Source organism: Oreochromis niloticus, linkage group LG1 (genome assembly GCF_001858045.2).
Source record: "Oreochromis niloticus isolate F11D_XX linkage group LG1, O_niloticus_UMD_NMBU, whole genome shotgun sequence".
NCBI classification, from domain to species: domain Eukaryota; kingdom Metazoa; phylum Chordata; class Actinopteri; order Cichliformes; family Cichlidae; genus Oreochromis; species Oreochromis niloticus.
The window spans coordinates 18213887-18285975 of NC_031965.2; the positions used below are offsets into that span (position 1 = coordinate 18213887).

The window sequence follows — 72089 nt, forward strand, 5'->3', positions numbered from 1 at the left end:
CCGCGTTCAGACGCCTGTAGTCCACACAAGGGCGCCAACCCCCTGTTTTCTTCCGCACCATAACCACAGGTGCGGCCCATGGACTATCCGAGGGTTCAATGACACCATTAGCTGCCATCTCTTTTATCAGTTCCTCGGCAGCTTGGCGTTTGGCGAGGGGCAGGCGGTGGGGCCGCAGCCGGATTGGAGCAGCTGCTCCAGTGTCGATAGTGTGCTGCACCAGGCCCGTCCTTGTGCAGTCCTCTTCCCTGGCGGCAAAAATATCCATAAACTCTGCCAAGAGGCTCTGCAGCTGCCGCTGCTGTGTCGCACTGAGGTGCACCCTACTCCGCCGCCCAAGCTCCTCTACTGCCGCGACAGTCTCAGGTGACGGGGAGACTGCCGAGCTAGGTGGCGACTCTGGCTGCGGGATGTTGGCCCTGCTTACGTTCACCCCCTGGGTCCTCTTCCGCACCCTTGCCGCCCTCGACCCCTGGCTGTGGCTTGGAGCTGTGGGGCGCGAGGGCTTTGGGGGTGCTGGTGGGGTGGGGGTCTGTCCCTGGCTACCGCGGCCCACTTGGAGCTGCAGGGTCTCAGCACCAAGGTGGATGGCAACTCCCGGCACATCGACCCGTTCCCCCAGTGGGCCAGCAAGTCCAGTCCAACAATGCACTCGTCTGTTATGTCGGCAAGCCAGAACTCATGGTTCACACTGTTCGTTCCCACCACCACCTGCAGAGTCTTTTTCCCCGGCATCACAGTCTTTTCTCCTGTGACAGTGTACAACGCTGTGTGAGTAGGGGTCCAATCTTTCGGCAATGAACCGCCCGTCTCCGGAAGCACTCCCCTCCGCAGCAAGCAGATGGTGGACCCCGTGTCTACCAGGGCCCGGCAAGACTGTCCATCAATTATACAGTCCAGGTATAGTCCACGGGTGGACCCACGGCGGCCCACCACAGGATGAGTGTCACGGAGAGGGTCTAATGAACGGGGCGGGGGTTCCCTCACTGTCCCGCCCCGTGGCCGTTTCCCGTCGGTGATGTCACTCGGGCCCGAGGACTAGGCGCAGGACAGTTCCGGGCGAGGTGACCGGGCTCCCCGCACCGATAACAGCAGTCCGTCCGGCGCCTCCGACGGGGGACTGCCTCTGGTTGGGCTTGTCTGGCCTCCTCCTCCTCATCCGACTGGGTCGCGCTCATCTCTCGCTCGACCCCCTGGCCGATCGTCGGGCCACTGGCTTGCCCTGCAGCACCTCCTCAGCCCGCTCAGCCTCCCTCAATGCCTCCTCCAGGTCTCGGGGGATGACAGCCGGACATGCTGTCGCAGCCTCTCCGGTGTGAGGCCCTCAGGAAGGCGTGGAGACCCAGCTCCTCTCGTGCCGCTCCTGGGAATGTTGGATAGCCCCGTCGGGCATAGAGGCGGACGTCCGCAGCAAAGGACCCCAGGCTCTCTCCCTCGCGTCGGCGTCGGCGAGCCAGCTCCTCCCTGCTCTGTTCGGCTGGTGGTCTCTGTCCAAACCGTCTGCCGAGCGCCGTGGTCAGAGCCCGGAGGTCGCGCTGCTCCTCTAGGGGCAGGTCCAGCAGAACCTGGAGCGCTGGGCCCTCCAGTGCGAGCGCCAGGTGGGTGGCAGTCTCTTCTTGACCCCACCCGTTGTGAGTGGCAGCCAGCGTGACTTGGGCCAGGTACGGCTCCAGCTGCATCGCACCAGTGTAGCACTGTAGCTTAGCAGCCGTCCTGCCAGGAAGCTGTGGTGCGGCCCCAGGAATCCCCTCCAGCTGCGGGGAGAGCAGGGGGTGGCTGTTCCGGGGCGCGCTGTGGCCCTCTGGCCGCCCCAGCTCGAGTCTTCTCCGCTGGGTCTCGGCAGCCATGCTTTCCAGAAGCGAGCAGTTGTCTCGGATTAGACGCTCTAATTCGCCTATGGTCGGCTCCATAGTGTCTGCTAGACACTCATGAATCCCACTTCTGACACCAATTGTAGCGACCGCGGGTTAGTAGAGCTGAACTGGCTAAACTGCTCACTAACTAAAACGGCTAGCGGGGCGCTAGCAGCTATCGCCAGACTTCGCAACGAATGGAGAGCGCTCGTGCCTCATACACCGCACGACCCCGAGCGTCTCAGCAGCAGGCTTATAATCCCCAAATGATCCAGCAGGAGGCAGTAGTGGTTCACACCAGTCAGCGTTACAACCCCTGTAACGCTGCTGACACCGAACCCCTATCACGCTCCCACCACATAGAGTTGCGGTGTCAGCCAACCATGCCCATTCAACCCGCTCCAGAGAACACACATCAACTTCACTGTGGCTTACATTAACATAACACTAACACAACATGCGAATCAAACACATAGGAACTAGCAGAACGATAGAAAACACAGACACACAATACCCAGAATGCACCTGGCTAACAACCCCAGCCAGGTCATTACAATATATATATATATATATATATATATATATATATATATATATATGTATATATAAAGATAAAAATAAAAGGATATTGGTTAGTAGCGGCAGGAAGTCTCGTGTTCACTCAACTGGATCCGGAAGGCTTTAAGAGTGGCTGTCAAGTCATTCCTAAAGCCTCCTCAGAGCCTAGACCTCATCATTACTGAAGCTTTTTGGGATCAAATTGAGAAAGAATGGAACAAAAGGCAGCCAACATCCAAAGATTTCAATGCTTTCAATGTCCTTCAAGAAGCCTAGAGAACTATTCCTGAACACCAATTGCAAGAATGCCTGCCTAAGAGAGCTCAGGCTGTGTTGAAGAATAACAACGGTCAATCAAGTACTGACTTTCAAACAAACGTTATATTTTCCTAGCAAAATATAAAGAAGTGAGAGGTGGCTCAAGGGTTTTGCACACTACTGCAGCTCATAGAATAAATGACTAGCAACCAAATTTGTTGAAAAAAGTGTGCAATTACATAGAGATGTAGCCCTCTTGGATATTTAGATAACAGCTGAGTTGTGACAGCAGGGATTTGTCTGGAGTAAACAAAGTAATTATCAGGGTTTTACACATCACAACCATCTTGCCCCATTTTTCCAACCCCAAACTGACCTGCCAGACTGTAAGAAGCTTTAATTTAATTACACTCTCTCCCATAGCTACATGGCACAGAAGTAAGGCCATAGTCTGTGTAGACTGTAAGGCTGTTTTTTATGGAGCCTCTCTGCTATGTGTGTAGAAGAATAGGTAGTTGGCTAGAGAAAACAGTTTCTGTTAATTTAACTAATAGAAACACAGCTCTTTATGTATGAGAGATTTTGCACTTTTTTACTGAAGTAATTTTTTCTTGACAGCAATTTTTGCCACCAGTTTAGTTTACCTGAACTAGGGAACACTGCCAAGTATTCTTCTATATTTCTCACATTCCTAGTGGTCCCAGGATCAGCACCTTGGACAGCGATCATGACATAGTTATGCAGACAATATACAGTAAAATAATAAAAAAAGTTATATCCACTTGGGCAGGAAGCATAAAGATCAATTAATACTCTTGAACCTTTACCACAGCTGATCAGAATATTATTTTATTATTATCAAGGACTCAAGATACTTAAAATCATATGAACCCTGGTCCCATTATTGGAACAGTCACAGGAAACAAAGTAAGTCATATGAATTAAAATATATATATGTTATTATATATTATGATGTTAATGTTATTTAGTAATATAACTATCAATTTCCCAAATACTTAAGTGACACAGACCCGTCGTTGACCATCTGTCAACCACCAGTTGTCAGGGAAAAGTGTGTATTCTCTGACCGGTTGTGAGTGGTTGTTGATGGTTGCTTGAAGTCACAGTGAACATCTAGACACCAGTCAGTGACCCCTCCTGGTAACTACCAGGTACTAGAGGAAGGTTTGTATTCCATGAACTGCTGGCGAGTGGTTGCTAGAGGTGGTCACTAGAATGAATTTGGTGACAAAGAGATAAATAGTGTTGCACCAAAAACATTGTGATTGCTTTGTTCGCTAGCAGTTTTCCACAGTCATTAGAGGTTTATATAGAAGTTTCACTACAGCTTGGAGAGTAAATGGCAAGTATTTGCCGATAAGTCAGTGTCTTCCATGCCAATAACTAGTGACCAACTGGTGAAAACAGTGCAAGGTTTTCAGGGAAGTATCCTCTTTGTAACCTTTTTCCCCTTGCGACATCAAGTAATCTATATCAACCACTCGCCAACTGGTTGGGAATATACATTTCTCCTTAACAACTGGAGATTGCTGGGGGCTTTGTGACTCTGACCTACTTTATGTAGTGGTTTCTTCCCCAAAAAAGATGGTTTTGCTTGTGTCTTATGAAATTTAACAAATTATTCTTTTGTTTTGTTTTTCCAAGAAGCTGCTGACAGTTTGTCAATTCTAATTTGATTTGTGACAATTTTATCTCCTTTTCAATTTTTTCTGCAAACTTCTTTTTTGACTGGCAAATTAGCAACATAATCAGGTGGTGTGTTTAGCTTTGACTTTAATGATGATTGATCTGTTACAGTAAATGTAGAGATGATGAATTTGGTGAAGGAAGCTGCAGGGACACCCATAGATTTTGAGTACACTGCTGCCGTGAGCTAATTAAATTGTTAATTAGATGAAATATTCACTTTATTTAGTTTTTATATCATATAGACTTTCAATTGTTTGAAAGTGTTATAGTCTTATATTGGATGGGAATTATATGTGTATATATGTGTATATATATGTATATGTATACGTGTATATATATATATGTGTGTGTGTATATATATATATATATATATATATATATATATATATATATATATATATATATATATATATATAACTGTATAAATGAGAGTTCTTCCGACTGGTCAAAGCAGGCCATCCTACCTGAGAGTATAACTCACATTGGTGAGTCTGAAATTTACAATTGGTCATGAACCTCAGAGAAGCATGATACACAGTAACAACCATTCGAAGACATTGAGCAGAAGCGTTTATATATAGAACATCGCCATAATCCAGCACAGGTAAAAATGTTGCAGCAACAAGCCGCTTCTTTGTATTAAAAGAAAAACACAACTTATTTTGAAAATAAAATCTCAGTTTTAACTTTAATTTTTTTACAAGATTCTCTACAAGTGGTTTGAAGGTGAGCGAATAATCAATCAAGATACACAGATATTTATATGTGTGAACCAACTCTATTTTATTACCCTCAAGAATGGTTAGTGAAGGAATCGTTCGGGCCCAGTTCCTTGATTTAGAAAACAACATGAGCTTTGTTTTGTCTGCATTGAGAACAAGTTTAAGCTGAAGTAATGAGTGCTGGACAGCAAAAAAGGCTTTCTGCAAGGAGTCAATGGCTTGGACAAGAGTTGAACCACAGTTGTAAATAACTGTGTCATCAGCATAGAAGTGCAAGTTTGCATCTTAGACCAAGATTTTTTATGTAAATGATAAATAGAAGGGGACCTAATACAGAGCCCTGTGGCACTCCCTTGTGCACTGTAACAAATTCAGAACATAGACCATCAGATTGAATGTACTAAGACCTATTACTGAGGTAATTTGAAAACCATGCCACTGCTCTCTCAGAGAGTCCTGACTGGAGGAGTCTAAGTTTTAAAATACAATTATCAACAGTGTCAAATACTTTTGACAAATCAATAAAAAGGGATGTGCAGTGTTGTTTCTTATCAAGTTCCACAGTAATATCATTTACCACTTTCAATGCAGCTCTGATAGTACCGTGAGTTTTCCTAAAGCCTGATTGATATTCACATAAAATGGCATTTGTGTGTAAAAACTTCTTTAACTGCTCATACACAAGAGCTTCAAGAACTTTGGCCAGCACAGATAGATTACATATTGGTCTATAATTAGTTAAAACTGCTGGGACACCCCCTTTTGATAGAGGGAAAATAAAAGCTGATTTCCATACCGAGGGAATTTCATTCATATCCAGTGTGAGATCGAAAAGAGTTGTGAGACGCTCTGCCACAAAATCAGCTGCCAGTTTCAAGAAGTAAGAATCTATTAAGTTGGGCCCTGAAGATTTCCTATGATCTAACACTTTAAGATCTTTACAGACTTCCTGCACAGAGAAAGGAACAAAGTTAAATGGCTGTCCAGTGTACACTGGAAGGTTTGTGCAGGATTTTACAGAAACTGGATTCAGAGAGTCAAACAAATAGCCGGAAGATATAAAGTGCTTGTTAAGCAATTCATAATCTCTTTCCTATCACAATCAGGAACAGAATCCTTAAAAACATAGGTGGGTAGAGCATGGGAGCTTTTACTCACTGAAAGAGACTTAATGATTGAGACTTGTGTGGATTATTTACGTTCTCAGTGGTGACAGACAAATAATATTCTGATTTAGCTTTCTTAATGGAGGAAGTAAGTACATTTGTTACTTAGTTGTCTGAAAAGAAGCCAATCAGTGGCAGAGCCTGTTTTCCTAGCTTTGGCCCAAGCCAGGTTACACTCATGAATGATATCTGCCAGCTCTGGGGAGAACCAGGGGTTTTCACGACCTTTTATCCTATATCTCCTTAATGGAGCATGTTTATTCACAATTTGCATGAACCCATCCCTAAAAAATGTCCATGCTAATTCTACATCAGGGATCAATCCTATTTTCTTCCTGTCATAGTTTGACAAATCATGATAAAATGCTTGTTCATTAAAATATTTAAGAGTCCTTTTAAAAATAATACGATGTTGTGACTTGAGCACCTTAGTGTTTCTAATAGCAGCAACAACGCAGTGGTCACTTAAGTCGTTACAAAAGACACCCAAGGATGAAAATTTATGAGGAACATTTGTCAAAATCAGGTCAACCAAGGTAGACTTTTCAGGGCTTTTGAGATTCAGCCGAGTAGGTAAATTGACCAGCTGGGTAAGATTGATAGAATCATAGAAAGATTTAAAATCATCTGAAACAGTTTTGAGCCAATCCCAGTTAAAGTCACCAGCTATGGCATCAAATTTTGACTTAACATAAGCAGCAACACCATCACTCTTCTAAAGCCTATCGGTACGATAGATATTGTATCCAGCCATGCTAATATGTTAATCGGATATATATTTAGACAACCAAGTTTCAGAAATTAAAATAATATCTGCATCTGTTGATTGAACCCAAATCTTGACCATATCCATCTTGGGTAACAAACTACACACATTAAGGTGAACAAACTTCAGCCCAGGTGAGGATTTAAATTCAGATGGTGTCTGAATACATTGCAGCTCAGGGTCTGGGTTAGGTTGCACATTACCAGATAAGAGCAATCAGAAGTCTCTGCTTTGTAACATTACTTATTGAGTTTGACTTGTGAAAATGTTGAAACTAAGCAGAATTTTTCATAACTAACATTGTAATCATACAAAGCAAGAAGGTTTTGAAGATGAGGTAAATCTTTGTGTAGATCAAATGATAAATTCATGTCCTGTTCTAAATACGTTGGAGATTGTACAGGATGTACAGCAGCAGTGATGCATGTAGACCTGGGGACCGTGTCTCGCAGACTGAGCTCACTGTTAAATTTGCTCGCCTTAGAAGAATTGAGTGTCCCAAAGTACCCCACAGCCAATAAGCAAAGTAAATTTATTTAAAAAAGCCATTATCCAAAACACACAACGATTGTTGATGCTGTATTAAATATATGTCATCAGGCTGCAAAAACCTAGAATGGCAAGTAAGGCTTCAGGCAGAAACTCAGGTCCTGGTGGCTTGCTAGCAGATGGCTTCTGCTAGCAACACATCCACCAATGTGGTGTAGAGGGCTTCAGTCAACAGCACAGGCCCCGATGTGATGAAGATGAGCTTTTGCTAGCAGCACAGGCCTTGGTGTGGCGCTGATGACTTCCACTAGCAGCACAAGCCTTGGAGTACAGTAGATGGTTCCAACCAATGGTACAGACCTTGGTGTGGTGTGGATGGCCTCAGCCAGCAGCACAGGCCCTGGTGAGGCTTAGTTGGTTTCTGCTAGCAGCACAGGCCCTGGTGTGGTGCAGACTACTTCTGGTAGTAGCAGAGGCCCCCAAAAATAGGCCATTTAAAATACCCTTAAAAACCTTGTTGGAAAAAACTACAGTCCATTTGAAATAGTAAAACAAAAAATAAAAAAATACCCAACAAATTCAAAGGAGACATTCAACAAGGAGACATGCTGCTGCCGTCTTGGTCAGCCATTGGAGCATGTCTTAGTCAGGGAGTCTGACAGAGCTCCAGTGTTGGTCATTTCAGAGAGGAGAACCTTCCAGAAGGACAACAATTTTCTACTGTACTACTCCACCAATCAGGCCTGTATGGTAGAGTGGCCAGATAGATCTTCTAACAACACACAGGCAAGATAACAAAGGGACCACTCTATGAATGTCCTTGAGTGGCACAGCCAGAGCCCAGACTTGAACCCGATTGAACATCTCTAGAGATCTGAAAATGGCTCTGCATCGACACTCCCCATCCAATGTGATGGAGCTTTAGAGGTTCTGCAAAAAAGAATGGGAGAAACTGCCCAAAAATAGGTGTGCCAAGCTTGTAGTGTCATACTTAAAAAAACTTGAGGCTGTAATTGCAGCCAAACACAGTATTGAGCAAAGACTGTATGTATGTACAAACACTTATGTACAGGCTATATTTTTAATTTTTTTTTAATTTTTAATAAATTTTGCAAGAATGTCAAGCAAACCTTAACTTTGCCACTGTGTGGTATTGGGTGTATAATCTTGAGGTGAAAAATGAATTGAATCCATTTTAGAATAAGAATGTAACATGACAAAGTGTGGAAGAGCTGCTGTGTGTTCATGGCTTTATGAACCTTAATGACAGTTTTCCAGCCTTACAGCAAGGTGACATAAGGAAGAACATAAAGCCACTTAACCATCCAGGGACAGATTGTGCCTAAAATTTGCTATATATGGTGTGGGGAGACACTATGACAAACAGACTAGCCAGCTTCCTGAAATTGTTTAGATAATTTTCCAGTATGTCCTCTGCCTTGTGTAGCACTAACAACTACACACATTTGTAGACCAATAGCCATGCCCTGTAGCAGCTATTCCAAAGGAGGGATGTCTATAAAAAAATAATTAAAAACTGTCTCAAAACAACGACCCAAGAATGTTGTTTTATTAATGTCTTAGTCGGCAACTTTCCCAAGAAAGAAAGAATTTGACAAAAATCCAACATTTATCATGTGATCATGTGAAGCTATTTTTTTTCCAGACTTTAAAGGTCTGATAGTGGGTTTTTACTCAGTTATCTTCACATGGCTGACACTGAGTGCTACAGCACATGCACTGTGTCTGTGCAGTGCAGGATAATGCTAATCTCTGCTAACTATGTTACTCTTCATCTTCTTTTGCCCAGTAACATTTGTCCCAGGGGAATATCTTATGGTTGACGTTGCAACTTCTGCACAAATCTTTTCAGCAGTATTTTGTTATTGATTAGATCCAGATTGGTGCTGAGGAAACAAAAGTAAAATGGTGACAGTTATGAAAATTGAATAATCTTTCTTGTTTTTATTGCTTTTTTCATTTATGGGTTTGTTTTTTAATTTGAATCAATAATAATATTGATTGAGTATATTCAAATAATATACTCACCAATAGGACTGGGCGATATATCGAGTTTTTAAATATATCGATATATTTTTATACAAGATATGAGATGTGATAATATCGTTTATATTGATATAGTGTATGTTACATTATAATTCTACCTATGGAGCTGCAAGTTTGCCTCTCTTTCGTCCACTTTTGTCTCTAAGCAACGTTACTCTAGTATGTGCCTCGCACATACTGCCTCGCACATACTGCTACTGCTGGACCTGTCACTGTTCAGGACACTGCTGTTGTCTCTTGATCTGCTGTCAACTGTCGATATCCATGCCATTGCTTCTGGAACTGCACTTCTTGTCTTCAGCGAAGAAATTAGCATCCTTGGAGATGCTTTTCAGGATGAGGAACACATGGAAGTGAATCTGAAAAACAATTCAGCCAAAGCTCTGGGTGTTTCTAATGATGTTAACCTATTATTTTCCTCCGACTGCTGCATGTGGAGATTTATCCAGGTCCATCCTCTCCTGCACTGCTCCTTTGCCAATAAGTCAGCTGAGAATCCGGGTCATGGCACCAAATTGTCGAGATCATTCTCATCAATCTCTCTGGTCCTTTGTTACTCACCTGGAAAAATAAACACATACCTTTAAAACCCTTGTAATGCTTTTATTTAAAAAAAAGAAAAAAAAGAACATCTGCTCAGAGGAAGATCATGCAACCTACAAGAAGGTCTGAGGAGCTTTCCTCATACACACACCATTATAGAGTAGGCAAGGGGGGACTGGCAGACCCTCGCTGTCAATAAATTACTCACTCTACACAGTTACCCTCGCCCAGGCCTATACCTAAAATAGCCTAAAAATAACACACACAAAGAATACAGCATTCATACAGACATATTAATTCAGCTTGATCTGGACAGTTTAAATCCTTCATTCAACAGTTAATACATTTGGGGTAATTGGCCCATATAGTTGAGGCTGTAAAATTTAAAAAAAACAAAAAAACAAAACAGAACGAAGGAAAGAGAAAGTGAAATAAAGAATATATATATGTATTTCCCCAGATAACAGTCCCTGCAAAATAATCCCATTCATTCCCACTCTGTTTTCTGTCACTGTTTTGTTAGTAATAATGCTTCATGGGATGAGCCTCATCCATGGAGCTGAAAAACTTTCTGGCGCTGCTGGGCTGCGTTATGTGATGCCGGGCTGGGAAGAGGAGAGCCGGCCTCAACCCTCGCCCATAGAGCTCTGACATAATGTCCTTGTACTGCGACCGCTGATTAAGGACCTCAGGACTGTATTCCTCCACAATTCAGATGAATTTGCCTCCCTAGTCGAATTTCCCTATCCTCCTAGCTTCTCAGATGATGAGGTCCTTGGTCTAGTATTGGTGCAGGCAAAGGATCACTGGGCAAGGTGGGCGCCCCATGGGCAGCTTGGCTGTGAGGCAGCGGTGTGCTCTATGGAGCTTGGGTGGAGATGGAAGTACTTCTTTGCCCAATAACTCACAGAGAAAGTTAGAAAAGAAGTGATTGGGGCACCCATTTCAAGTGTCTTCAGGTAATCCGAGGATGCGGATGTTCTGACGCCTATTACAGCTTTCCAGGTCTGTAACTTTGTTCTTTAACTGAATATTGTCTTCGCAAAGAGCGGCACACATGCCTTCAAGGTCAGCGACTCGTTGGCTCAGGTCTTCACTTGCAAGCTCCAAGGACGAAACTCTCTCAGCCTGTTCCTCGAGGGCTTGTCATACTTGGTCCAGTTTTGAGTTGAGGGCGTCAAATGAGGATTTAAATTCAGACACTAACTCATCTTAGTTTTTTGTTTCCCTATCACTTGTCATACTCACTTGCTCACTCATTTCCCCACACTTTAAAAAAAAAATAAAATTTTTTTTTTTACTCACTTTCAGTCCACTTGCCATATGTTAAGTCCGCTTAGGTTGGTGAGTCATGTATGTGTGTCAGACATGAGTGATTGCCATCAACATAATCACTTGTCTGCTTCCACTGGCCATCTGGGTTGCACACATTTGCCTCCTACCTGGTGAAGTTAAAGTTGAAACGTGTGTGGAAGCAGTAATGAAACAGACAGTTTGAGGCTGTGCTGCAGAGGTTCGGGCGTGAGATACAGTTGGAACATAGCAGTGAGATTTTATGTCCAGTCAGGTGCACAATGGCCAGATGTGTAGCTGTCTCACTATTCTCTACAGCCACTAAATCCCACATTATTACCACTGATTATATCAGGGTTTCCACATGAATCATTCTGTGCTCTCATCCTGCAAACCTGCTAAAACTGGGCACACTTGTGTCTCGCCATGAACTTTGTGTGACAGAGAAAGAAATGCAAACCGGTTACCTCCACTCTTGCCATGGCAATGGACGCGACAAGAAAAGCGATCCTGTACCTGTGTATCTGTCTCCCTAATGGTCTGTGTGTTAGTGTAACAAGATCTGAAAAAACTCCCCCCAATGACATTTTAGATCCCCCACTGTAACTGACCTGGGCTGGGGAGTCACAAGTAGGATTTAGGTGAGTACTCAGGCTTCTCTCAGGTTCCTGTTTGTCTTTTCCTAATGAATTCAGCCATAAGAAAGCTTCAGATGAGGCCCATTTTTTCCACATGGCCAGGATATCATATACTGGTGCACAAGCTGTTTTTTGTTTACCTAATGCAAAAGCTTTATTTTTTAGATATATATGTAAAATATCTCTTTTTGACTTGACATATGAACTGATGAAGCATTTGTCATTTTACTTTGAGAAAAAAAGTGCTCATTAAAAATGCTGTGGGATGACTGCTGAGGTGTCCTGCATTATAGCACCTTGCTGCTTCACTGTTGGACTGCACCACTCGGCCACTCCTAACTCTCCTGTTCCCTCTGCTGGGAAAGGCAGATATTGCACACTCCAGACGAAGTACAAAACGCAGACTTGGAGTAAGTAATTTTGTTTTAAAGATCATCCTTGGCATTGCATTACCGAGAATCACCTGCGTCTTGTTCTGGTTTGATTCCAATCTGCCGCATTCTCTGGAGAAGGCATGGCCTCGGTGAAAGCCTTGCTGAAAACCCCTCGGTATAAAATATTGTTCTTGTGTCCATCTGGTGACAGAAGTAGCAGGTTTGAAAAAGGACGGGAGGAGTGTTTTTTCCTTCTTCCTTTTTTTTGCAGCAGCATTCAGGTCACTTGAAGAAGCTTGTTATCCCTCCAGCATAAGAGCCAAATTTCAGTTCAGATCATTTTACCTTGTAAATGGCCTTGTAAACATAAGGCTTCCAGATTTTTTTTCTTTGGACATGCACTTAGTTTTTAGGTAACTTTATTTGGTTTGTGCATGTGTGTGTGTGTGTGTGTGTGTGTGTGTGTGTAAAGGAAGCAAAACTTTCCCTGAACCTTATACAGATGGATAGTGTCTGTGCTTGGTGCAGTAGTTATACAAACAAGAATAAATACTCAGCATTTGCATTTCCAGCTAACCGCCTCTAAGAATATTGAGCATCAGCTGTCTGTCTGTCATTTGAACCACTGGTGAAATAGATCAGCGTTACCTTTGTTCTTTTGGCCACAGCTCCCTCAAGATGTGACAAAAGATTGTTGTGACAAGTGCCTCACCCTCCAGCAGAGGACCAGTTTGTCTCCCGGTTGCTTGTGTCGACTGTTTGATAAAAGCCAGCCTACTTTTGCTGTTTGTGTTTCTGTTTTCGTTTTCCTTTTTTGTATTGAATAGCACAACAGGCAAGTTCATTATGCGTGTGACTCATCCCACTAGCCCACACCCCCTCCCCATCTGCTGCTGTGCGCTGGAAAGGAGAGGGAACCGCCATTGATCACTTCTTCCCTCACACATGCACGCACACACCTCACCTTCAACGTCACTGTCGATCGACATGTTTAATGTTTTTGTGGGAAATAGCTGGCATTTCCTTTTGTGTCCGTTTACATCTGTTCCCCACCATTTGCTGACATTATAATAAATCACTGAGCAGACATGTAGAAGATGAAGAGTAAAAGATAATCCAGCAAATTACTCAGACAGTCTCAGACCATTCAGACACTGATTGAACAGGCTGTGATTTCTTTTTTAAGGAAAAAGAAATCATATGTAAGGAAAAATGTCTGGATAGGAGAGCTTTTCTTTTTTTTGTATGTGTTATTTAGTTGATACAGCTGGTAACAGCAAAGACCCCGCAGAATGGTCGATACGCGTTACATATATCCTTTGTAAAACATTTCCTGACTGCCCCACTCTCAATACTTGAGTGGGGCAATTGTGTTTAAGAGTTAAATGCTTGTAACAAACACTGACATCCACATATGAGATTATTTTGAAGTTGATGATTAATATTTTTAACAAACGTTCAAACACAATTTCCCTTTGTTTGTCTTCTCTTAAAGTCCTTTAAAAAAAAGTGAAATAGAATAAGAGTTGGTTTATGGAGCAAACAGAAACTTGTGTGCTAAAAAGCTGAGAAACATTATCACAATGAAATCAAGGCAATAGTTTTTTCACTTTCTCATCTTTCTGACTTGGTCTTTTTTTACATCAAGAACTGAAAGACACTGTTCGTCGATGAAACAGTTTGCAGGTAGTGTATGGTGACTTCACAGCAGTTCTGGCCTGCCAAAAGGTCCAATCTGGTCCCCAGGCTGGCTCTGAAAAGTGTGAAAATTGCAGAAAGGAGGGTATAAGTTGTTAAGAATGGATCACATCATGAGATTAGTTGTCTGAACTGTTAATTTAATCCGAGTCAGAGGTCTGAATCATCCTCACTTTTACAGTCTTCTTACTGACAAAGAAGTTATTCATACCACGCCAAAGTAAGGTGGTTAAACCACTGTGTCCTGCTGATGCGTTATAGCATTTCTTTGTGATCAAAGTAGAATGATTAAATAGACATAATGTTGAAACTGCACCTAGTTTTTGTTAAAACAGCTCATACTGTAAAGGAGTGGTGGAGATCGAATCGGCCTGCGTGCAGCCCGAGAACTGAGTTTGACTCTTCTGGTTGGTGAAGTGTTTATATTTGTTTTCAGGCATTTCCATAACTGCAAGTATCAAGTCAAATGCCTAAGAGCTTTCCAAAAGGTTCTTACAGTGTAATTTAGACTCTAAGGCTAACATGAATACATTTGCATTAGCACATCGTCACATCCAGTTTATCGGAGCTTTGTTGCTGAAAACAGCTACCTCCTGCTGTTCAAAATCACTCTGATTTCCTGCAGGGGAAGTGAACTCAAGTTCAGGGAAGTTTTGGGCCGTCGAATCAAAACAGTGGACTAAAGATGCTAAAGCCCTCTGTAAAACCGATTGAAACTACAAAGTCAGATGATAATTCTGTGTGAATTTGGACTAAAAGCAAAAGAATAGCTATTGGTTTCAGTGAAACAGACACCTTATATGACTTAAGTAACATTTATATTTATGCATTTATATAAAATGTATGCATTATGCAGTCCAGATGTGAGCGGGGAATGACAAGTCCAAAATTTTCTTCTTCTAGAATTTCTGGATTAGCATCCATCCATCCATCCATTTCTGGGTCAGCTGCCATGGTGTGAGAGGCGGGGTACACCCTGGACTGGTTACCAGTCTGGCACAGGACAGACAACCATTCACGCTCACATTCACATCAAGAGCCTAGAGTGAACACACGCAGATGGAGTGAGAGCATGCAGACTTCACACAGAAAGGTCCCAGCCTCAATTCAAACCCAGGAGTTTCTTAATGTGAGGTGACAGTGCTAACCACCACATCACTTGTACCACGTTCAAAATGATTAAACTTCTAATAAAAGCTCCACTAAGATTACCAGAAATCGTCAATCACTCACAGTTTACACAGCGTCATTGCCACAGGCTAAAGACTGTGCTAAAGAAAAATTTTGCCTGCTGACTGGCTAGGTTGCACTCCCAGGCTTGTTGGTGCACTGCGTGTGAATTCCCTGTCAAAGCCACGAAAGTTGCAGAATAAGGTTTGGGGAAAAAATATTGTATTGTTTATTTGTAATGTATACATGACAAACTGTTCAATAAGCTACATTTTTCAGACATAGTTTGGAGAAATATTTGCCTACACTAAGGTTAAGATATGATAAAATATTGGACAGTCCATGGTTCTCTGTCTCGGTTTTTGGCCAGCTTTTGCCTTTCAGTTTGACGCATTGTGAAATAAAATTTATTTCATTATGATCAGGAGGTACTTTGGTACTTATAGCCCTTTATAATTGTGGCTTTGAAACAAGTCAAGGTACAGTAAACCTCGGATAAATGTTAGTTTTATATGTATACACTGAGCATGTTTACCTTGAACTGAATTCAAGGTAAACTGAATTCAAGTCAATTCTTTTGAAGGCTTGGTCTGAGCTATAATGCTATAAAGACCAGTATTAAATACAGTTTCCCTTCTGTCTGAAAGGCCTAGTGCAATTTCACTATAAAGTGCTGTTAAAAGTTATTTTCCCCCCTACCTGTTTTTTTTGGGGGGGGGGTTTTTTGGTTTTTTGTTTAGTATTTTGCATATTTGCCACAATTGCATGTTTTATGTTATCAACAAATGTTAATATTACACAAAGAGCAAATACAAATATACTGTGTGAAAAGTAATTGACCACTATTGTATTGAACCCCGATCCTTTTTTCCCCATGACAGAACAGAGAAAACCGACTCATAGTGTGTTAAAACATTGATATTTCTTTTTATTCAATCATCTTCCAGAAGAGAGAGACCCCTGCACAACTCAAACGCCAGTTGCAAGAGCTCTAACATTAGAATCATAAGTTGTGTCTCATATAGGTGTTATTTTGGTACTTTACACGTCACACAGGCTCGAACATTGCTTATAGGGAAAGTTCCTCTTTTCTGTGTCCTATCTATTAATAGGCCTGTGCACTAAAACTTCCTGTTTTTCAGTCTGGCTGAGCACTTATTTGTGAGTCAAAGGTGGCCTTGCTCTACAAGCCTTCATTATTAAAGTACATAAAACAATATAATAGGAAAATAAGGATACTAAGGATATTGATTTCCTGACAATTGTTAAATCATGAATTTACTGGTAACTAATTAACTCACATTTTTGGAAAACAGTTCAGTTTCCCTTGCCACACTCATGCCTGATATCTGCCAGACCTGTTGGATCAAGAAATGACTTAAATAGAACCTGTCTGACAAAGTGAAGAAGGGTAAAAGATGTTAAAAAAGCAACACATCATATCACAATCTAAAGAAACAAATTCATTGACATCTGTCAGTCTGGAAAGAGTTATAAAGTCATTCCTAAGCAGAGATGGGCAGTAACGCGTTACTGTAATCCGATTACTTTTTTCAAGTAACGAGTAATATGAGGGATTACCATTGCAAAAACGGTAATTAGATTACCATTACTTTCCCGTAGGAACGCTGCATTACTGCGTTACTAAAACCGTGAGTTTTTTGCGAGAATGTCTCATGATAGTGACAACAGCTGTCTGCAGATCAACAATGGATAATATATCAAGTGCGGGAGAGAGTATGAGCGTGCAGCGTTTAAAGCGTGGAAGTACTGACCTTACTTTGAGTTTGATTCCATAAAAAGTGACAAAAACATTAGCGTCCGTTGTGCGTGGGAAGAAAACTTCTTTTTACAGCGAAAAAAGCCCCCTTAACTTCCAAGCAAGCGCCGAGTGCGCTACGACTGTAATGGGAAATTCACAGAGAAACTCGCGGATTCTTCCACTGACCGCTGCGGCACACCTGCACCAGGGTAAACCTCCGCCTACCCCAGTCCTGCTTTACAGGTGAAAATAGAGCAACTAGCCTTTGACTTTATTTATTTTCTGCTTTGTTTTACTTGCATCTATTTGAAAGAGTGAGTGTAAACACAAAAAAATATTTTATTTTATGTGCTGATAGTGCAGAAAATAGGTTTAAATGTTAAACAAATTTCTTCCAGTCAGAGAATGTTGCATTGTGGTCGACCACTGGAGGGCTCCACTCACACCCAGTCCTCAGGAAGTGTTGTTGTTATGTTTTGGAGGGAAAAGAGTTCAGTTCTGTGGTGATGAGAATAAACGACGAGTGATAATCGAGAGCTCTCGTGTCGTCTGTGTTTACCTCCACATTGGTGACCCCTGACTCGAACATGCTGCAGTCCGATGGTGGCACCGACTCCGCTCTGGATGCATCAGCAGCCGCCAGCCCTCTGCCTCCGGCTGCGGCTGCGTTTGCTGTGCCGCTCGAGCTGCCGGACTTTTGGCTTCACGATCCCCCATCGTGGTTCGTGCACGTGGAGGCTCAGTTCGCCCTTCGTGGCATCTCGGCTGACGACACGAAATATCACCAGGTGGTGGCCTCTCTCGACCCGCTAGCCACCCGTCGTGCGTTGCCTCTCCTCCGGGACCCACCTGCCCGAGGGAAGTACGCCGCCCTTAAGGAGCTGCATATTCAGCGCTATGCCCTCTCCGACGCAGAGCGAGCCGAGAAGCTCCTCTCCCTCTCAGGCCTGGGTGGCGGTACGGCTCTCGAACTGATGGAGCGCATGCTGTCCTTTCTCGGTCCGGACGACGGGGGATTCCTGTTCGCCCACATCTTCCTCCGACAGCTGCCGGCGGCCGTGAGAGCCGGCCTCGCCAACTCTCCACTTCTGGGCACGAAGGATTATCGCTCCCTGGCGGAGGACGCGGATCGTATTCTCTTGGCTACCCGTGCTTTCCACGATTACGACCTAGTTCCAGCCTCGCCTCCTACTTCCCCGCTGTCCTGCCCCGACGTGTCCGCTCCTTCGCTGGCGGCAAAGGTCGCGGCGCAGCCACACCGCGGACGGGACCTCTGTTTCTACCATCAGCGTTTTGGCCCCAGAGCGCGCCGCTGTTTGCTGCCTTGTGTTTTTCCTACCCTGGGACACGGGACCCGACAGCGCGCTGTAGCGGCCGCGACCGCTGGCAACAAGGAAAAGCTGCTCTTCATAGAAGACTCGCGCTCCGGGAGACGTTTCCTGGTCGACTCCGGCTCACAGAAGAGCCTCCTTCCCCCGTCCGGCGCCGACAGTTTAGCAGCGGGCTGCGGACCGCAGCTCATTGCAGCTAATGGCTCTCCCATCGCAACGTTCGGGGAAAGGTTCGTGACTGTTTGTTTTCATGGTCGGGATTTCCAATGGACCTTTGTTGTTGCCGCTAGCTCTGTTCCTATTTTGGGCGCTGATTTTCTTTGTGCTCACGGACTGCTGGTCGATGTCGCTAACAGACGCTTAATCGACGCCCAGTCTTTTTCTTCAGTACCCTGTTTCACTCGCGCCATCGAGCCCCTGAATCGGGCTAATTTGGTGACTTCTGGGAATGTTTTTCAGCGTTTGCTCTCTGAGTTCCCTTCACTGACTGTTCCTAATTTCTCAAACACGGCAACGAAGCACGGGGTTGAACATTATATTCCGACGGTCGGTCCCCCGGTGTTCGCACGCGCGTGCCGCCTCGACCCCGCGAAACTCTCCGTCGCTCGGGAAGAGTTTGCCGCCATGGAGTGCCTCGGCATTGTGCAGCGTTCGAATAGTGCCTGGGCCTCTCCGCTACACATGGTGCCCAAGTCCGACGGTCGGTGGCGGCCGTGTGGGGATTTTCGCCGTTTGAATAATGTCACGGAGAACGACCGTTACCCCATTCCCCACATACAGGATTTTTCTGCCCACCTCGCCGGCACCTCGATTTTTTCTAAAATTGACTTAGTGCGGGGGTATCACCAGGTTCCCGTGCGCGCCGAAGACGTCCCGAAAACTGCCGTTATTACCCCTTTCGGCCTGTTTGAATTTTTGCGCATGCCGTTCGGCCTGAAAGGCACTGCCCAGACTTTTCAGCGGTTGATGGACTCTGTCTTGCGCGGGCTGCCTTTCGTCTTCGTGTACCTTGACGATATATTGGTGGCCAGCTGTTCTGAGAGTCAGCACGCGTCACATTTGCGTCAGGTTTTCCAGCGCTTGGCGGCACACGGCCTGATCGTCAACCCCTCCAAGTGCCAGTTCGGCTTGCCGGTTCTGGATTTCTTGGGCCACCGCATTTCCGCTGACGGTGTGGTTCCGTTGCCGGACAAGGTCCGGGCCGTTTCGGCTTTTCCGCGTCCCGCGTCCGTTAAAGCACTGCAGGAGTTCTTGGGGATGATCAATTTCTACAACCGCTTTCTCCCCAGAGCAGTGCACCTGCTGCAGCCTCTCTATGCTGCCTTGAAGGGTAAAACTGCTAAGGACCCGATTGATTGGCTCCCTGAACGCATCCAGGCGTTTTCTGATGCCAAGGCCGCGCTGGCAAACGCCGCCCTGCTTGCCCACCCGTTTCCATCGGCGGAGATCGCGTTGACCACCGATGCGTCGGACGTGGCGGTGGGCACAGTTTTGGAGCAGCGGGTCTCCGGTGTCTGGCAACCGCTTGCCTTTTTCAGTCGCACGCTTAGGGACTGTGAGCGCAAATATAGCGTTTTTGACAGGGAGTTGCTGGCCCTGCACCTTGCGACCCGGCATTTTCGTTTTTTTCTCGAGGGTCGGAGTTTCACCGCGTACGTTGATCATAAACCCTTGACATTCGCGATGTCCAAGGTCTCTGACCCGTGGAGCGGGCGCCAGCAGCGCCAGCTGGCAGCCATTTCCGAGTTCACAACTGACATTCAGCACGTGGCTGGTAAGTCCAACTGCGTGGCCGACTGTCTATCCCGCACGCTGGTTTCTCCCGTTTATGTTGGCATAGACTTTGACGCTATGGCCGCTGATCAACGGGCGGACCCGGACGTCCTTGCCCTTCGGTCTGAGCAAACGGGCCTTGTACTGGAGGACAGACCCATGTGGAACGGCGGGCCTAGCCTGCTTTGTGACGTTTCCACCGGCCGACCACGCCCTGTAGTTCCACTTTCGTGGCGTCGTCGCGTTTTCGACTCCGTACACGCCCTCTCTCATCCAGGCGTCCGGGCCTCGGTCAAGCTGGTCAGCTCTAGGTTCGTTTGGCCGGGCCTTCGTAAATCGGTGAAAGAATGGGCAGCGGCGTACATCCCATGCCAACGCGCTAAGATCCATAGGTACACACAGGTGCCCCTCGAATCCTTCCGCGTTCCAGGGAGGCGTTTTGATCATGTACATGTGGATCTGGTTGGTCCCCTGCCGCAGTCACAAGGTTTCACGCACCTTTTGACTGTGGTGGACCGCACAACCCGTTGGCCTGAGGCAGTGCCTCTGGCGTCCACTACAGCTGCAGCAGTGGCCAGGGCATTTTTGTCAACGTGGATTTCGCGTTTCGGTTCCTCCGCTGACATCACCTCAGACAGGGGCCCCCAGTTTGTTTCCGAGCTTTGGTCTGCCATGGCTGACGGCCTGGGTGTCAAGGTCCACCGAACCACTGCGTACCACCCGCAGGCCAACGGGATGTGCAAGCGTTTCCACCGGTCGCTTAAGGCCGCGTTCCGTGCTTCTCTCACGGATGGCAACTGGGTTGACCGCCTCCCATGGGTTTTACTGGGGTTGCGCTGCGCGGTTGAAGAAGACCTCGGGGTTTCCCCGGCTGAACTTGTCCTCGGTCAGCCCCTCCGGGTGCCCGGGGAATTCTTGCCCGAGAGCCCACCCCCGTGCTTCGCTCCCTCTGTGCTGTCTCTCCGTCCCCCAAGAGACTCGTTTTCTCTTCCTGGCCCAGTGCACCATTGTCTGCCCGACACCTTTGTTCCGAGGTCGTTGGACTCTTCGCAGTTTGTTTTCGTCAGGCATGACGCTCATAGGCCTCTGCTGCGTCCACTGTATGACGGCCCCTTTAGGGTTATTCAACCGGGCCGGAAGCATTTCCTTTTGGACTTTGGGGGTCGTCAGGAGACTGTTTCTATTGACAGACTTAAGCCGGCACATGTGCTGCAGGATGATCAGTTGGTGCCGGCTCAGGCCCCCGCCGTGGCCGCCCGCCTTCCACTGGACTGGACAACCCTGCTTCTTCCTCTGGGAGCACCCCCACCTGGCAGGGCCCGAGCTATCTTCAGTTTCTCCTGGCCGCCCATGCCAGCCTGGTCCTCAGGCACGTTTCCCCTCAGCCAGCTCTCCACCTCCCCGGTTCAGCCGTTCTGGACGTTTGATTAAGGCAAGGGTTCTGGACTAGGGGATGACCCTACTGGGTGTTTGGGGGGGCATGTGTGGTGGACCACTGGAGGGCTCCACTCACACCCAGTCCTCAGGAAGTGTTGTTGTTATGTTTTGGAGGGAAAAGAGTTCAATTCTGTGGTGATGAGAATAAACGACGAGTGATAATCGAGAGCTCTCGTGTCGTCTGTGTTTACCTCCACAGCATATAATTTAATTTTTGCTTGATGCATAAAGTTAAAAGATTAAAACTAATAAAACAAGTTTTAAAAAGAGACTTTTCCATTTGATTACATTTTGTATGATGGATTATGCAGAAAAGGTAGAATTGGGCTGAAAGATCTATCACTTTATCACCTATTCAGGTTGTAAATTGTGTTTTTAAAAAGTAACTAAGTAACTAAGTAATTAATTACTTTTGAAAATAAGTAATCAGTAAAGTAACGGGATTACTTTTGGGGGGAAGTAATCAGTAATTAGTTACTGATTACTTTTTTCAAGTAACTTGACCAACACTGTTCCTAAGGGTTTGGAACTCCAATGAACCACAGTAAGAAGAACCCAGAACAATAAGAACTAGAAGCCTCACTTTCCTCAGTTAAGGTAATGTTCATAATCCAGCAATAAGAAAGAGACTGGGCAAAAATGGCATCCATGAGACCTTTTCAAGTAGGAATACACTTCTGACCAAAAGCTGAACAGTCAAACATGGTAGTGTGATGGTCTGGGACTGCTTTTATGCTTCAGGACCTGGACGATTTATTGTAATTAATGGAACCATGAATGTTACTTTCTACCAGAAAATCCTGAAGGAGAATGTCCAGTTATCAGTTTGTTTCCTGAACTCAAGCACACTTGGGTTATGCAACTGAACAATGAAGGGAACCATACCACCAAGTCATCTCTCAATAGAAAAATAACACAAAATAAAGTTTTTTGGAGTGGCCTAGTCAAAGTCCGGACTTTTAAACAGGCCATTCCTGATCGAAAACCCTCCCTCCACTCTGAATTCAAACAATTCTGCAAGGATAATGGGGCCAAACTCAATGACTCATTGCACATTATGAACAACTCCTTGATTGCAGTTCTTGCCTCTGAGGTTAGCACAACCCATTGTTAGGTTTTGGGGGCAATTACTTTTTTCACATAGAGCCAGGTGGGTTAACTTTTTTCCCCATTAATTAATGAAATCATCATGTAAAAAACTGCATTTTGTATTTACCATGGTAATCTTTGTGTAATATTAAAATGTGTTTGATGATATAAAACCTGGACCTCATCTATAAAAATCAGGTAAGTGCTTCAAAAGTGATGTGGATAAACACACACTCTTTCACCTATTGTTGTTGGTACCATAGTTCTTGAGGTAAAGACTTTAAACTTGATAAAGAGGCTGGGGAGTTCCTCCAATCAGAACTTTTTTACCATACAGATCTAGATGGTGTCACAGACTAAAATGGAAGGTGACAATGTGGGTGCCTATGCATGACACATGTCAGTGCACCACCATTGTATGTGGATTCATGTTGTGAGAACTGTGCTTGTGCTTTCTCACATGTAGGTGGTGCTGGACATGACAATTGGAGGTGGTGGTCATACCAAAGCAATTCTGAGCAGGTTCCCAAAGTCACGGTCCTGGCCTTAGATTGAGATCCCACAGCAATTTCTCTGGATCAGCAGTTAGCCAAGGAACACTTGTAAGTGATTTATTGAGAAAGAATAACTAGACCAAAGTTGAGACAAATGCTTATACTAGGGGTGGGACGTGTTTTAAAAAAAATTAATCTAATTAATTAGAGGCTGTGTAATTAATCGCATTTCATTGCACAAAAAAATTTGCCCCAAAGCGCAAACGATTTTTTAATTTTGAAGGGTTTTAGTGGACGACAGAATCAAATAATAGACATGGACATGAATATTGTAAACTCAGGCTCTTTTAATGTCTGGAAAGAAAAAAAAGCGTTTAAACAGCATTTCAATTCAAAACAGAGAAACAAAAATAATATCCCTGGCCAAAATTGGGTAGACTTAAAAACAAAGTGATATTTTCAGTACATTTTCAAAATGGTACTGTCTTTAAATAATCATAATAAAAATTTCAACATAAAGTGCTGTTTTTCTTCTTAAAAAAATAAGGCAGAAACTAAAAAGGTTATTTGATCAGCTTCACCTTTTAAATCTGAGTAACCTTAGCCAAAATTATTTTGTACATCAGGCTAAAACAGTGTGATCATCGAACATTTTAATGCAAAAATAACAAAGCCATTGGATTCACAATACCTCCATGCTTATTTACTGTCCGTCTCTTTCAGCCAGTTACTTAGACAAACTAGCCTGTTCACATTTTCACAGCTCAAGGCAGCTCTCGTTTTTTGCTATTATTTGACCTGCAAGTCTGCAACAGTTTCTCACGTGGGACAGAAGTGGCAGGACTAATCAAATACTTGCGGGCGAGGACAGACAGCTGTGGGTGGGTCCCTGTTCGATTGGACCACCACTGCAGTGGGCAGTCTGTCTCGCTGATGGTGGATTCTGCTCTGTACAAACTCAGGGCCCTGTTACACAGGGCTTCCTCATCTGAATTAGAGTCTGAAGACAATGAAGAGAGGAGGAGGCTCTTTGTCTTTCCTGGCTCCTTTGTGGTGGCATTTTTCCACTGTTCCTGCAGCAGGGCCTCAAGGCTGGTGTAACCCTCTTCTTGTTCTCCCCTTGCAAGACCCTTTAAATACTTAAAGCATTGGTCAAGCACAGTAGCCATCTTGAGCCACTGATGGTTGAGTGTAGGTACATGATGGGATAGATCCTTTGTGAAGGCAGTTTTATTTTTCATTATGTAGTTTGAGTCATCATCGGAGCCCTCCATGGTGTGATGCAGGTGGCAGAAAACTGGTAAAACCACTAAACATGAGACATATGTCTCACCTCCAAGAAGCTCAGTCACAAACCTGTAGTAGACAGTTCAAGAAAGTAATTATTAATCTACACAATAACTGTCAACTATTGAGCTTTTTGAAGAAACAGTAACAATAAGTTCAAAAATAGCTGTATTTGCCTGCATGGCTCAAGGACAGTTACCAGCTTTGAGTTTTACCAGCTCTGATGGAGTTAAAATGAATAGCTTGTGCTGTTGTTTGTCTAAAGTAGTAAAAACAGCCTCTTGATTCTTTAGTAGAAGAGAAACCATATCCAGCGTTAAATTCCACCATGTGGAAACATCCTGTGTGAGTGGCTCTTCATGTTGCCCAGTCTTGTTGTCAGCAACCCAAACTTTGTGTACTAGCGCTAACAGCTCCCACAGTTTCTGTGCTCACTGCAACATGTTTTGCATGGAATGCAAACTCCTTTTTGCACGTTTTGCACAAAACCACACTTTTATCAAGGCTTCCGTCCGGTAGTCGTTCGAAATGAAATTTGCCTCCAATCAGTCCTAGCAACGTGCTTTCTTCTGATTCTTTGTAGCTCTGATGTATGCATCAGCATTATTGGTATACCAGGAAATCGTGCATTGACAAAAGTTCCCCTTTGCTTAGAATGCAAAGTGTGATTAAATGCGTTTTTTTTTTCATGTTATTTTTTTCAAATTAATTAATTGCAATTAACACGTTAAATTTCCACCCCCAGTTTATACCTTATCATGGCTAATGTTTGGCCATCAGTTTTTGTTGTTATAGCTGACAGCTTGACAATTTTAAGCAGTGTGTGGTTTGTGGTCATTTCTTAAAGGATACTGTGGGTTTGATATACGGTGTTGCAGCTCTCCCTGTACTTTCTCACTTCTTCCCTGAGCCCGATCAAATACTGCTTGCCAAGATACAGCCCCTGAGTTCCACTGTCCAATCAGAGCCATTCTTCCTTCTTAACTTAAAGCTTTTCTCCCCCCACGCAAAGCTGGTGGGCCCAGCATGTAATTTGTCAGAGTAAGGGCCCACGCCTGCTGTGTGAGGGAGATGCTACCTCCCACAGAGGATCTATAAGTTATTGGTGGGGGGGTGGGGGTTAAAAATGGAGAGAGAGAGAGAGAGAGAGTGGCAAAAAAAACAAGAGAGAGAGAGAAAATGAAAATATAAGAGCGAGCAGGGAGACACGAGGACACAATGCCAGGGTGAGAGGGAGTGTGTGTGTGTGCATGAGCAAAGCGCGGGTGGATGAAAATAAGATGTTCCTAAGACCATGGCGTGGGAAGGAATCCTTTTACGTAGATTCTGGGGAAACCTCTCTCAAGGGAATCTGCCAGAGAAATGTGCCTGTGAGCGGGGAATGACAATTAAGAGAGAGAGAGAGAATGAGAACACTGTATTCTGTCAGCAGCAATATACCCCTGCTGTAAACTCTTCCACGCCTACTCGTGATGCAAGTTGAGAGAGGCTAGAGAAATCTAGCAATTAACCAATATTATTGGAAGCCTGAGTAAAAGACCCTGGCAGCCCACGCAGTGCATCCACACAACAGGGTTGGAGGATTTTCTCTCTCCTCTGCACTCCCGTGTCTTGAGGAAAGTCTAACCTCAGTGCAAACTGTTGAGTTTCGGTGTCAGTCTGAACCCAGTTTTACAGCACAAAGAGAACAATTTCAAGTCCAAACATTTCAAAATCGTCAGCTTATGAAGGTAAATCTCTTTTCCCTGAATAATATTCACCCGTGTACTTAATGGGATTTGTCTCCTGCATGTTGAGCCTTGCTATTCTCTGCATCATTCTTCTTGTTGCTATGACTTCCCTCCGCTCGAAGCTCTGCAGTAGTTGTGCCCACAGTACATGTTATAAATCTGAAAAGGCACAGCACGTCATTGAAAAGTCAAACATTGGATTTACATGTACATATATGGTGAAACAGACTGATATGAAATGAGATCTAAACTGTTTGCATGCTCTGTGCTCTTTGTTGATTTACACCGAGTGCCATGTTGCCTGTCACATCATGGGTAGTAGGCTCTGAATGCTTTGACACATGAAGCCCATTTTCTTAGAGTTTACCTGCACATATTGACTCTCTGTCTTTATTTGGCTTATTTAAAATATTTTTATAAGAACAGTTTCCCTCCTCTAAGGCTGTAGCTCTTTTCTGCTTTTGTTATTCAGTCGATTCTTCTTTTATTTTTTCCTTTTCACTCTTATATGTTGTTTGCTTGAAGATCGCCACATTAAATGAAATTATGTTTAAAGGTTTTACATTGGAGATTTGTCAGATCTGCAATTAAAGGTGAGCCTATACTAATATGTGGATGAATTATTTGGCACTTTCCTTTAGGGTTTTTACAATACTAGAATTTCAAACAGTAGAGATACCCTGGAAAATACTCAATACTTAATACCATTTTCAATGCAATGGGGGGAAAATTAAAAATAATAATTTAAGAGGCATCCATTTTTAACAATAGTTACAACAGTACTGGTTGGTGCAGATGTTTTCAGCTACAGCTAAGGCTGGGTGATATGAGTTAAAAAAAAGTTAAGTTAAAAAAATGACAATTCATGAAACATTTTTCCTCAATTAGGATTAATGAATGATATATATGTACACACAAACCCACACACAGACAGGATATTTTTGTTCGTTAGTGTTGTAACGAAATTGGCAGTATTACTTTTGGTTGTTAAAACTACAAAAAGTGTCCAAAAAACGAACCCAGCATTTTGTATTTGGCACAAGCCGCTTTAGTTGTGCTGTCAACTCGGTGTTTGAGTTTAAATATGAACGATCATTTTGGGTATAAAGTAGAAATTTCGAGATTAAAGTTGTAATAGTATTTTGAGAAAAAAGTCCAAATATGGTGATTACAGTTATTTCAAGATAAACTGCCATGTTTTTCTATACCCTGTAAGTTAGTGACATCGTACTTCAGAATCAGTTTTAGTAAAACGGAAGGAAATGATTTCTCTTTTAGCACATAAACACAGTGTGGTGAAGTATAAGGACGTTGAAAATATGGTGCAGAGGGAGGTATGGGGTCTTCACACACCCCCGTTCTCTACTAGCCATCGGGGCAGGGGGCTGGGAGGAGGTGTTGGCTGTCCGATTGGCCTCCCTGCTGCTGCGGAGCCTGGGGCGGTCTGCTTGCCTCCACCCCGGGGGAAAGGGTCACATCTCTTGGGTCTGGGTGCCGTTTCCCCCTCTGGGGGCGAGGGTACCTGGACCCAGGGCATAGAGTATGTTTGGGGAGTATGATTGTGTGTACATGTCTATGTATGTCTATCCCTACGTTGGGTGAGTGCTGAGTGTTTGTATATGTGTGCATGAGGGTGGGAAAGCACGTTTATGTCTGTGTGTGCCTGTTTGTCTGTGTCTATATGTCAGGTCGGGTCTTAGACTCCACCTCCCTGGGTACTCCCAGGCCCTCCAAGTGTGGAGGCCTATCTCCCCTCACCACACTCCCTGCTGGTAACTGATGCCCTCAGGGGTTGGTGCATTGGTGGTTCTTGGTGTCCGGGGCTGGGCGCTCAGGTATGCACCAGCTCACTCCCGGTGGCTACTTGGCGGGGCCTGGTGCCTGTCGCTCGGTCAGGCCTCTTCCGGGGCAAAAGGGGGCCCTCGGGCCTCCGGCCTCGGGCCTGCAACTCGGTTCACTCTGGCACAGCTGGCTGCCGGCAGAGCCGGCGGGCACGCCGGTGCAGCCCCCTCTGGCTTCTGCTCTGTGGCTACTGGGTGACCCCCTCGTCTGGGGATCTCCTCAGCCCTTCCCAGGAGGGTGGCACGGATGCCCCTCCGGTGGTACTCCTTGGGCTCTCGCACTCTGGGGCCTCTGGATGTCTGGAGCCTGGATCTCCTCCATGCCTGCTTCATGCCCTGGGGGACGGGGCTATGGGCCTCCACACCCTCTAGCAGACCGTTACATGGGGAAACCTTTTGTATACAAGCGCGTTGATCCACACAGGTGTGCACACGGGTGTTCACTGTTCGTAGACATAAACTACACCTTTCTTAGCTGCTACTTCAAAGCACATTGTGCGCTGTCTGTCCTGCGTGCTGCACAACAACTTTCAATATTTAGTATTTACTGCTGTTCACACTCAGCTAGATTAACGTGATGGTGTTGTGTTTAGTATGTTGCTTTGTTTTTGTTTGGTTTTTTTTTGCTTGTCTTCTCTTCTTTTTCTCTCAACAGGTGATCCAGGAGATTTTTTTTTTTTCTTTGTCTTTGTCTTTGTAAGTGCCCTTTCTCACTGTCCCTTTTCCCTTCTCTTTTTCTTTTCCTTCCTCTCTTTCTTTCTCCCTTTCCTATCCCCCCGTCATGTCTGTCCCATCTGTAACAACTGAAAATAAAATAAATAATAACAACAAAGTTTGATCAAATGGACCAATACGGCAATACCATGATGATCCATTTGGCAAAATAAATCCATTTGGTATCCTTGTTGGTCTTCAGACAACAATTCTGACGGCTTAAGAACCAAATGGGACAGAGAGGAAAAAAAAAGAAAAGAAAAAAAAGAAAATATGGTGCAGAATGCTGCATCTGGTCAGATGGAAAAACACACAAATGTGGAAGAGTTTATTTGTACAAAATGAAATGGCTGGTGACTGATGGTTACACCTTTGTGCAATAAAGAGGCATAAAAAGGCATTTTGTAGAGGGTATAGCAAAGGTGGCAGTTTGTCTTGAAACAGCAACAGTAATCTTCACATTTAAATTTCGACTTTACGGGGGGGCCTTTACAGTTAAAGTATTATTATTGATGTGTGCAGTGACCACGTTAACATTTGTAACTGTTTTTTATATTTTGATGAATGTTTTGATGAATTGAAATTTTTCATGAAGACCGAGGTGTTAGCCTTTAAGATGCTTCAGCAAGTTTTTCTACTACTGTTCACGTGTTTGGCTGCTAGTGAGGGGGTGGGCCTGAGTGCCTGCCTGTCTGCTGCAGTAGTCTGTGAAGTTGTGTGTCACTGTTAGTACCATTTATTATCCAAATATCAATTTTTCTGTCAGCCCTACTCGGCACATATGCTTCCTTTGGTAGAAACAGAAATTTGGTATAGAAACCTGTTTTCCCAACATGTTGATAAGATCATGTGACTAAATTCCACATTTTAATCTGCTTCCTTCAGCATGACTTTGGGTTTATGTTAGCCAAATTTGGGGGAATGGGTTCTTTCATTTTTTTTACTCTAATGACTAAATTGTAAGTGTTGTAGTATGCATCTGTAAAAGACGGATAGCAAACCTGACCACCTATCGAACACGTTTAACACTTTTCAAGAGACTTTATTCTCGAGGAGTGGGTATGGCTGCGGAGGTAAGCTGTTCCTTGGCTGGGCTCACCCTGAGGACCGGCACAGGTGCCGGAGCAGTCTGGACACCAGCCACTCCCATGCAGTGGAGGGAGAGCTGCAAGACCCTCTATCACCTACATCTGGCGCTCGGTCCGGTACTGCAGCTGTTCCTGCTGGCAGCAAAACACCGCTGCCTGCTCACTGTGCATGGCTGTGAGCTAGGCCACCATTTGAGCCAGCTCCTCCCCTTGCAGTCCTGCATTAAAACAGTGCAAGGACTAGTGCTATGCATTTAAATGCATGCAACTCACCAAAACACTTCACAACAATTCATAAAATGCACAAACTTGAATTTACGTCCTTCTAAGCTACCCAAGCTGTCGGTTTGGTCACCTGTTTCTAAAATGTACATGATGTAAATGTTCCCAGGCTACTTATAGTAAGAAATGTTAGTTATATTATGATATACAAGGAGTGACTGCCACAGAGACCTACTTTTACCTCCATCAGCAAACCATGCCAAAAAAGATACTTGGTATCAATGCTAATACTACTACTACTACTACTAATAATAATAATAATAATAATGGCTGTTATTTTGCTGCAAAAAATCTTTTTTAATTTCTCTCTTCATTCTTGCATGTCCTCTCTTGTTTTGCTCTTCCCAGCTAAGTGTAATAGTGTTTGCATTGCTCAGTATAGCCCACACGTCGGCAGTTCTCTGAGTTCTCTGTAGCCAAGCGATAACCTCAATCAATCAATCAGTCGTACATCATAGACGGCATGCAGGGAAGTGCTGATTTCCATGTTTAGAAACTCATGTCGTGTTCGCATTTCCTAACTATGCAGAAATTAGCTTGTCAGCCAGGAAGTAAAGATGATGAAATTAAAGTGGGGAAGCAGGGGGGCAGGAGAAACTTCACGATTCAGTATTTTCCCGTGGCTTTAACAGTAGGGCTGCTCAATTATGGCAAAAATGATAATCACGATTATTTTCACTGAAATTGAGAACTCGATTATTTGACGATATTTATTTAACAATAACAATGTATTGAATAATGGCTTTAAAGATTGTCAAAAAATAATATAAAATAGTGTGCAAATACTGATAACAGTGCAAATGTTTTCAATATAAAAAATAAATGAAAAATGTAAAGATCTATGTTTAGTGAACTTCAAAATACTGCGTAATATTTATGCATACAAATAACCAAACATCAAGGCAAGCTGTGTAGCCACACAATGCGCAATTGCATCAAACTGACATTGAGGTATGTCAACTAAAGTTGCTGCTCCTTTATTGTTTGATCGTATGTCACTTTGTGAGCGGTCTTTAAATGATTGAATAAATTTGTAGTGTTGCTCTGTGGTGCAGCTACGACACCGTAGCAAAGTTTACACACTATGTCAACTTGATCCATGTCTGACCCCACGAACCCGTAATGTTTCCACACCACTGAAGTCGTTCTACCTCTCTTTTCAACCAACAGCATTCTTTCTTCAGCAGTGGCGTGTCCAGCGGGGTGGCCTAGGGGGCACAGGCCAGCCCCCCAACCAGACTGGCCACCCCAGGTGGCTAAAACAATAAAATTCAGTCAAATATCAAATGTACGACTATGCTTTCAGTGAAGCTCAGATATCCGAGTGTAAGTGAATGCAGCATCGGCCAAGCACGAAAGACCTCACCGCAGAAAACAATTTTTCGGCGAAAGAAAATGAGGAGAGAATAAATGTCCCGGTAAGTAATATTATGTTTGTTGAGTTTAGTAAAGTTTGGTAAAATTAGAATACCAAGGAAAAAATAACACTTAAAGAATTATTGCAACCGTCGAATATTTCAGACAGTAGGCTGGGTGGGAGGGGCAGGTAGCATGACATTTATGAGTTATAAGATATAATCCAAGTTGTAACATAGCTGTATGGAGCTGCAGATTTGGTTGCAGGTTAACATAGCTGGACTGGCCATCGGGCATACCGGGCATTTGCCGGGTGGGCTGATGACTTATTTTATTTTTTTTGTAACGGCATGAACAATGACAGGTGGTGGATTGGCCAGATGCTGGTCGATGTGTAAAACTAACTCAGTTGTTTGGTGGTGGCTATGGCTGAGCTTTCACAGAGGCCAGCAGGTGGATGAGGGAAGGGGAGGCAGGAGGAGAGACCTGAGGCGGCCGCTGGTCCGAGTGTCAGGTGAACTGAACTTCAGGTAAGAAGTTATGACCTGCAGTGTCATGATCCTGGGCCATGTTGGCCCAGCATTCTTAGTTTTCATGTATTTTTGTATTTTGTTCCTTATTTAGGCCATGGTTCCTGGGTTGCTCTGTTACATTGTTCCTTATTTGATTTCCCCTTGTGACTTTTACCCCCTGTGTGCCCCTCTGTGTATCTGTGAGCCCTCGTCTCCCCAGCCCGCTATGCCTGTGCTCTCTCTCCCCTCCTGTCTGCACCTCTGTGTACTTCCTGTTTTACTTTGACAGTCTCCCGTCAGTGTTATGTTTACTCCTGCCGTGTCTCGTTATGATTATCTGTGTCAGCTGTGTTCCCCGTGTGCTCCAACTTCCCTCGTTAACCCTCTGTGTATTTCCTCAGTTCAGTGTCGCGTCGTCAGTGTCTCCTCCCCGAACCTGTGTGCCTTTCTGTGTTCCCTTGGTCAATATTACCAAAGTTTACCATAAGGTAGCATAGAAAGTATTTACTTGCTTTCAGGTTTCATTCAAATGTTAGTCTTTTTATTTGTTTCCCCACTTTTTTCCTGTTTCAAAATCAAACACCAGTTTGTAAGAAGATTATCTTCTTTTTTTAATAGGCAGATAAAGTTTTGCATTGGCATTGGCTAATTTGCCAATTGTATGTTAAAAATGTTTGTATTTTAATATTCAAAAATGTTTTTGCCCAAAACATATGTGCACTATATGTCAGTAAAAATACTATGCAAATATTGCTGTCCTTGAATGCTGAATAAACACTGACAAAGCACTGATTGTATCTCTTGTACTTTATCAACACAGTATCTAAAAACTTTGCACCGTAGTGGTTAAAATCTCTTTCTAATAAGAGTTAAAAGTGCATTCGGTTATTAGGTTTATAGGGTTATTGAATTATGGTTAACGGTTGGTAGAATTTTTTTTTAACATTATCTGCCAATTACATCTGCCACCCTTCTCCAAATCTGTGCCTCTACCTGGCCCCCCCAACAAAAATTTTCTAGACACGCCACTGTTCTTCAGCAGCCATTATCCTCTCCAAATAACTTCTGCTTAGCTTTCCGAGCTTCCCTCGGGTCCTCTTAATTGTTGTGACGCGTGTTCGAATCGCAGAGAGGTGCGCTCGTTTTACCACACGGAGCAGTGCGAGAGTAAAGCACAAGGGAGGTGCTAATAATCGACTCAATCGTTTTTAATGATCGTTGACAGCCCAGATCGTAATTTAGATTAAAATTCGATTAATTGAGCAGCCCTATTTAACAGTACATAAATAAGTCAGAGAGAGGTCTTTTATAACCATCTCTGGGTCATCTGGGGTAATTTAGTTAAAAATAAAAGAGTCATTTCTAAAGGCTAGCCTCTCTGTGTTTGTATCCCTCTTCTGTTTTTTTCCTCCACTGGACTGTAGATATTTCCATCACTGGTCCCCTGCTGAAAGCAATCAATCACCATCTTGTCTTAGGCTTCAGTGACGCAGGTAAAGGAACTGAGCAGGTCAACACAAGGGAATATTTCAGGCTTGATTTGTGAAGAAGCAGCATGATGCTGAATGAGCATGCGCTCAAACTGAGGGTGCTGTGAAGGCTCCTGATGTCCTCACCGATGGTAGCCTTACTGCAGATGGACAGGAAGAAGCTAATGGGAGAAAAATATTTAGTGAAGGAATGATTTCTGAAAAAAAAAAAAGATTCAGTACTGACCTCAGAAAAGGCAGAAAGAAAAATATCATTGTCACCTATTTTGACAGTTTGATGGATACAGTATAAAGCTGTTTTGAGAAAGTATTTTATGAAAGGACTTAAATATAATAAAGGAAAACTATACCCATTTTTTTCAATTAATCAAAGTCGATATAAACTTTATTGTCATCTCTGCTATATACAGTACAGTATATAGAGAGAGACAAGAAGACAAGGCTCCAGTTCCATTCAATGCAAAAGAACAACAATAAATATAGGAAGAGCAAGAATAAATATATATACACTTTGAGGTAAAAAGGGTTAATAACAGTCTAAAATTTACAATTTACAATTGAGATTTTAAGTGACCAACATGAGCAGGATTCTTGAGAGTAGGATTCTCCATAGATCAGCATCTGTATTTACAAAGGCAGTGGTATGTGGAGTTCAATAGAGTCAGTTAGTGATTTAAGTTGGTGCGTGATTGGGGGGGGGGTTGTGAGTTCAGGAGTCTGATAGCTGATTTATCAAACACAACATGAAAAGATCTTAAAGGGGATTTAACCTAGACCCATTTGTTCAGGCAGAACACGAGGACGTGGAGATGATATGAATGCATACAAGGTGAAATGAAAAGTCACGATCAGATGCAAATTCACTCAGGGCAGTGCAACCTAACAGGATAAAATATAGGAGATGAGGTTTTAGCTTCAACAAAAGACCCCCATATGTTCATATTGTGGTCATTAGAATGAGAGAGATAAAAAAAAAAAGCTGAGATACTGGAGAGGAATAACACACATGCTTAACTTAGTTCATCTCTAGTGCTAATAATTATAGTTGAATAATATCCAAGGCCTGCAGAGGCTGGGCTGCAGGGCACCAGAAGTTGACAGACAAACGTATCCAAGGTTGTATAGAAATATGAGAAAAAAAAAAGAAAAAAAAGACAATTCATATTTGTTTCTACTCTAATTAAAGTTGACCTGATATATTATTACCTGATGGCCGGAGGTGAAATAGACTCACCAGCCACTATTTTTTGGCCCACATTTAGATTTTGGTTACCAGTTTGAGTTGATTTGAGCTTTGGGAGGTGGCACATTGTCCTGGTTAAAGCAGGATTGTTCTAAAGAGATGGACATGGCCAAGACACCAAGAACCACCAATGCACCGATGCCTGAGGGCATCAGCCACCGGCAGGGAGTCTGGTGGGGGGACATAGGCGCCCACACCTGGGAGGGCCTGAGATGTTCCCAGAGAGGTGGAGTCTAAGACCCAACCTGACATAGACACAGACAAACAGGCACACACAGACACGAATGTGCATTCCCACCCTCATGCACGCATATACAAATACTCGGCACTCACCCAATGCAGAGACAAACAGAAATGGACACAGTACACACACTCACAAAACATACTCTATACCCCAGGGGCCCGTTCTTCGTACCTCGCTTACTACATCCAAGATCAAATGACACATCCAAGATCAAATCATCGCGCTAACTTTGAGCTCGCTAATCCGGTTCTCCGAACACACCTGTTGTTGACGATTAATATAGCTGGATGAAGTAATCTGAGATCACTGGGTGGCTTAAAAGGGGCTACGCATCGATAGTAGAAACATTGATCGGCAACCCTGTGATTGGTCAGCGAAGATGTCGAAGGAGCGCGCACAGTATTTCACGGCAGCAGACCAAGAACTCTTGATTGAGGGATATCAGGAGTTTCAGAGTTTAATTAAAACGCAGGGGAACACTGCAAAGGCTGCAAAAGCAAGGAGAGAGGGCTGGCAGAAAGTTGCTGACAAATTAAACTCGTAAGTGATCCATGATATTACATTATATCATGTGATATTATATTATACCACATTATATTATATTACATCATATCCTCTTTCACATTAGAGCCACAACAGGACCCACTAGAACATGGGAAAAAGTAAAAGTGAAATATAAGAATATTCCACAGAATGGTAATATTTATCACTTATATTGCTTTTAGTCTATGACAAGAGACCCTGGAATAATCTGTTTGTTTGTTTATAACAGCAACCAAGAAAAGGGCAGAGCAAATAAAGACAGGTGGTGGACCTGCACCCCCTCGTCACACCCCTTTTTGTACTGTGACATTTATTGACATTGTGGGTTTTTTTGTGTGTAGTTTGACATAACACTCCATCACTTTTACCTGTTCCCATGCAAGGGGTGACTGAAGCATGCACAGTAAGTCGGGAGTAAGTATATACAGTACAGTAAGTATATATATATATATATAGAGAGAGAGAGAGAGAGAGAGAGGGGAAGAAAGTAAATAATACCCTCACGGGAGAATCGATATCTCTCTATGAGCACACCGTCGCGCTGAGCTAAAGGATCCTGTCTATCCCGCAATATACGCTAAATTCTGTAAACTCTCCTTATCAATCTTGCACCTTCCTTGCTCACGTACAAACGGACAGGACATGGCTGCGACAGACTTCCCAAATCCACCTTCGCTTTTATAGTCGTGGTCTCTCATCTTGATTGCACGTAGTAATTTACTATTACTACTCTAAAATATGAATTACATCTGACATGATCTACTACATGTAATAGAATGATTAATAGTACATTTCCCTTTTTTTCGGAAATGACCTGTATGTATCTGTATGAAATCAATAAAAGAATCAAATGCTGCATTATCTTTAGTTACATTGCTAATATTTATTTATGGTAAAACAGTGGCAAAATATCGCTCTTGCTTTCATATAACTGCAGCGGACATACCTGAGTGGCCGCGATCTAATCCTGTTTACATAAAGTAAACCTGCTCCCGAGCAGGTTTACGCTTACGGATCTGTTGCTATGACAGCAAGTCCCGGATGAGCTTCGGAGAACCGAACGATCCAAGATCACGCGAAATCGTCAACATTCAAATCCGGCTAACTTACTTAGCGAGGTACGAAGAACGGGCCCCAGGTCCCCTCGCCCCCAGAGGGGGAATCCACCCCTAGACAATAATAATGGATTGCATTTATATAGCGCTTTTCGAGACCCTCAAAGCGCTTTACAATTCCACTATTCATTCACTCACTGGTGGAGGCAAGCTACAGTTGTAGCCACAGCTGCCCTGCGGCAGGCTGACAGAAGCGAGGCTCCCATATCGTGCCATCGGCCCCTCTGGCCATCACCAGTAGGCGGTAGGTGAAGTGTCTTGCCCAAGGACACAACGACCGAGACTGTCCGAGCCGGGGCTCGAACCGGCAACCTTCCGATTACAAGACAATCTGCCAACTCTTGAGCCACGATCGCCCCATGAGATGTTACCCTTTTCCCTGGGGTAGACACAGGCAGACCGTCCATGGTCCCGTAGCACCAGGGAGACCCCCGCATCCCAGACCCCGACCAGATGACCAGCTCCCCCTCCCACCCCCTCCGGCCCGATAGCGAACAGAGAACGAGGATGTGTGAAGACCCCATGCCTCCCTCCGCCTGCATATATATGGTGTTTTTTGCATGCTGTTCTAAAGTGCATTTAAAACATTGGCGGGCATGGTGCTTCCTGCCAAAGAGCAGCAGGTGTCAGCACGGTCCCTCCCGAGAACCCTCAGTGTCTACATGCATTTAAAATTGAGAGGTGGGCACCGGCGCCAGAGGTGAGGTTGAATACACAGACCATCCTCTGGACGCTGTATAGCGTGCCCACCCCCAAGGCCCTATATGTATATGTTATGAGAGTGTGAGTAATGTGGATGTCTAGGTTGTGGAGTAAAATTGAGCCACAGGTGGCCAAAAGGGGACAGAGGGCACCCTGCACCCTGGTGACATACCTGCACCCCAAGGCCCTGCATGTGTGGGTGGGTGTGGTGGAGCGGGAAGAGGGAGGCAGTTGGGGATGGGGAGGGAAGGAAGGGCCAGCTCCCCCGCTGATCCCAGTAGGCAGTGCACCCCAGCTCTCTGGAATCCACCAAGACCAGGAGGCCCAGGCCCATCCGGGCACACGGCAGGAGCACCGCCAAGCCCCATGGAAACCGAGGCGGCCCATGCGACCCCACCACAGAGGAAACTGTACCCACCCCATCATCTAATCATCTCCCAGACTAACCATTTTTTACCTTCTTTATGCACATGACAGTAAGCTGCTTCTGTTATCCACAAATATGTCTTTTTTTATGTATAAGTTAATAAACTTATTAACTAAACATTTTGTCTTGTTAATAGACACATTTTAGAATATAAACTGATGTAATACAACTTCTTTTTGTAACATGTGGAACACATTTCACAATAGTATTAGAAATAGTCATGTCTCCACATTGTAAACATTTGTAAAGGTAGGTCTTCTTCACTTTACTATGGATTTTCTTCGGTTACAAACAAAATCTTTTTTTATTACATTATAAAATGTTTTTTTTCTGTAGCAACTGTTTATGTAATCTATTCACACACTCACGCACACTTATTACTTATTAAATCACCTTTCCTTCCTATTCTGATGCTCAATTTGAACTTAAGCAAGTCATCTTGTCCATGTCTACAAGCATAAATCCTTTAAGGTGCTACTGTGTGATAGATATTTGCGTTTACAAGCGGTTTAACATCTGGTTTCCCTGATCTGGAGCAAATGCTGTTGAGCTGAATGAAAATGAAGTACTAGATTTCAGCTAACTTTGTTTTATATGTAGCGGAAACATATTCTCCAGTCTTTTAATAGCCATCATGTCTTCAGTTGTGTTTGTCTCTAAATACACTATTTCATTCCCTAATTCTTCCTCAGTGGTCGTGTGAAACCAATACTTGGCCAGTTCAGTGAGCTTGAAGACCTGCTGTCAAACATGGATGTTAAGCCAGGCAGCATTGATGCTGTCCTGTTGGATGCTGGCTGTTCCTCCATGCAGATGGATGAGGCAGAAAGAGGCTTTTCCCTGATCAAGGATGGACCATTGGATATGAGAATGGATGGAGACACAGGTAAAAGATTTGATACATACATTGGTTGGCTAATGTGATATGCTGGATAATCAGAAGCGCCTGTGCAGTGTTAATCAATGTAATAATGTGAAAGTGCAGATAGTACAAAAAGGCATACCTAAAATGGGTTACCAACAGCATGGGTCCAATTAATGTTATTTGTTTCTCCTAAACTTGATGAGTGTGAAAAAAAAATTTTTGTGTGTTTTTTTTTTTTAAATAATTAAAACAAACCCAAGTTTTTGGTCGACCTCTAGTGGTTATGTTAAAGAAAGTGCTCACCAATGGTAGCGGTTGCTCTGGAAGCTTTAAACATTTGGTGAGTGTCTGCAGTTTATAATGCTCTGTATGGCATGCATTTTATGGGACCAGTGGCTCAAATACATTTAAGGGATGTTTGAAGTTTTGCAAGAAAAAATTGCCTCCTCTAAAAGTCAGGTACAATTTATTCAGCAGTGTAGAAACATTAAGGCAGCTTGATTTATTTCATTCTGGGAAATGAAGTTTGTGAATGTGATAACTCGAGAACGAGGCAACGTAGGATTTTCTAATTCATACCATCAGTGCAGCTGCTAAAAATCTCGAATGAGTTTGAATCTTAGTGACCTCAACCTCAAGGTCAAGGTCAGAAGTCAAGTTTTCTGGAAATCTTAAGAACACAATAAATGAAGAAAGATGTCACCTAAGAATTTCAAATTGATTCCATAGGTGTATCTTCTAAAATCTTGGACAAGTTTGAATCTGATCTAAAGTTCAGAGGTTAACTTTTCTAAAAGTCACCTAGGATTTTCAAAGTCCTACTACTTGTGCATGTGCTAGGAGGCTGAGGGGTAGCGCTGGCTGCCGCGTCCATTTTTTCACTTGTCTGTTTAACACCGTTCACACATTTTTTAAAACCATGTCCTCCAGTCTGGTCAGTCCACACTCTTGACAGGTACTGCCAAATTATCCGCTAATGTTAGCTAGCTTGGTCAGCAGCTGCATTCATATACTTCGTGGGTCCCACACAGAGACACATTTTTTGGTGCTTAGTGGTGAACTAATAAAATACTAGAATTTCATCCCCATTACTGAAACACAAATCTTTGTACACACAGCAAGCCATATTATTAGTTGGGTAATACAATAAAAATACTCCCAAAGTCATCAACAGCACACACACAGTCAAGAGGTCCAATTTAATGACTCGAGTAGTGTATAAAGGCCTAGCACACACTACAGCTGCCTGTGTCAGGACACTCGTCACTCAATGTGTGCTCACCCCTAACTTACTTATCCAAGCAATTATCCAGAGATAAGAAATCATTCACTACACTTGGAGTTGTTACATTTCTAGAAATCACCTTTAGAAGCCAAAATTGTTTTACCAATATGATTTTTTATGCAGTAAAATTAGGCACTTTAACATGGAAATCTCTGGGGACTGGCGCACTTTTGTAGGTAGCCTCAAGTGGGCCTAGAGGAACTGCAGTTTCTTCCACTTCTGTGGAAATGAAATGTAACAATGCTATAATAATTCATTCATTAATAGACCATTAAACTTGTAAGATTAACCCTAAACCAATTCTTGTTTCCAAGATTGTTTCTTCCTGCAGTCTATGCATATAAAGACTGGCTTAACACACCTGTACACGTGGCCACTAAGACTTTCCAGGCCTTGCATATCTTTGTGAATGATGAGCTGAATGAACTTCACGCTGGCCTGTTTGCTGCCCAGACGTTGCTAAAACCCAGCGGACGTCTCTGTGTTATCACCTTTCATTCCCTAGAAGATAGACTGATCAAGCGTTTCCTGCGGGGAGATGACTTATCTAATCTGGATCACTTCAGCCAGAGAAAGCAAGGCACCAAGAAGGAAAATCTATCGCATGAAAAAAGAGACGGAAGTGTCTGTTGGCTTCCTCTGCGAAGAAAAGTGATCACCCCAGAAAAAGACGGCATTAAGGAGAATCCTCGAGGACGCTCCTCCAAACTCAGGGCAGCACTCAGACGATAACTATTGGACATTAAATATAAGACAATAGAAGTTGTAAAAAAAAGTTGGAGCTTTTGACATTGAACATAATTAAACTTCTACAAAGACTCAGGGTTAAATCTCAGTAGATTTGGTCTTGCTTTGTTACAGAGGAGCTCAGAGGTCAGTGTGTTACTGTAAGCTACTAAGTGGATTTTAGACATGAGGTGACTGTACTGTTTCCTATTTGCTTTGTAAAGAACAAAAAAAAATTACAATTACATTGAATTAAATGGAAAAAATGTTTACCAGTGTTGATTTCATAGACCTAGTTTTTGTCAGCAACCTTTTTTATTCTGACAAAAACAAGATGATAAGTAAAGAAAAACTAATGCACGAGGACAAAAACTGTGATGAAATGTATTGACAATTTGGTGAATGAATAAAAAGGAAGGTGGGAGGAGTTTGGGGACATGATCCAATCAAAAGTAATCTTGGGAAATAAGATGACATTTTTTTGGTAAATGGTACAGCTAGCTCTCATGCCCTGTGTTTCTCATGAAAATGTGACACAATGTCAATGCTTGGGAAGAAGACAAGTCATATGGAGCCATTTTGCATTTGATGTCACAGAAAATAAGACGCTTTTTAAATCGTGTGGAGCAAAACATGATAAGTGCTTACCCTTTATATTTCAGTCAACTGTCGTTACCTTGGTTATGGAGGATCATGTTGTGGAAGTTTCCCATTTAATAAAGCCTGCAGACAAATGGTGAACGTAGCTAACATCCTTTAATCAAAAAGAACAAAAACCCAAGCTTGGTGAGAGCAGCCATCGAGGGGCAAACGACTGGCAGAGCCCTGGGTTTAAATACTTTCTACAGAAACAAAAGGCAAAACACAGCTGTTTTCACACCATTGGTCTTCCCCCCAAAGAAAGAGTTCATAGTCCCTTGTTACCTCTTACAGTGGAGAAGAACAAAAGACTTCACTACTTGTGGAGTCTTCACTGGTGCCAGGCTTCTGGCGAAGCAGATGGCACAACACAGAAGAGCTACCTCGTCAGGCCAGGACTCCGCAGTCTATTTACACCTACAGGCCACTGGACACTCTTTCAATGATGAGGATGTACACATCCTGGACAGGGAGGAACGTTGGTTTGAGCGCGGGGTCAAGGAGGCCATTTACGTGAAAAGGGAAAGACCATCTCTGAATCGAGGAGGGGGCCTAAGGGTACATCTTTCGCCAGCATCTTACAATGCTGTGATTGCAGCCATTCCCCAACTCTCTGTGAATGGTACTCATGGCCATTGATCAGTGGGCTTTGATCAGTGGTTGTTGATCAATGGTCATGAGAATTTGCATAATTATGATGAAGGAACTGACCTACCAGCCCATTGTTCCTTCAGTGGGCTGGTTTCAGTCATTATGCAAATGTACTGTTTATAAGATTGGGGAAACCTGCAGTCAGCTGAGACTGAAGAAGTCACTTGGATGAGTGACGAAACGTTTTTCCCACTGAAAACGCTACGTCCAGATGAACAGAATTAACTTTTGGAGAGCATGTTAAATAGTCACTGTAGGTAGGTAAGTAGCTCAACATATAAAACAAACAAACAAACAAACAAAAAAACCCCGCCTTCTCTCATTGACGTCTGTATTTTCCCTGAACCCCCCTGGCTGAGTGAAACCTCTACTGTACCACATGAATCAGTAACACCAGAAAATACTGAATGACACAAGTGTCAGAAGTGGTGCTGAATGAGCTGGGTGGTTGTTCTTGAGCATTCTCCTTCAGCTGTAAGCTGATGATGTGTTTTGATCTTTACTATTTGACTTTGACTAATTGTAATTGCTCCATCAAGATTATTAACACTTTTTTTTCTCTTCTGTCTCAGTTTAGTGCTCTCTAAATATACCCTTCTCATTACCTTGGAAACTAAATGGCGCAAGTAACACTCAACTGAGTCTAAAATTATATGCTGTTTTAATCTAATATGAAATGATGCTGCATCGTGAGTTTGATTGTCCCTCCCTTTTGACATCAGTGAATGTCAAAACACCATCCCTGCTGACTGAACATGTCCTGACATTTGAGCTCGTGGATACTTTGTTTCTACTTTAGGGCCAAAAACTCTTTACTGAATCACACTGTTTACCGTGTGTCAGGAGGTGAACACGGGTAAGAAACTTAGACTCACGACTTCATTTCGCACTGACACGTGACAGCGTTCATATAAATGCAAAAGGATGAAGAAAGCAGTAGATAGGGGAGAGAGATGCACGTTTTTCTGAGTAAACATTTTCCTTGAACAGTAGTCTTTTTCTGATGTTTTCTTGCCCTTTTAAAGCAGTCTTTTCTTCTATTATCACTGTACCCAGTACGGAGCCATGTTATTGTGTGCGTTCTTATTTTCAGCATATTTGTAATCTTAGCTCTGCATCTACAGATCACTGGAGGATCATACTCACCACAAGTAGTCTAGCTACAAGAGTAATGAAAATAGATGCATGACTAAAATTAAGATGAACTTGAAATATTTTCTAATTCGTCTGATAAGTAGCTCAACATTTAACACTGACTTTAAAGCTGCAGTTTTGAAAAAAAGGGAAAATACATCGTTTAAGTATGGAGCATGAAAGATGTGGACTCACTAGCAGTTTGCGTGGTTGTTAGCAGCATATGTAAATATATGTAAATGTTCATTAATGCAAATATACAACCAGCCAATCACACAGCATGGCAACCTGCTGGAGTTTAAGCCGAGCATCAGAATGGGGAAGATAGGTGATTTAAGTGACTTTGAATGTGGCATAGTTGTTGGTACCAACAGGTTGGTCTGAGTATTGTTGATCCTAGAGGTCAGAGGAGAATAGCCAGACTGCTTCGAGGTGAAAGGAATGCAACATTAGCACAAATAAGCACTTGTAACAACCAAGGTATGCAGAAGAGCATCTCAAACCTTGAAGCAGAAGGGCTACAGGAGCACAAGGCCACATCATGTGCCACTCTTATATAAGAACAGGAAACTGAAGAAACAGTTTGAAAGGGCTCACCAAAATGGGACAACAGAAGATTGGAACAAAATCACCTGGTCTGATGATTTGAATGGTAAGGTCAGAGCACGGATTCTGCTATCAGTGGTTCAGGCTGTTGTGTATTTGTTGTTTCACATAAGAGAAAACTATATTCTGCTTTGTTATTTTGCAATCATTCATAAACCTATAATTTATGCTTCAGACAGTGTGAGTTTTTGTCATTTCAGATCTGCTGTTTTCATGGACTTTCATGGACAGTTTATTTTTCAGACTGAGTGTGAGCAGTTTCAAGATGGGTGAAATAAAGTTACCTTCATCACTTGGTGTTTATTACCGAGTGCAGGAGAGAGTGATAGACAGGAGCACTAATTAAGTGTGCCTATGCCAAGAGGCACACTTATTACTATTCGTCGGATTTATTATTCTTATTATTAAGTGTGCCTATGCCAAGAGGCACACTTATTACTATTCGTCGGATTTATTCTTCTTATTATTATTAATTAAGTGTGCCTATGCCAAGAGGCACACTTATTGCTATTCGTCGGATTTATTATTATTCTTCTCATTATTATTATTATTATTATTTTCCTTGCGCGCTAAGTTACTGACGTTGAACTTTATTTTATTCATAAGGGTTAGTTCGTAGAGTTGCCGTACAAACGGAATCGTCCCACATTCAGAGAAAATATTACGATTTATTCTGTCGTTACGAAGCCTCCCCTGTCATTCTCTCACCTATTGAAACTTCAATCATGAAACTGATCAATGATCGGCTTTTCGCTCTTGTTTATCGCGCTAAACAACAGCAGCACGTTTAAGCTTGATCAGCTGTTGTTAGAATTCATTTGATTTTAATTTCTAGTATCAGCTGATGTTTGATGGAGCCACAGCTGAAAAAAGGACTGGTCCAAACCAGGAGAGGTCCTTACTGAATCATCAGAGCTGAACTGGTGATGGAGAAACAGGTTTACCTTTTAGGTGACATGAATGAGTTGAAGGGAAGTTATGAACTGTTTCTGAGAGACAATTAAACACTAAACTCCTTTTTTGTGTAGCTGACAGCTGGTAACTGTGCAGGGGCGGATCTAGCAAAGCTTTTGCCAGGGGGCCAGGTAGGGCATTAACAGGGAAAGGGGGACACAAAGATATACTTTTTTTTCTTACTCTCATAAAAAATATTTAGCTTTTATTAAATAGTTATCTGAATCTTACAACCAAAGTTTGTATAACAATATACAAGATTGGCTGTAGACCACTGTTCATCATTCAGAACACTGTGTAAAAATAACAAAAAACAAAAAGTGAATGCAAAAGTGCATAAATATTTATTTTACGTGTTTCATGTGTGTGGCGGGGCGTGGTCTGCAGTGCCGCTGCAGGGGTGGTGGGCCCACGGGTGTAAAGTCTGTGCTCTCTCGGCCGTTTTTTGGGTGTGTGTTGGGCTGTGAGTTGAAAAGCTAGAGCCGGCTGTGTGGGTAAACCAACCATGTGTGAAAAGTGGTCCATAACGTAATACTTCAAAGCGTGTTCATGCAAACATTGTCGGGTCTGCCGTAGTACAATGGGACTTCTGCTCATGAACCTGTGTGCACAGCGTCTGCAAATCGGTGCTGTATGAAATAACTTCATCTTTACACAAAACTGTAAGCTGTCATCTGTGAAGCGTGAGCGGTGTTTGTTTTTACCATAGTTCATGGTGGAGAATGGCTGCTCTTCTGAGTTTTGCCCTAAGCAGCCGTATGAATGGCAAACTACACTGATTAGCAGCGGCATAGGCACACTTAAAATTTCTTCTGAAATTTTTGCTTTCTAGTTACAAATTACTGTTATCTATGACTGCAAACTCTCCATTACCATGGAAACGGTATCTTCAGATAACAGTAAATATATGGTAAGGTGATGATGTTATTAAAGACTTGGACTCTATAAACTGACTGTCAAGTAGATAGCTGTAGCATACTAACAGCAGGTCCTTGGTGTCCTGCCATATACAATGTACACATTTTTCTTAAGTCACATATCAAACATTCTGATGCTGAAAATAGTTAATAAATGTTAAAAGAAAATTGTACATAATGTGATCAGCTACATGAAATGTGCTCTTTTTTTGGATCACTAAGCAAACCACATGTCTACGTGACTTTTCACCTAATAACTCTTGTGATGATGAACTTATTCAGCTACTAACCGCTTCCTGTTTTACGAGAACATACAGATGTAGAAAAGGGAAAAACCCGCAGCTCTGAGTGACTTTGTACACACATAAGCTTGTATAAATAAAGGACGCAGACGGTGACAAAGCGCGAGTCCGTGAGTGTCTCCTGGTATGAGCGCTCTGTGACCGTCCTCGCGAGTAAAGACAACTGCAGTGTTTGTGTTTTCTAACTCAGGTGTCTCAGCTGAAGAACTGCGGGGTGATTTTTAGAAATCCCCTGTCAATAAATAAGTCAGGATATTAAAATTTTGTGTCCAGGGTCTGTCACTAACAGTATTGTGGCAACACAGACATCACTTCCAAAAACTGCATTAGCGTCACCTGTAATGCGAGTGTCCTCAGTCAAAGTGAACATTCATGCTGGCCCAAAGCTTTCAAGAGACACGGATAAAACGACTTGAAAGCTTTGGGCCACAGCTGCCACCGTTGTGAGGGGCATAATGTCAGCTGATGTCAGCTCACATACTCCAGAATCTCAAACCGAAGGAGACAACAACACCAGTTTTCTTGCCTCCTGTAACAGCCAATTGGATTTTTGCACCTGCTCGTTTCTGTCTGGCTATAACAAACCCTGCCACAGTCGTGCTGTCCAAAGTCCCTGTTAATGTTAAAAAATAATAATAATAAAAAAAAACCCTGCCATTATTTTACAGTATGATTTTTACTTCTGTCATCCTAAATGGGATTAAACACGTCTTAAACAATACAGATGTTTGGTTGAAACCTATGAGCCACATTTTAAAAGTTTTGTTCATGTTAGAAGTGATTCATTTCTCATATAAGATGCTGTAAGGACTCATTCTCAGGATTGATGTGAATGCTGATAGTAATAATAATACTAGTTACAGAGGATTTTTAACCTCGGCCATATGTGTGCTATGGCTTCAATTGCTTGAGGGGAAACTTAATCGCAAACCTTTGCTAAGAAAAGTTTAAATGAAATTCATCAAATGCATATGTAACATACAACAAATACATTTGTTCTTTTATATTTAAAAAAATGTGATGTTTACATGTTTGCAAAGCATGCAAACATGTAAACATTGCAAAGCAATCAACATGTAAATAATTTACTACTTGTTTTCGCAATTATTTCATTTTAGCTAGATTTCATGGCCATGGTGTAGTGGTTAGCACTGTCACCTTGGAGCAACACAGGGTTTTTTTTGTGTGGAGTTTGTGTCATGGCTGTGTGAAGGCAGGCAGGAATGGTGGACCCAAGAGCAGGACTCACGGAGGCAAATGTGAACTCAAAACACTTGGCTTTATTGGGAGATTGCAGACTGAACAGAAGTCTAACTAAACTGAGAAAGCAAATAAACAGGCAGGCAAGCGGGCAAACGGAGCACACAGTGAAGAATGAGGGACGACACGACGATGAGCACTGGAGGACACACTATAAATACACAAGTAGGAACATGAGGGAACGAGGAACAGAAGGCAACACAGCTGGAACTAACTGGGCAAGATGAGACAAGAAGCAAAACAGAATACACTAACATGAGACACAGACCTTGAAAGTAAAACAGGAAATAGACTGGGCACAGAACTAAACCTCAAAACTAGAATAGAAAACAGAACTCAGAACACTAGAAGTTATATACAAAGAAGGAATCATGAAATAACAACAATAATCCAAAAAACACTGGGTCACCGACCCAGGACCATGACAGTTTGCGTGTTCTCCCTGTATCTGCATGGGTTTCTTCCCACAGTTCAAAGACATGCAGTGTGATTGGTGATTCTAAATGGATGTGAGGTAGATAAAGAGAAAAGTGTGGACAATGAAGCATTGTATGAATTTATGGTTCCGTGTGGCCTGTAGTCTAAAAGTACTTTGCATGATCAGAAGGATTAGAAAAGTGACATATAAATGAGGCTTGGTCCAAAAGTCCATTAATCACCATAGTCTCCCACGTTAAAATGCAGCTTCACTTATAGTATAAACCCCAGTATTCACCACCTGTGTGGCGAGTGGTGTGCTGGAGATTGTTGGATGTCACTCGGTGAACCTGGTCACAAAGAACTACAGGCGACCAAGAACTGCGGTCGCCTGTAGTTTGCAACGAAGACACTAATCTGTCTAAAGACAAGTGCTAACTGAGTGGCTGAAACACAAACCGGAAGTGTAAACTGTTTGCCTTCAAAGTAAAAGCTGTGGCTTACTACTGAAACCAACACGTTTCAAAAGCCACAAATCTGACTATGAAGGCAACTGGTCTGTGATTCTTGTTTGTGTCAAACAACAGCTTAGAAATTAGTTGGTGAGTGTTTCCAGACAAATAGGCAGTCTACAAGCTACCAAAGCAATCTCAAAAAGGATTTCAGTGCAGCACAATATACCTCTTTACGACTAGTTTCCCCTAGTGACAGCAACCAACTTGCTCTAACCACATGGCAACCAGTTAGGGAATATTTTTTCCTAGGTTGATGCTAGGTGGCCACCAACCAGACTCTAGGCCTGTGTGACTGGGGTGGAAAACCTTGATAATACTGCTGAAGAGACTGAGTAGTCATTCCTATTATACTTCTTTGAAGTCCACCCCTTGAGAGCATGCATAGATAGAGCTGTCTGCTATTCTTCACCTCCACTAATTCAAGACAATACCTGGACTTCCAGACTGTGGACAATTCTCCCATTTTTTACATACAGCCTGTACTCAGAGGTTAACTAACACTGCTGATTATTTAAGGCTAAGCACAGAAAGTTGCAACATCTACCTATAGTTTGTAACTTATTTGACATGAAGCTAACAAAGCTTTGAACCTTCCTTATATTTCTATTCTCTGTTTTGATATTTCAGTGGATCAGTCTTACAGCAAACCTGGCAAAAATAATAATTGTGATTTATTTGGTATTATGTAAATTTCTGTTATGATTTGTAAAGTGAATGATCCAAATTATGGGATTACAGCAAATAAAAGACAAACCTTTATTTAGTCGGAATATAGAGTCAAAGAGTAAAGACCAACATGGAGAGCAACAGATACCTAAAAAAAAATCTTGCAGGGAGCAAGATAAAATGAGGAGCACATGGAGAAAGTACACAGATGGTATGACAAAGACTGAGAAAAATGATTGGACTATTTATACACGTTTGTATGTCTGTGTGTTTGTTTCTTTGTCTGCCAACTCCTGATACACGATTAGGAGAAACCAAATATGGCCCTCTAGCATATTTTAAGCTCATGAAGGTTTTTTTTAATCTATATCATATATTATGATGTTATGTTTTCTAACAAACACCTAAGAATGGCTTTAGCATTTATGAATCTATAACACCTTATGAAATCATTGTATCATTTTATTTTCATGGCCCGCTACCAAACCAGGCCAATCCACACAGTAGCATGGGTGTGTACTATTAGGGTTAGAGAAGTGGAGGCAGCTGGGCAAACATACTCAGGTAATCCAGACAATCACAGGGGAGGAAGTAAAACAGAAGTTCAGAAAAAAAAGTCCATGAAAGACACTGGAGCTCAGGAAACAGTTCACACACAGTTCAGGGGGCCGGCCTGGAGGTTGACGGCAGAATAGTCCATAACAGGGCAGTTCAGGGGACCGACCCGGAGGTAGATAGCACAGGAGTCCAGACCAAAATAGTTCAGGGGGCCGACACCGTGGAAAACGGCAGTGCAGGCACAGTTCAGGGAGCAGACCACATGGAAAGTGGCAACACAGGCACAATTCAGGGGGCCAACCGCGTGAAAAGCGGAGGTGGCAGCGAAGCTCCCCGGTAGATGGCCGGTTTTGGTGTGGTTTGGTGTATAAAGAATGTTGGTGTGGTTGGGTTTTTGGACGAGGACGTGGAGGCTGAACAGGACATGGATGAGGACACAGAGGACCAGATGATGGTGTGGCAGCTGCAGGCAGTTGACCAGATGGTGGCCTGGAAGCCACAGGCGGTTGAACGGCTGGCGGTGTGGCTGTTTCAGGTGGTGGATCTGATGGCAGCGTGGCTGCCGCAGTCATGATCCTAGGTCATTTGACCCAGAGTTTTTTTGTGTTTTTGTCATTTTGTATTATGTTTAAGTTCACTTTTTTATTCTAAGGATTTATACTATAGTACATAGGTTATTCTGTTTAGCTTTTTGATTATTAGATTTCCCCTTGTGTCTTTGCCCTCTGTGTCTCCCTCTGTGTGTCGGTGTTTATATAGTTGTGTGAATTCTTGTGTCTTGTTTTCCCTCCTTGTGTTTTATTCTATGTTTATCCAAGTTTCCCCAGTCGGTCATGTCTCTCTCGTCTCCTCGCTCTTTCCCTCGTGCTCCTTCGCATTCCCTTGCTCCCTCTCGTCTGCTTCTCCTCCACTCCTATGTCAAGTTCCCCAGTTTCCTGTTTTATTATTATTGTGGCATTGAAGCCGCGGAGTGATGGAGCGGCGCACGAGAGCCCCCAGCAGAGACGAAGAAGTGCTGGACCGGGAACAGACAGCTGGGTGTCGGGGCAGACAAAACACCAGCAGCTCCCACCCAAGGAGTAGGTATGGGTGCAGGAGTAAACTGGTTCACAGGCGCCCTCACCCTGGGACCCGGAACAGGCACCGGCAACGGCTGGCCAGTTGCTGTCCCCACCTGAGGAGCTGGTACGGGTGCAGGGGCTTGCAGAGTCTAGCAATCCCTAGCTCTCCTCACCCAGGAGACTGATTCAGGTGCAGGGGAGACTGCCTCCCACTACTTGTGCAGCTCGAAGTCTGCTGGGTCTATGGTCAGATCGTACTGTCATGGTTAGCGAGGGAAATGAGAAAGAAGTGGACCCAAACGCAGACAACGGAGAGATAGGTGGCAGTTTAACAGAAAGCGAGCCTTTATTTGGGCTGCACAAAAACGCTATAAACAAAAGGCGACTGGAGACTACGATAAACTAACAAAGACATAAACTGGGACAGCTAAATTTAACTGTGCAAAATACATAGAAAAACAATACAGAAAGTAATAATACAAAACCCCCGGAAACTGGGAATGAGGAACCTGAGGCATGGAAACACAGAGGAAGAAACACCGGGGATGATACGCAGGAAGATGAACAGACAATCTGCTGAGAAACAGAGGTAAAGACACACAATATTTACACACAGACGGAAACGAGGAAATGGTAAACAGGAAGGAACACAGCTGTGACTAATCCGACATGATGAGACAGGGAGGAAGCAAAACAGACTACAATGACACAGGACACAGACTCGACACTGAGACATGGCAACATGAGGCGCAGAACCAGAACAGAAACTTAGAAACCAGAAACAATAAATCTAATAGAACAAAAAAAAAAACATAGTTCCAAAAGGAAAACCTAAACTAACAACACAAAATCCTGGGTCGCAGACCCAGGACCGTGACAAGATATTTCATTTGTCTTTTGAGCAGTTGACACTGAAGAACGTTAAACTTTCGTGCAAACAAATAATTGATCACCTTATTTTAGAGTTGGATGTCTTGAGACCACTTTTACGTGGTCTTGGTCTCGTCTTGGTCTCGACGGACTTTTGTCTTGGTCTCGACTGACTTTGGTCTCGGTCTCGGTCTTGCATTCTCAAATCGACATAGTGTTCGGGAGATTTGGAGTCAACCATCAGCGGAGCGGGGGGGTGGTTTACTGGGCTTAAGCCCGGGTCATTTTTTCAGAAGCCCGGGGTCTTTTGAAGTGTAATTTGTAAGTTAGATGCCTGACTGACAACTGTATAAAACAAAAACAAAACATGAAGCACAGAGCGCACCGTCATAAATTCCCCCTAATTTTGGTATGGTCCGAGCTCAGGCACTAGGCAACTGAGCACAGCACTTAGTTAGTTTGACCAGGTACCAAAGCAAATCATTCGTATTGTACAAATTATGTAAATATGACGGTGTATCACAAAAGATTGATATCAAACTGATCACTTGGTTGCGTTACTTGCTCTTCGAGTGAATCAACAAATGGATAAATAAAAAGCTGAACGACAATGCTAATTTTTTTAGAGAGTCTTAGCTTACATTTCATATTTTCAGTTCTTACCCTCCACGGCTAAACAAACTCTCTAAATCGGTTTCAATTGTGTACTGATGAACACAACAATGGACATAAGGAGCTTCTTTCAAAGAAAAAACTCAGGTGATGTTATTTTATATATTATGCTTTGTATGTTGTTCAGTATATTTCTATGCAAAACAAGAGGAATTTCAATACACAGCAGTATATTCACAGTTGAAACCAGATATTTACATACACTTTAGGGAGAAAACATAAACTTTTTTTTTTACTGTTAAACATCAATTTACAGTAAACTTGTTTTGTTTTAGATAAATACATGTTGAAATATCGTTTGAATTAGTTAAATGTCAGAATAAAAAGAGGGAGCTGTCTATTTTAATCACTTTCATCAAATTTAGGAGTACATATACACTAAGTTTATTGTTAATTAATAAGAAAAACTCCAGGCGATTCCATTCTGAGCTTAAGAAGCTTCTGATAGGTTAGTAGAGTCCATGTGAGTAAATTGGTGGCACACCTGTTGATGCATATAAGGCAAAACACAGAGCCTGTTTCTTTGACATGGGAAAATCAAGAGATGTCAACCAAAACACCAGGAAAAGAATTGTGGACCTCCATAAGTGTGGCTCAATTTGGAATACAATTTGGTGCCATTTGCAATTAAGAAATACATACAATTTCTCTCTTAAAGTTAACAAATATGTTTTTTATATTTATCAATCTAAAAAAATAAACATTTAGTCTGATTTGATGTTACAATTAAAAAAGTGTTTATGTTTTTATCTGAAGAGTATGTAAATATCTGGTTTCCACTGTATATTTGATGATGTTGGTGTTTGGCTTGATTGTCAGCACAGAGAGGGAGAGAGAGCCAGGTGAGGCACACATGTTAGTCACATGGTTGTTTGCCAAAACTCATCAGAACATGTATCTAGTACCTAGTGTAACTTTTTAGATACCATTTGTTACTTTTCAAATTCTATATTTATTAAGTTATGCACGCTTGTTTGCACAACAAGGCTAAATAATTATATAAACTTTTCTGAATCTAAATTGTGTACTTTGGTAGAATTCAAAAATAAGTGTAGTGCAGGTCTGTGATGATTATTAGTGCTAGTATCATCTAGTTTTGATTCTGGTTCTGTTTTGGTTAAGTTCTAAGTAGTCCTGATTTTGAACTGTTGTAGTCCTGTTTTAATTCCAGATCAGTTCTGGGTCTGGTTGAATTGGGGTTTAGTCCCTGTGTCTTGATACAGCTCCGACTTTGTTCTGCCTTGCTGCTTAATTAAAAAACTAGTTTAAGGTGTCCTGCATATGTGATTTTTTTTTCCTATATGAAGTCATTCTTTTTTTAACAAAACTCACAACAGAGCCTATTAATCTTTCAGTCATTTCTATCCTCACTTAATTTCCTTTCGCTGCTCAGCTCTCACACAGTGGCTCAGCTATGCTCCAATCCCTTCATATTGTGGCCAATCACATGCGAGGATATAGGATAATATAATTATGTGAAAAACAGAGAGGGTGAGAGACGCGACAGTCAAGTGGAGCATGTGTCTGTCCTCTCAGTAAGTGAGTGAGACAGTAGACAGCAGTGAGGAGGGCTGTGCGAAAGCAAAAACACATAAATATGCCTGACACCCGTAAATGTAGCAGCATCTGGCTGCAGTTTAAAGACTTTTTTTGTCTCGGTCTTGGTCTTGGTCTCGTCTCGACTTGGTCTCAGTCTTGGTCTTGTCTCAACTTGGTCTTGGTCTTGTCTTGGTCTCGATACCCTCTGGTCGTGGTCTTGTCTTGGTCTCGGATTAGGCGGTCTTGACTACAAGTCTACCTTATTTCAGGATTAGTAACTTTAGATCATACCTTGTCACTGAAATTTGTTTCATTCCAGGAAAACAACTGCCACTTTTTCTGTACTGCCTTAAGATAACAAAATAAAACTGAGGTAAAATCACACTGCAGGACCCCCCCCAACCCCCCAAAAAAGCCTAGCTACCTTCATATCAGGTTGTAGGAGGTGAGATAGCAAAATCTAGAAAGCAGGAAGTGTCTGTAATCAACACCAATGAGGCAAAATATTGGATGGCAGCGGAATAAAATCCGACTAAGTCTTTCCACCTCCCCCCTATTTTCTGCCATTATCCCACCTTAGGGAAATTGCCTGTCTGGTTACAAGCCTGCAATATTCCCAGCAGTTGTCCATTTGGCTCTTATTGAGGCACCACTTTCTACACTGACAGAGAAACCGAGGCCACGTGCTGAACAGTCACCCTGGGGTTAAAATGATGGAGTTTGTGGAAGTATAAATTACTCCATAACACAGGACACCTTCACTCAGGCCCTTAATGGAAGACCTAAAAATTTTTTATGGGTACATCATCAGTGTGCTGCTGTAGCAATGTAAACACGGCACTCTGTTAATTCAGGGTTCATTACATTTTAAATGATAAATACTGGTACTTATAGAGTGCTTTCATACAAACGTCATCCACCCATTCATAGAGCACTTGATCTAACATTCACATACGTTCTCACGCTGTGATAGATATATTGGTATCAATTCAATTTCAATTCAATTTTATTTATATAGCGCCAATCACAACAGCAGTCACCTCAAGGCGCTTTATATTGTACAGTAGATACAGAGAAAAACCCAACAATCATATGACCCCCTATGAGCAAGCACTTTGGCGACAGTGGGAAGGAAAAACTCCCTTTTAACAGGAAGAAACCTCCGGCAGAACCAGGCTCAGGGAGGGGCGGCCATCTGCTCCGACCGGTTGGGGTGAGAGAAGGAAAACGGGATGAAAAACATGCTGTGGAAGAGAGACAGATTAATAACAGATATGATTCAATGCAGAGAGGTCTATTAACACATAGTGAGTGAGAAAGGTGACTGGACAGGAAAAACTCAATGCATCATGGGAATCCCCCGGCAGCCTACGTCTATTGCAGCATAACTAAGGGAGGATTCAGGGTCACCTGGTCCAGCCCTAACTATATGCTTTACCAAAAAGGAAAGTTTTAAGCCTAATCTTAAAAGTAGAGACAGTGTCTGTCTCCCAAATCCAAACTGGAAGTTGGTTCCACAGAAGAGGGGCCAGAAAACTGAAGGCTCTGCCTCCCATTCTACTTTTAAATACTCTAGGAACAGCAAGTAGGCCTGCAGTGTGAGAGCAGAGTGCTCTAATAGGGTGATATGGTACTACAAGGTCATTAAGATAAGATGGGGCCTGATTATTTAAGACCTTGTATGTGAGGAGCAGGATTTTGAATTCAATTCTGGATTTAACAGGGAGCCAATGAAGGGAAGCCAATACAGGAGAAATATGCTCTCTCTTTCTAGTCCCTGTCAGTACTCTTGCTGCAGCATTTTGGATTAGCTGAAGGCTTTTCAGGGAGTTTTTAGGACTTCCTGATAATAATGAATTACAGTAGTCCAGCCTGGAAGTAATAAATGCATTAACTAGTTTTTCAGCGTCACTCTGAGACAGGATATTTTTAATTTTAGAGATGTTGCGCAAATGGAAGAAAGCAGTCTTACATATTTGTTTAATATGTGGATTGAAGGACATGTCCTGGTCAAAAATGACTCCAAGTTTCCTCACAGTGTTACTGGAGGCCAAGGTAATGCCATCCAGAGTAAGAATCTGGTTAGATACCATATTTCTAAGATTTTCAGTGCCGAGTACAATAACCTCAGTTTTATCTGAATTAAGAAGCAGAAGGTTAGCAGCCATCCAGGTCTTTATGTCTTTAAGACATTCCTGCAGTTTAACTAATTGGTGTGTGTTATCTGGCTTGATGGATAGATAGAGTTGGGTGTCATCAGCATAACAGTGAAAATGCTATGCATATTGAAGGGTATCTTACCCTTCAATATGCCAGTACTTCAATATGCAGACTGGAGGAACCAGGGATCAAACCATCAACCTTGCGATAAACAAACATCCCGAACCACTGCCATGCGCTGTTCATGCTGCTAAATTAACTCAGTTAATTCATTTAAGTCAATTTCCTCACAGAAAATACCAACAATTGCAAAACAATTATAAGTCCTATGTGAGGTTGAGCATGACAGTTAATTTTACATCACAGCTATTAGTACTGGTAGAAAAGTGATACGGTGGTTAGCACTGTTGCCTCACAAAAAGTAGGTTTGAATCTGGGCTGGAGGTTTTGCATTGGTTGTCATTGGGTACTATATATACATATATATATATATATACATATATATATATATATATATACACAGATTCTTCGATACCCAACATCCAAAATGACGGCGAAACAACTAGTAGCTCAGTGTTCCAGCATTCAAAAGAAGGGACTGCTCTCACAGCTAGAGATTGACGAGGTACAACATAAATGCTACGGCAAGGAGGAGTCAGGACGCCAGGTCAGGGGGGAGATATCATCACCCCCACCCGAGATTGGGTACATAGCCCCAAGTGCGATAGGAGAAGGATCGTTGAGTGCGAGAGGAACTGACCTGAAAGATAGGATCATGGCCAAGCTTGAAACCTGGATCCCCCGTAGCCGGTTACCAAGATTACGTGAAGTACCCTCAGAAGGTCTGCTAGATGATGTTAATGCAGCACTACGGACGATACCTACAACCACGATTACCGACACTAACAAGCTGATCTACACTACGGCAGCAGTGATCAGTGAGATGCTTGGCTACAAGTTGAACAGCCACAAGGGGCAGTACCCTCCATGGAGAAGGAGGCTAGAGGGCAAGATCAAAGTAGCACGAAGGGAGGTTAGCCAACTAACGGAGTTGCAGAAAGGCGCAACAAAGAAGGTGCATAAGAAATACAGCAAGCTGTCCATACCTGAGGCCTTGGAAACTGCCAAGCAAAGACTCACAGCCTTGGCCAGCCGCTTGAGGAGGTACACCAGAGAGATAGAAGGCAGGAGAATAAACCAGCTGTTCTCCACAGAACCAGCAAAGGTGTACTCTCAGTGGCAAGGAAACAATAAGAGAACAGCACCACCAAGGCTGGAGACGGAGCAATACTGGAAGAGCATATGGGAGAAGGACGCAACCCATAACGGCAATGCTCAGTGGCTAGTGGATCTGAGGGCAGACCATAGCGACCTCCCTGAACAGGGTCCGGTAACCATCACAGTGGCAGACATCAAAGAAAGGGTCTCCAGTATGAAGAGTTGGACAGCACCAGGGCCCGACATGGTTCACGCCTACTGGCTGAAGAAGCTGACTGCACTCCACGAGCGTCTGGCAGCACAAATGAACCAGCTGCTAGTTAACAAGAGACACCCGGAATGGCTAACTGAAGGTCGGACGGTCCTGATCCCCAAGGACCCCAAGAAGGGACCGGTCCCATCCAACTACCGACCAATAACCTGCCTCAGTACTACATGGAAGCTCCTGTCAGGCATCATATCGGCTAAGATGAACAGGCACATGGGTCAATACATGAGCGGGGCACAGAAAGGGATTGGAAAGAATACCAGAGGCGCAAAACGCCAGCTACTGGTAGACAGAACAGTCAGCCGAGACTGCAAGACCAGACTGACCAACCTGTGCACAGCCTGGATTGATTACAAGAAGGCCTATGACTCAATGCCCCACAGCTGGATACTGGAATGCCTAGTATTGTACAAGATCAACAGGACCCTAAGAGCCTTCATCAGGAACTCAATGGGGATGTGGCGTACAACACTAGAGGCCAACTCCAAGCCCATAGCACAAGTCACCATCAAGTGCGGGATCTACCAAGGAGATGCTCTGTCCCCACTGCGGTTCTGTATAGGCCTGAACCCCCTCAGTGAGATCATTAACAAGACTGGCTACGGATACCAACTACTGTCAGCCACCTCCTGTACATGGATGGCATCAAGCTGTATGCCAAGAGTGAACGAGACATCGATTCACTGATACACATTACCAGGCTATACAGGAATGACATTGGAATGTCATTCGGACTGGAGAAATGTAGTCGGATGGTAACAAAGAGAGGGAAGGTAGTCAGAACTGAGGGAATTGAACTACCAGAAGGCAACATTGCAGACATAGAGGACAGTTACAAGTACCTGGGGATCCCGCAAGCGAATGGGAACCATGAAGAGGCCGCTAGGAAAGCTGCAACCACCAAGTACCTGCAGAGGGTCAGGCAAGTCCTGAGGAGTCAGCTGAATGGTAAGAACAAGATCCGGGCCATCAACACCTACGCCCTGCCCGTGATCAGGTACCCTGCTGGGGTAATAGGCTGGCCAAAGGAGGAGATAGAAGCCACTGACATAAAGACAAGAAAGCTCCTTACCATGCATGGAGGGTTTCACCCCAAGTCCAGCACCCTGAGGCTGTACGCTAAGCGGAAGGAAGGGGGCCGGGGACTGGTGAGTGTCAGCACCACAGTCCAGGATGAGACAAGAAACATCCATGAATACATCACGAAGATGGCCCCAACTGACAGCGTGCTCAGTGAATACCTCAGGCAGCAGAAACCCAAGAAAGAGGAGGAAGGCGAGGAACCATCATGGAAGGACAGGCCCCTGCACGGTATGTACCACCGGCAGATAGAGGAGGTGGCTGATATCCAGAAATCCTACCAGTGGCTGGACAAAGCTGGACTGAAAGACAGCACAGAGGCACTAATCATGGCAGCACAAGAACAAGCTCTGAGTACAAGATCCATAGAGGCTGGGGTCTATCACACCAGGCAAGACCCCAGGTGCAGGCTGTGTAAAGATGCCCCAGAGACAATCCAGCACATAACAGCAGGGTGCAAGATGCTAGCAGGCAAGGCATACATGGAGCGCCATAACCAAGTGGCCGGCATAGTGTACAGGAACATCTGTGCCGAGTACGGCCTGGAAGTCCCAAGGTCAAAATGGGAGATGCCCCCAAGGGTGATGGAGAATGACCGAGCTAAGATCTTGTGGGACTTCCAGATGCAGACGGACAAAATGGTGGTGGCTAACCAACCGGACATAGTGGTGGTAGACAAACAGGAGAAGACGGCCGTAGTGATCGATGTAGCAGTTCCGAATGACAGCAATATCAGGAAGAAGGAACACAAGAAGCTGGAGAAATACCAAGGGCTCAGAGAAGAGCTCGAGAGGATGTGGAGGGTGAAGGTAACGGTGGTCCCCGTGGTAATCGGAGCACTAGGTGCGGTGACTCCCAAGCTAGGCGAGTGGCTCCAGCAGATCCCGGGAACAACATCGGAGATCTCTGTCCAGAAGAGCGCAGTCCTGGGAACAGCTAAGATACTGCGCAGGACCCTCAAGCTCCCAGGCCTCTGGTAGAGGACCCGAGCTTGAAGGATAAACCGCCCGTAGGGGCGTGCTGGGTGTTTTTTATATATACATATATATATATATATCTATGGATATATATATATATATATATGGATATGTGTATATATGTATGTGTGTGTGTGTGTGTGTGTGTGTATATATATATATATATGTGTGTATATATATATACTTTTTTTTTTCTGGAGCTTTCAACCTCATTCAACCTCAAGTTCATTTAGCAATTTTTGGCATTACAAAATTAATTAAATCAAACCCACTTGTTAAGTGATGACATATCAACTCTGCTTCCGAGTCCAAGTGTGTGCTGTGTTGATTGAGGCTTGCTTGGTGTCTTATTTTATTTAACTTAAACAAGCTCAGAAAAAATAATCAGTGGTAATTTTTGGCCTCTCCAGCTTTTATTAACACTATTCATTTGTCAGTCTATATTACATCCCATGGGCTCATGTGAATGCTTCAGAAAAGAATCCCTCTCGGGTCAACATAATTTCAGTGTGGACATTAGGTTTAGGATCATAATCCCAGAAAACTGATTTTGTTCATCTAGAGATTGTGTTTTCAGAGGGGGAAATGTTTCGTCACTCATCCAAGTGATTTTTCAGTCTTGACACTGGGATTGAGCATGCATCAAGACTTAGGATCATAATTTTTTTCATAGTAAGTGATCCATACCACACAGCAAGAAACTAATGACCAACCACGTGTTATGGATTGGCTCTTATCTGAGGTTTTCTTAGCTGGAGTTGGGTCCATTTTAAGTGTCTTCTTCCTGCCATATGATGGGCCTACCTATCAGGGATCCTCCAAATAAACTTTTCTTTCGAAGCATTAAACCTCCATCCTATATGTTCTGCTCTTTGATATTAGCCTAACCACCTATTAGCCTAGCACCACCTATAGCCTAGCTCCATAGCTAGCTACCATCATTATATATGTGAGCTAGCCCAAATTCATTAATTCACCCTCCAAACTGTATTGCTATTTTGTTTTCCATTTTTGTTTACTTGCAAAGTGGTAGCAGAGCTGCACACTTGATGGGTTTTTTAAACACTAGTGAGCTAACTTCTTGCTAATTTCCAACTCAGTTAAACCTAGTAAGTCCTCTTTTTCGTGGATCTTTTTATTGGAGCTGACATCATTTGAACTCTCAGTGGTGCCTTTTGTTTCCTTGATTTTGGAAACCAAAGGAGTATATGGACCCAGATATTACTAATGATGACAGATTTAACAAGGTGATTGTTTTCAAAAACACTTCCTTCATGTGAACAAATAAATAAAAACCACCAAAAAGACATAAATGAAAAAAGCTAAAAATCTGAGTGCCAACTGTAAAAGTTTAAATTTATGAAAGAAGGTCATTTTTAAAGTCATGTATTTGACCCATGCTGACTCTTACTTCTCCCTTTGTATTTGAACATAAATATATATAGTTTTGGAACAATTGCTGAAATGACTCTTGCAGTGTTCTTCTTTTTCAAATTGCCTGGATGACACTTAGTTTTGTGCAACATTTGTGGCTAAATGTTCAACCTCTATATGTTAATATTCATTACCATTATAAGATGCTTAACTATCCTTAAGACATCATAATTATTCATTTTTATGTGGCCTGATGCCTGAAAAGCTGCAATACATAATTTACTTGTTAGGCTCAATTTAATCTTACATACAACAAAAAAAATAAAGCTTTTCCTTACCTTCAAATCAAACATGCTGTAAGTCTCACATTACTGTGTTAACTTTACATCTTTTTGTATAAACAAGGACATGAGTGCAAAGAAAGAAAAAACATCAAACATGGATTTTTTTCTTGCACGCTTAGACTACAATCAGCTGATTTCAGTTCATATGTAGAGAGGGGTAAAATGGCAGCGTAGTCTAGAACTTTTGAGGAGTAGATATTATAAAGTTTGACCCAACAACTGTTATTATCTACAGTTGAGCAGTGTTTATTGAAGCACCACACCTGTGATTTTATGGTTCGCCAACGTGTCCACCAACTTTCCAGTTGCTTGTCCACTCCCACACACAGACACCTCTCTCCAGGTTTCCAGCTTCGCTAAGAACCTAGAGTGATATTAAAGCTGAGTGTATACCGATGCCAGCCCAGCAGCCCGAGCTTGATATACGACAGGAAACAAAAGCTGTGATGAGAAGTCAGGCTTGTAGCTTTGTAGCCTCCATTTCCACCTTTACACGTTTCTATGGCGATAGATTATGTGTGGCGATCTCTTTTAGGTATCTTTGGGCTGGTTTTAAACTGTGCTTTGTGTTGTCAGCTTTGTATTCAAATGAAAACACTAAAAGAACGATCTTGTGTGTTCTCATTAGGATACAGGTTTGTTGAGTAACAACCTCAGCACCGCACGTCTTGGCTTAATGTCCAGATTTGGCCACAAAGTCTTCAGGAAAATACATACCCTTGCAATGCCGATGTTAACTATCTATGTATTTTGTTTTGAAATGAAAGATTCTTGGTTGTTATACTGTACATGGTCAAAATGACACAAGGCAATTTAGCACCGTGGCTGTACAAACCCAAGGTGCTGTTGTTCTGTCTTCAGGGCAACAGCATATGCAGCTTAATTGAGGCTCATTCATTTAATAAATCAGCTTGAAGCTCATGCTGCTGCTATAGTTTCACTTGGATGCATAAAACTGGTCCAGAAGAGCATTCAGTGTTCGCTTCTTAACAGAATGAAACTCAATGTTCACACAGTATTAGTGAAACCTAGCCAAGTCTGAAAGCAACTCAGAGGCCACGTTGCTTGCCCCACACTTTTAGCTTAATTTCTTCTTGTCACTTATTTGTTTTTGTCCTTAAAGGAGGATGTGACAACCGGAAAACAATTAGCATATAAAGTGCAGATGTATTAAGGCATATATGCGGTAAGCATCCAAAAACAGCACTCAGGTAAGCACTTTACAGGTATGTGAGAGTGACTCCAAAAAGCCACCTTTGAGAACTGAGATGCCGGCTCAAATATAAGGGGAGGCTCTGCAACAGTGAAAAGAGAGAGAGAGACAAAGGTAAGTCTGAGGCAGGATCATTAAGGTAACAAGAACTAGAGTTTTACTAAGTGTGAGTGTGAGTGAGATTTTCACACAAGTAGATGGAACGATGTGATGGAGAACAAGAGGATGAGCTGGTGCTTAAGAGCAGGAGCTGAGTGGAGATTGGTTGCAGGTCTGTCAGTCGGCAGAGTGTGCGAACCAGAGGATGGCCATGCCACTATTAAAAGGTAAGAAAGAGAGTGAGAGAGATTAATAACGGGGGTTGAAAAAAGGCAGATCGATGCTGGAGGACCGGAGTGAGCAAACATGGATGTTTGTATAAAACAAATGCTGTTATTATAGCCCATACTTATTTTTTAAAGTAAAGGGATGTTTAACGCCCATGTTAATCAGTGCATGTAGAGTGTGGTCCACATTATTGGGGCTGTAATCAGCACATTAGTAACCTTGTCTCTTTGTGTCTAATCATACACAAATAGCAGGTGAAAACAAAAGTAAACAGCAAGTGTTGTTTCCATCACCCCACCTTCCTCCTAGTGAGGATTTTTTTTTCTTTTTTACTTCTTTCAAAGTAAAAACACTGCAGTATGTATCCAGGAACACTCACATGGTTCGTAGATTGTAGGAAGAGATTACCAATAGGACTTTCTGTTATATCAACAATCCTATGATGCCTCTTGAATATTTCTAATATATGTATAAAGTAGCAGTATCAATGGTGCTAATAAAGTGTGCTATTGTTTTTCAGCTTTACTAACATAGATAGATGGATGCTGTAAACATAGACAAATGCAGTTTTTCAGAGTCTCTCAGATGTGAGAAAGGCTCAAGTGTGGCTGCTGCACACAAAGAAGTTGAAGCAGAGAAATGCCACAGTGCACACTGAGTGACGTCAACCAGGAGGCCCCGTGGGGATGAGGTGAGTCAGAGCCAGGGCCGCGGCCTCGCCAGCTCTCCGCAGCCATGAGCGCGTCATCACCAGTCTCACTGACACCCTCTCACATTTCTCTGCATCTGCTTCAATGTGCCTCTGCCTCCCTCCATCCCTCCGCCTCCTCAAGAGGCTCTCTTCACATCCATGGCATACGCCAGTCCTAGCTATGCTTGTCTGTCTTTGTCTCTCTCCACACCTTTGGGGTGGGTGCTCATCAAACATGAAATGTTTTATTTCTAATTATGATAAAAGCTTTTTTTTTAAAATATCTGGTCAAAAATGCAGGATAATAAATAAAAATAAATAAAAGAGTTGACGTTCAAGAGGAGTTCCAGGGTTTGTCATCCTGTGCTGGGTTCAAAGGGATTTGCTTTTTCTTTTACATATCTTGACAATGTGAAAGTGATATCTTTGTATTGATAATATTCAGACAATAGCACAGTTCGGTGGTGGAAATGCAGTGAGTCACACCTTTTCTCTGCACTGCTAGACAAAGAACAGCACAAGAGGCCAGCAGCCTGTAATATCTTTCAGACCTAACAGTGTTCAGGTTAAGAGAGCAAATGCTTTTGTAGCTCTGCAGTGAAGGTTTATGCTTATAAGGAGTTCATTAATGCAGAAAAAAGACTTGTTTGTGATGAACAGGAGCTGCCACATCAGAGCTGGGATGATTCACCCATCACTTGCAGAAAAACACTTAAAATATTTTCGTTGAACTGCTCAGATACGAAGTGCGGCATAAAGCTTCATAACCTCTCGAGCTCCTTCTTAACAGTAGCTGGCAGGGGATCACTGAGTGGTGGTAAAATGTAAAAATAAATTTAAACAACCCCCCCCCATAAGATCATTAATGCCTCTAGGTTCATTTCAGTAGCATTTAAGCTAGAACCTTTCTCTGACATTAAATGGCATGTTAGCTATTACATGTAAAGGTCAGAATGTGAAAGCTAACAGCAAGAATAATATTGTAGAATAACTAAATGTCTGTAAATGAGTACAAATGACAATGCTTGTATTGCCATAGCGATGACATTTTCTAATGGCTGCTTTTAATTCCGTTCAATTCAATTTTATTTATACAGCGCCAAATCACAACAACAGTCGCCTCAAGGCACTGTTGAGGTGAAAAGGAACGCGATTTGTCCCGTACTTCAGCTAGAGTGAAAAAAGACACAAAGCTGGAGTTATTCTGTGTCTGTACGCTGCGCAACTGCCTCTTCTTCCCCTTTCTCTCCCCCTTCCTCTCCTGTTGCTACTTCAATCATGAAACTGATCAATGATCAGCTGATCGGCTTTTCTGTCGCAAGTCCTGTTTCTCTTGTTTGTTTATTGCCCTCTTTGCACCAGAAAGAGGAAACCAGCGGATAAACAACAGCAGCATGTTTAAGCTTGATAAGCTGTTGTTAGAATTTATTTAATATTACTTTCTAGTAGTAATATTGAAACCAGGAGATGTCCTTACTGAATCATCAGAGCTGAACAGGTGATGGAGAAACAGATTTACCTTTTAGGTGGCATGAATGAGTTGAAGGGAAGTTATGAACTGTTTCTGAGAGACAAATAACACCAGGATCATTTTCTAAGTAGCTGACAGCTGGTAACTGTGCAGGGGTGGGTCTAGCCAAGTTTTGCCAGGGGGCCAGGTAGGGCATTAACAGGGAAAGGGGGGCACAAAGAAATACTTTTCTTATTATCATTTATAATGTCTAGCTTTTAATAAATAATTATCTGAATTTTACAACCAAAGTGGTCATCTGATGTAAAATGTATAGAAATCCATTATTGTATATAGTAACTATTAAGTCTAATATATACCCTATTAAGCTATAGTACTTTTTCCTTTGGGAAGGTACCATCTGTGCAGTCTCCAATTCTGTTGAAGAAAGATGTTGAATCCATGTAATTATTGTAGAAAAACAATTGATTTTTGTGCGTTTGTTTTACATGTGCATTAAATTAAAGTCAATTATGTTGATTAAGCATCATGAGGGGGTGGGTGGGGGGTGGTTCCCTATTTTTTTTGCTGGGAGTTGGTAACCCTATTATTTAGGTTGTTTAATATTTCCACTCTTTAAAATACCAGAATAGGGAGGATGGTGTAGGTTTAAGTTTATTAGATTGATCAGTGTTGCTGAACTATGAAATATTCTGGGTGCAGTGTATTTTTTGCATACACGTATAACAGAAAACTTTAGTGTTTTGTTTTTTAAAACTTGAGTATGAACTTATACAAAATGCAGCATATCGATATCTGCAGATATCCAAATTCATGGTATCGGTATCTGACATAAAAAAGTGGTATCGTGCCATCTCTAGTCCTTACTGCCACATTGATATTCTAAAAATCTATTCTAGTTATACAATATGGGATTACCAAATCTGTCAAACTGAATAAAGTATGTTCCTTCAAATATATGCTCCAAATATTAATTCCTAACTCCAATCTGTGAAGTTAATCATATTATTGCTCTCTAGTATGTAAGGGGTGTTCCAAATGGGTGTACGTTTGCATGGGATTAATGAAGACTCAGTCACTTTTAGAAACTCCCACCATGCTGTCAGATAGGAGCTGACATTGATGCTTTTAAAGCATACATGTCGTATAATGTTTGAGCTAATGAATGGTACATCCAAAATCTCTATATTATTGCATAGTGCCTGTTCTACATCTAGCCACGGCTCATCCAAGAGGGTATGTTTTAACTATCCTGAGATGAATTGTGGCTAACTGTTGAAAGTTAGGCAGATCTAGTCCTCCTTTATCCTTGGTCATTTTGGGGTTTTTAAACTAATACGTGGGGGTCTTTCCAAAGGTATTGAGAAATGGACGATTCCAGAGATGTAAACCAGTCTGTTGATGGTTTACTTGGGATCATTGAGAATAAATAACTGATTCCTGGCAAGACCATCCTTTTTTGTGTAGTGACCCTTCCCATGAGTGATATGGGTAGAGATTTCCATCTAGCCAGATCGTCTTCTACTTTCTTTAAATGTGGGATGTGGTTTAGTTTAGTTAAATCTGCAAGCTTAGTAGAGACTTTAATGCCTAAATATTTAATATACCCCACCAGATTGCGGTGGGGTAGAAGAAGAATTACGGAAGGAGCAATTAATCAGAAGAACTGTAGATTTTAACCAGTTTATCGAATAATTTGAAACTTATTACCTCAGAGAGAGGGTGGTTTGTGAGTTTAGGAGAAAAAGTAACACATAATCCGCATAAAGACTGATTTTATGTTCTCCATTAGGGATGGGTACCGGTAATGGCACCGGTTCTGAACAGTAGTAACCACACCGAAAAGCAGCGCACATTTCGGTGCTTTATTTCAGTGCTTTTTTTTACTGAGATGTCATACACATTGGATTCTAGCCAATCATTTTACCTTTGCAAGCGTAGTAGGCGGGCCCAGGTACGTACGTTCTTTTAGAGCAGAGCTACAGATTAAAAATGCCCAAGGCGAAGCGGTCAAAAGTCTGGCTGTACTTCACAGCAAAAGGTGCAAGCTCAGCAGCCTGCAACAAGTGCTTTAAGCTGATACTGTGCAAAGGAGGTAACTCCTCGAATCTGATGAAACACCTGGCGACGCATAGCGCTTTTTGAAAGCCGAGAAATGCACCGTATTTGATAGCTTGCTGCGAGACCTCACACCGAGCACATCTACTGCGGGTGTGGTACCTGTTATCGGACCCGGAGTTAGCAACATCCCCCCAAGAACCCGAAGAGTAGAGTCCTGGCCCCTAGCCCTGCCAGTGTAGCAGAAATGATGACGGATGATGATGGCAGCGGCAGCCGTTCTCCTCTGCGTGAGTAGCTTAATGTTGTTCGTGTGTAATTTACGTTGAGTAGGTTAACCACGTTATAAAATTAATGCACGTAAGGTGAACTAGCAAACACCGTCGTAGTTACATACGGCTGTCTTCTTGCTTGATGGCAGATACTCCCTTCACCCTGGCCAAAATGTCTAAAATGACCAATGAAAAAGTGGGAAACAGCTAAACATGAGAGGTTTTTGGACAAAGTTTGTGTTTTTCCATTGTTTAAGCACTGCTTTCAGCCAAGAGTGATACCATATATGCCCTATAGCTGCAGAAAAGGCTAACACTGTTATCTTTTTACAAAAAAACAGCTAAACATGAGAGGTTTTTGGACAAAGTGTGTGTTCTTCATTCTTTAAGCACTGGTTCGAGCACTGTTTAAGCACCAGCACCGTTTCAAAAGTACCGGTTTGGTACTGGTATCAGATAAAACGATACCCATCCCTATTCTCCATTCTTGTTTTTTATGCCCTTAATCGCAATAGTCTGTGTGGTTGCTGCTGCTAATAGTTGGATAAAAATTGCAACTATTACAGTGAAGGGGAGAGTGGAGAGAGAAGCTGGAGGGTGTTTGGTAATTTGTTCTGACACATGCTGTTGGGGAATTATATAATATTTGTAACCACTTTATGAAAGAGTTTCCAAAACCAAATTTGTGTAGAGTTGCAAAGTTCCAGTTAACTCTATCAAACACTTTTTCTGAACCCAGGAACAATATTGTGGTTTCAGTGTTTTTACTACATGAATAGTCTATCAAATTAAGTAATCTATGTGTATTTGTTGATGAGTGCCTACCTTTTATGAAACCACTTTGGTCAGAATGTGTTATAGGCTATATATTAGGGGTGGGTTTTGATTATCGATTTTCCGATTAAAATTGATTCTAGCTTGAATAACGCGATATCGATTCATTGAAATCCTGAATCGATTTTTAAATATAAATATATTTTCCCCGAAACGCCAGAATCTCAGGTTAAACCTCACAAAATTTCAACAACCACCAAATAGCTAAAACAGTAAATGAGAGCAGGTACACAGGTTCTGCAAAAAGACGTAAACACAAAGCGCGACGGCATGTACGCGGACACACCGTTGGGGCTGAAAGCTGACAGCTCACTCATTTTGATGCGTTGGTGTGTCCGCGCTTTGTGTTTACGTCTTTTTTTGCGCTCGATTCTGAAGCTGCAGGTTTCATCTTTCTCCAACCAAAATTGACTGAACCAGCAGCAAAAGAACAGTCAAACTACGCTTCACATAAACACTGTCACAAATTTCTTTGCCTTCACCACGATAAAATCACACTTCATGCACAGCTCTCTCTATCTCAGTGTACTTCAAGAACAGTTTCCCATTCGCTTGCTTATTACCTACCAGTCTACTGTTGTTAGTGTTGGGATGGTTACTTTTAAAATGTATTCCACTACAGATTACAGAATACATGCCCCAAAATGTATTTTGTAACGTATTTCGTTACGTTACTCAATGAGAGTAACATATTCTGAATACTTCGGATTACTTAATATATTATCATGCTTTTTACAACTACATCATTGTACTATTGCTGTGTAATTCATTACTACTACTGAAGGTTATTCGCGATACCAATACCAACAAGATTTTTAAATCTTAATATAAAATGAGTAACAGTAGGGTGGACATTAGGTAAGGCTGCACTTTTCCGTGTATATAAAACAGGTCCGCAGGTCCGAACCGCAGTAAAGGGACCTCTGGCTAATACGGTGGGTTCCGTGTCGGGCTCGTAGCCGAAAACTAGCTTTACTTTGTTGTCTGGGTCAACTTTGCTAGCGAGAGACACAGAGAGGTGTTGGAAGGCTGCTCCAACGGAACTTACTGTTTCGGAGAAAAACACGAACACAGTGTACAGTCGAATCTTAATAGCTTACTTACAACTGGGCTCGTCAGGCACTCTTTTTGGCTACAGTGGTTATTATTATATTTACATGCTTCCATCTCCCGTTTCTGGTTGGTGACAACTTGTACTTTTCGACTCTCCTTTTTCTCCCTCCCTCCCGCTCACAGACACATAACTGGTATAGCAGTCCATTCTCCCTGCAGCACGGACTACACTGACCATGAGGCTACATTCTTTAGGGCTATGCCTGTAACACTCTGCCTATTGCTTTCATATTAAATAATTTTTTGAATAATAATTTTTAAAAAATATTTCTTCACTTCATTATGCGGGCAGGGGTGACATGGGCCGCGAGATTCAGACACAGGCATTAGAGCCTCTTAATGTGTGTTTTGTTTGGGTTTCCACCGGCGTGGAATTACCAAAAATAGAGAGGGCATAGCCTAACATATGAAACAGGAAAAGACCGCCGTGTAATCTATTTATTTCAACAAAGTAACTATATTCTGAATACCACCTTTTTAAATGGTAACTGTAACGGAATATATTTACTCATATTTTGTATTTTAAATACTTAACGCCGGTCCATGTATTCTGTTACTCCCCAACACTAACCGCTGTTTACAGCGCTGTCTGCCACTGTACTCTTTTTCTTTTTTACTTAACCTCTTAAGCCCCAAAGGGGTTTCTGAGCTTCCTGCTCGAAAATGAAATGCCCAAAATTAATTGATTATTTCTCTGCAAATCAAAATAAAGCTAACACTTGAAATTTCATCAGAGGTATAAATATTGCAGCAGATATTACTGTGTCAAAGTTACTGAGACTGGAACACAGAAAAAGTAAGTAGATTTTATCCTCGCCTAATGTTTGTATTTATTTTTTAGCATATAACCGTTTTAAAAATATGCTTCAGTTCACATTTCATTCCAGAAATTCAGCAACCAGCATATAAACTTCATCTCTGCAAAGATTACAGCCAGTTGTACAAAAATGTCCAATTTTGGCACACATTGGCCACCATGTCAGTTGAATTTTTTACATATTAAAAAGCAGAAATTATTTCATTTTATTAACAGGCCTAAAAATGCTTGTTTTTTCAATATATATATATTTTTTGATCAAGGTCTTTTTATTGAACAAAGAATTGCTTTTAACAACAATTACGGCAGTATTAACAAACAGTCGTGTCCCACCCCCCCCCCACCCCATCCAGAACAGTGTAACTAGAACCCAGCCAGAGAGGAAGGAAGAGATAAGATAAAAGAAAATTACAGATAAAAAGTAAATAACAAAATAAATGAATAACAGCAAGGGAAGAAAACAACAACAACAACAACAACAACAACAAACAAAACAATAACAAAGAAAAAAACAAAACAAAAAGACAAAAAACAAAACCAGAACCAAACACTCACACACACATTAAGCGATAGTATCCGGACAACCTTTCAAAGTAAGTAAGAAAAGGTTGCCATGTGTCATAAAATTTCTGAGCCGAACCTTTTACAGTGTAGCGGATCTTTTCCAGCTGAGTATAGTACATGACATCCTTAACCCATTGCCCATATACAGGTGGAAGTGGCTCTTTCCATTTCAATAAGATCATTCTACGGGCCAAAAGAGTGCAAAAAGCAAGAAGATCAGAGTGTGATTTAGAAAGACTGGCATCATAAAGCGTCACCCCAAAAATGGCTATAAATGGGCAGGGTGCAATTGGAACACCAAATATGTTGGACATGGTTTCAAATATACTTTTCCAAAAGCTACCCAGTTTTGGACATGCCCAGAACATGTGAAATAGGGAAGCAGGCTCTTGTTTGCACCGGTCACATGTGGGGTCAGGATTGACTCACTGACAGCTTTTCCAGTGTTACCCATGATGATAAATTATCATGATCTTTTATCCAGTACAATAATGCCCTTATATTAGATGCCCAGTAATAAAACAAAAAATTTGGGAGTGCTAAGCCTCCTGCGCTCAGTGGTCTTTGTAATACACTCTGTTTCAGCCTAGGTGGCTTTTTGTTCCAAATGAAGGAAGAGATTTGACTATTTAGATTATTAAAAAATGACTTAGTTAAAAAAATTGGAAGACATTGAAAAAGATATAGAAATTTAGGAAATACAGTCATCTTAATGATATTTAATCTACCACCTAGCGAAAGAGGCAAGGACTCCCACCTTCCAAAATCCTCTTTTAGCTTAGACAATAAAGGAAGATAATTAGTTTTATGGTTCTGCGTAATCCAAGTGCCCAAGTATTTGAACTTGTTATAGCTGAGTTTGAAAGGTGCTAAAATAGACGAAAGTTCCCCGGTTATTGTACCTAAAGGCATTGCCTCGCTTTTCCCGAAATTCACCTTATATCCAGAAATTGTCCCGAATTCCTTAAGTATATCTAAAAGTTTAGGGAGGCTATTTGAAGGGTTGGAAATAAACAAGAGCATGTCGTCGGCATAAAGAGAGACTTTATGTTTGACATCCCCACGATGTATTCCCTCAACATCGACACAATGTCTCAGAGCAATAGCTAGCGGTTCAATTGCGATGGCAAAAAGAAGAGGTGACAAAGGGCACCCCTGTCGTGTGCCACACTGAAGCTGAAAAAAGGGGGACAGACTATTGTTGGTCCGAATGGCCACTACAGGGGAACAGTACAATACCTTTATCCAGGATACAAAATTACTCCCGAAGCCAAATTTTTTAAGCGTATGGAAAAGAAAGTCCCATCTCACCCGATCAAACGCTTTTTCTGCATCAAGCGAAATTACAGTTTCCAATACATTACCTTTGACATGGCTTTAGATTATATTTAATAAACGTCTAATATTAAAAAATGAATACCTATTTTTGATAAAGGTATTCTGCCTGTCTGATCGGGTGAGATAATGGAGGGCAGATGTTTCTCTAAACGGCGGGCCAACACTTTAGCAACGATTTTGGTGTCCGTGTTCAGCAAAGATATTGGACGGTATGAGCCACAATCTAAATGATCCTTGAACTTTTTTAGAATTAGGGAGATCACTGCTTGATGCATTGTTGGAGGCAAGGATTGTGAGAGGAAAGATTCTTCAAAAGTTGACTTTAACAATGGGTTCAATTGGTTAGAAAACGTCTTGAAAAAATCAGAAGGATACCCGTCGGGGCCAGGAGATTTTCCAGACTGCATACTCCGTATGGCCATTTCAATTTCAGCATTAGAAATGGGCTCCTCCAAACTGGTGGCCGCATCCTCTCCTAAGGAAGGGATATCAAGTTTCTCAAAGAAATTTTCTAGTGCCAGGTCATCGTTAGCTGGGGGGGAGCTGTATAAAGTCTGATAGTATTTAA

The 72089-nt window shown here is 42.5% G+C and overlaps 1 protein-coding gene across 1 annotated transcript; it reads left to right on the forward strand.

The window, feature by feature from the left end:
* The first annotated feature begins 31982 nt into the window (after nt 1–31982).
* LOC102081115 (probable methyltransferase-like protein 15) lies at nt 31983–41087 on the forward strand. Its single transcript, XM_019357873.1, has 3 exons — nt 31983–32019; nt 38458–38651; nt 40421–41087. Exons 2-3 carry the CDS (start codon nt 38516–38518, stop codon nt 40645–40647), a joined length of 363 nt encoding a protein of 120 aa, XP_019213418.1. The 5' UTR covers nt 31983–32019; nt 38458–38515; the 3' UTR covers nt 40648–41087.
* The last annotated feature ends 31002 nt before the right edge of the window (nt 41088–72089 follow it).

Excerpts from the sequence above, each read along its gene's own strand:
- LOC102081115 (XM_019357873.1), top strand. The coding sequence starts at position 38,516 with ATGGATGTTAAGCCAGGCAGCATTGATGCTGTCCTGTTGGATGCTGGC. Across the intron at positions 38,652-40,420 it reads GAGAATGGATGGAGACACAG|AAGATAGACTGATCAAGCGT; the intron begins GTAAAAGATTTG and ends TTCATTCCCTAG.